A 72,089-nucleotide genomic window follows, 5' to 3' on the forward strand; every position below is an offset into this window, starting at 1 on the left:
CCCCCCTCCTATACTTCTCCCCTCTCTCGCCAATCTTTATTCAGATGACTTCCTGCTTTTTACTTACATCTTGAAGAAGGGCTGAGGCCCTAAACAAAGGAAATATATCTTTACTTCCTACTGAATTCCTCCAGCATTTCTGTGCATTCATAATGAGAAGGTTGACTTGATAAAGTAAACCCAAGTGTAGTTAATTACATGCACATCAACATAATGTCCTGCTGCACAGAATGAATAATAAGACAGTTTCTTTAAGGTGTGGAAAGGGGACAGATAGGAAGAGTGGAGAGAAGATTTACAAGCATGTTGCCAGGACTTGATGAAATTAGTTACAAGGTAAGGTTAAACAGGTTTGGACATTTTGCCCTGAAGAGTCAGAGAATAAGGCAGGATTTGATAGAGGTATACAAAATTATGAAGAAGTATGGATAGGTTAAATGCAAGCAAGCATTGAAGTTAGCTGAGGGCAGAACTTGAGGATATGGGTTAAAGCTGAAAGATGAGATGTTTACGTGGAACATTTGGGGAGAACTTCTCCATTTCCATGAACGGTGAGAGTATGGAACGAGCTGCCAGCGAAAGTGGTGAATATGAACTCAGCCACCTTTCAAATCCTGATTCTGAGACTTGGTTCCCATGAGTCAAGCTCCAGCAGTTTGCAGCCTTTGTGGGCCCTTCGACCCCAATTGCCAGCAGTCTGCAGCCTGAGAGTCCTTCAAGCACAAGTTGCCAGCAGCCCACAGACAGTGTGGGCTCTTCAGTCACTAAAAAAACCCTTAATGGTCTGCTGCCACGGTCACGTCCTGTAAGGTCATCTTCAATGCTTCTCCTTCTCAAATGGAGAGGGGTGGGATGGTGTCAGAGGGGGGTTCTCCCCATTTATGGTGCTCTGCACCAGTGCACTGATCCCCAGAGACTGCAAACCATTGTGGTAAGCTGCCAACTCAGGTGTGACCATATTGGGCACAGACCACCCAGTTTGCTATAGTACTTTAACACCGAATCTACTATCTCAATGCTGGAAATTCAAAGATTTTTTTAAAAATAACTGAAAGGATCTCCTTGGCATTAGAGAGATTGTATTCAAATAATAAGTAATAATATGAAAGGATTAAGATTCTATTTAACAGCTGTATTAGGGTAATAACATTTAGCCCAAAGGAATCTTCTTATTAATGTGGAGGAAGAGTTCTTGGATGCTATTTTTCTTTAAGGCTTCTTGTCATTAAAGGAGTTCTAATGAGTTTTGCAATCTCTCATCAAAAAAGATTTTTTCCCCCATCATCATACACCTATTTTCACAAAACGCAGATTTCAAATAAGTGCCTCTATGAATATTCATGGTTCTATCTGATGACATCTGGCATTCTCGAATGAAAATTTGTAGAATGGAACCAATCAGAAACTTGCAGATTCACCAATCTAAAAAAAAATTGGAGCAGTCACATTAGGAGTGCAAGTTCACTCTTACTCTGTGAATGGTTCTGTAAATTCTAATAGCAAATGCAAAACAATGTTTAGAGACCAATTAGCTAAACTTTTTATTTAGTTGTCAGCTTTATCAGGATCAGCAAAGTGCACCAAAGCATGACTCAACATACAATCAAATTTTCTTTACTTCTCTTTATTGCATCTTAATTGACATGATATTAACTGTGATAAATGGACATAGCTCAAAAATCCAGTTGTACTGGTAAAATTTAACACGTGCCTCTTTCAGATTTCTTGTCAGAGTTACCTACATGACATCATATGCAACCCTGAGATTCTTTTTTGTAGGTGTACCCCCTTATTGGTAGTGCAAAAACAATTGTTCACAGCATAACTGTAAAGAGATAATAACTGTAAGCAAACTGACTGTGCAATACAGAGAAAATAAAAAGAAAATAAATAGAGTTCCTAAATGAGTTCCTGATTGAGTTTGTTGTTAAGGAGGCTGATGGTGGAGGGGAAGCTGCTGTTCCAGAATCTGTTGGTTCGAGTTATGTGACACCTATACCTCTTTGCTGATGGTAGCAGCGAGAACAAAGTCTGTGCTGGGTGGTGTGGGTCTTTGACGATTGCTGCCATTCTCCAATGTCAGCATTCCTTGTTGATGTTCTCAATGTTGGGGAGCATTTTGGCTGTGATGTCCTGGGATGTGACAACTACCTTTTGGGGGCCTTTAAGCTCAGGGGTATTGGTGGCCCCATACCAGACCATGTTGCAGGCGGTCAGCACACTTTCACTACACATTTGTAGAAATTTGCCAGGGTTTCTGGAAAACCTCTGCAAACTCCTGAGGAAGTAGAAGTGCTGACATTCTTTCTTCACGATCCCATCGGTGTGTTGGGTCCAAGAAAGATCCTCCAACATAGTGACTTCCAAGAACTTAAATTTTCCAACCCTCTCCATCTCTGCTCCCCCAATGATCACTGGATCACACACCTCTGGTTTTTCCTTCCTGAAATCAACAGTCAGCTAAATATACCAAAATGCTGGAGGAACTCAGCTGGTCTTTTGAGCATCTATAGGAGACAGATATATCGCTGACATTTTGGGCCTGAGCCCTTCTTCAAGGAAAAATCAGAAAAGGCAGAAGCCCGGATATATCAGGAAGCCTCAGAATTCAAACAATGGAGGAGCAATCAAGACCAATAAAAGGTGTTAATTGGATATGATAAAGGACTAGGTAGAATTTATCATGTTCACGCAAAAGGAGACAGGGAATGGAGAGGTGATGACGGAAGGAGTGGGGGTTTAACGAAAGCCAGATAAGTTGATATTAATACCATCTCGTTGGGTAGAGCCCAGTCAGAAGATAAGGTGCTGTTCCAACAATTTGCAGGTGGTCTCAGTCTGGCAGCACATGAGACCATGGTCAGACATGTTAGCAATGGAATGGGATGGAGATTTGAAATCGGTGGCCAATCAGCTCCTTAGTTTTGATGACAGAGTGCAAGTTTGTTGATGATTCTTCCTCTTTTGCTTATTCCTGGTTATTTTCCAGAAGATTTATTTTGTTCTGATTTTTTTTTTAAAATTCTGGTTAAAATAAATAATCCTGCTGCCATTTGCAAGTTTTAACTTTTTAATCAATGTTTCTGTTTCAGCATTTAATGTATTTAGAAACAGCATAGGTGGAGATAAGAGACAAGAAGAAACATCCAATACTGGTTGAAATGGTTTTCCAGATTATTCATCAGCCACTAAATTTGAGAGAGATTTAATCGTAATTCATTCCTGTATATACACTAAACAATTATTGAGGACTTCAATCTTTATAGAATCAATCAAAATTAAAATGACAAAATTAGGTTGGAGATAGCTTCTGTAACAACACACCATGGAACTAACAAGGGAGCACACTATTGTGTATAACAAAACAAGATTCATGAGTAATTTCATAAAGTGATTACCCAGGGAATGATAACAATGCAGTAAGATTGGAATGTAGTTCCAGAAACTAAAGCCAATGAAATTAAAACAGGCCCAGTTATGTATGTTTAAGTGGTAATGTAGAATTGGAATTTATAACTGAGAGATTTTCCAGTAGATAAATAATTGGAAAACATTAAGAGAAATATTTCTAATTTTGAACAGAATGTAAGATTTTCAGATTGCCAAGAAGTGAAGTAAACTAAGGAAAGGTATTATAATGAGTATCAACAATGAAAAAAAAAAGATTAGATTCTGAGAATTTAATAAATCTATCCATATTTATTCTGAAATACAGCTAACAACAATATTAAAGAATATTTACAAGTAGCTACTTCCCTATAAAGTAGGGGCCTCAAAAGTGGTTAATATCAACCCCTAAGGTGGGGGGGGGGGTCGATGTGACTATCCAAGGAGTCAAAAAGTGATAAAATGGGGGGGGGGTCAATTGAATTTTTGGGGTCAAAAGAATTGTAGAGCCCAACGTCCTCTGCTCCTGCAGGGAGCCTGTGGTCCCCGCTTGTGTCCGACATCCCCACACTTGCTGGCAGTCCGAGTCCCTGCTACTGTCCAGGAGCATGACACCTCTGCTCCTGCCCTGGAGCCAGAGATTCCTGCTCCTACCCTGCACCATTGAATTCTTCAGTGCAGACAGCTCCAACATTGAGAATGGAATTGCTATCGCTGATGCTAAAGGCTTTGATCCAGCTCCATTTGGCATCTTCCCAGCCAGAAGCAAAGGTTTTTTTTTAAACTGTTATTGTAATCATTTGCTTGCTTAATTTATACAACACTCCAATTGCCAAGTAAAAAATGCAACAAAGTTTGGGTTGATACTGGGTTGATACCATGCTTATTGTATGCAGTTTCCTTCACTAATGGAAAATGGAAAATGCATGTCTATCTGTCTGTCTATCTATCTATGTAGCTATTTATTTATTTATCTATCTATCTATTTATTTCTTTATCTATCTGTCTATTTATCTATTGATTAACTCCTTTATTAATTCATTCTATATATTTATTTCTTTGGCTTGGCTTTGCGGACGAAGATTTATGGAGGGGTAAATGTCCATGTCAACTGCAGGCTCGTTTGTGGCTGACAAGTCCGATGCGGGACAGGCTTGCCTATTTATTTATCTATACATTTATTTATTTATTTGGCCATTTATTTTTTTTCTTTCTATCTATTTATTTATTTATTTACTTTTGTACATGCCTGGTGTCTATGAGGGATCAATAATTCCATGAAGGGGTCGATTGTCTAAAAGATTTGGGGAGCCCTGAAATAACGTTAAAGCAGCAAAAATAAAAGTGGTTTCCAAAAATACAATGGGAATAATAACAATATAATGAATGCTACATGTTGCATTTGACCTCACTGTAGGATACAAGTACAGCCAAAGTGGAGGAGTGAGGAGGGTCCAAATACAGGAAGAAATTTAGTCAGTAAAGAGAGAGTACAAGAAATCAATAGAAATAAAATTTACAAATCCAACTAATACATGGAATCCAAGATTCTAAAGGAGATAGCAACACAAAACAAATGCATTTTAGTTTATATTTTAAGTTTTTCTAGATTGAAGAATATTGTTTCAAATTCATAGGTAATTGAAAAAGAAGTGGGAGAGTGAACACTAATAGTTCACCTGTTGGTCTGATGTATATTATAAAGAGAATGCTGGAATCATTAAGGATGTAAAATTGAAGCATTTGGAACATCTTAAAATAATTAGTCAGGGTCAACATTGTTCTGTGAAGGGAATTTTTTTGACAAATCTGAAAGAGTGTTTTAAGGATGTAACTACCTGGGAATCGAGAGACAGTAGGTGTGGTGTTTCAAGACCATCAACATCTACTTATAAAGCATTTCACAAAAGAGTGTCATACAATATTTCATAGCATTAGCATGTTAGCATAGATTAAGAATTAATGTAAGGACAGTAAATGGAGAGTTGGCAGACTTCTAATAATGATCAGCAAACTCAAAGACCTGGGGCTCAACACCCAACTGTGTAAATAGATCCTTGATTTCCTCATCTCCAGGCCACAATCAGTAAGAACATCTCCTCCACACTCTCCATCAGTACCGGAGCACTACAGGGCTGCATTCTTAGGTGTTTTAATCCCTATGCACCTATGACTGTGTGGCTGAATACAACAACACCATCTACAAATTCACTAACAATACTACTGTAGTGGGTTGTGTAATAAAAGGTGATGAGTCAGCGTACAGGAGAGAGATTGAAAATTTGTCAACCTCACACTCAATATCACCAAAACCAAGGATATGATTATTGAATTCAGCAGGGGGAAGCCAGAGATATACATTGTGGGATCAGAGGTGGTGAGGGTGAGCAAATCTAAGTTCTTGGTGGTCACTATCTCGAAGGATCTTTCCTGGAACCAACACAGTAATGGCATCATCAGAATCAGGATTTATTGTCATGAATAAGTCATTAAATTTGGTGTTTTGTGGCAGCATCATAGAACAAAAATACATATTACAACCATCTTATGACATTACTATAAAAAATAAATTAAAATATTAACAATAATAGTGCACTAAAAGTAAGGAATCTGATGGCAGGAACGAAGCCGTCCCTGTGCCATTGAGTGCTCGTCTTTAGGATCCTGTAACTTTTTCCCCATTGGTAGCAGAGTGAAGAGGGTATGGACTTGGTTGTGAGGGTCTTTGAGAATAGAAGCTGCTTTTTTTAAGACACTGCTTCATTAGATGTCCTCAATGGAATGAAGTCTGGTGCCTGTGATGTTGCAGGCCAAGTTAACAACCCTCTGGAGTTTATTCTCGTCCTGAGCATTGTTGCCTCTATACCAGGCAAATCAGCCAAAATGCTCTCCATAGAACACCTGTAGAAGTTTACGAGAGCTTCAGTGATATACCGAATCTCCTCAGACACCTCACAAAGTATAGCTGTTAGCAACCCTTCTTTGTGATTACATCAACATGGAGGCTCCAGGACAGATCCTCGGAAATGTTGACAGCCAGGAATTTGAAGTTCTTAACCCTCTCCACTACTGAGCCTTTAATGAGGACTGGATTGTGTTCCCCTGACTTCCTCCTGAAGTCCACAATCATCTCCTTGGTTTTGCTGACGTTGAGCGCAAGTTTGTTGTCATTGCAGCATTCAATGAGCTGATCAATCTCCCTCCAGTACACTTCTTCATTGCCATTTGTGATTCTGCCAACAACTGTGGTGTCATTGGCAAACTTGTAGATGGCCTTGGAATTGTGCCTTTCCACCCAATCATGGGTGTATAATGACTAGAGCAGTGGGCTAACCACGCATCCTTGGGGTGTGCCTGTGTTGATGATCAGTAAGGAAGAGACATTGTTTCCAATTTGTGCTGACTGTGGCCTTCCAATGAGCAAGTCAACGTCCAGTTGCAGAGTGGAGTACAGAGGACTAAAGTTTGTAACTTCTTGACCAGCAATGAGGGAATAAAGGTATTGAAGGCTGAGCTGTAGTCTATGAAGGGCAGTCATTTGTATGAATTGTTTTTTTTGAGGTGATCCAGGGCAGAGTGGAGAGCCAGCAATATTGTATCTGCCATGGAGCAATAGTGATGATAAGAAAATTGCAGTGGGTCCAGATCTTTATTTTGGTAAATGTTAATTCTTAAATATTTCATCAGAGGAGAGGTTAGTGCGGTAGTTGTTGAGGCAGCCCTTGCTACTCTTATTGGGTACTGGGATGATTGTTGCCCTTATGAAGCTGGTGGGATCCTCTGACTACCACAGTGAAAAAGGATGAAGAAAACATGTCAAGCCCGCTACTTCCTCAGGAGTTTGTGGAGGTTTGGTATGACATCAGAAACCCTGGCAAAATATTGCATATGTGTGGTGGAAATGGTGGAAAGTGTGGTGAGTGGCTACATCATGGTCTGGTAAGGGGACACCAACACTCCGGAGTGTAAACCCTGTAGAGGTTTGTGGTCCCAGCCCAGGACATCACAGGCAAAACCTCCACACCATCACAAATATCTACAGGGAATGTTGCCATCAGAGAGCAGCAGCAATCATCAAGGATCCACACCAAGAGCACATGCTCTGTTCTTACTGCTACCCTCAGGAAAGAGGTACAAATGACACAAGGGTTACACCACCAGGTTCAGAAATACCTACTATCCCTCCATCATCAGACTCCTCGACAATAAACTCAATCAGATTTCTAAACTATTTAGACTTCAGCACAAAAGCAGACAAGGATGCCCTTTAAGTCCATTGCTTTTTGACCTGACTTTTGAACCCTGAGCTATTGCTTACCAAGAATCTAATGATATTATTGGCATTTTAAGGAAGAGAACAAACCAGAAAATATTTCACTTTATGTTGATGACTTATTGCTTAATATTTCTAATCTTCAGACCTCATTGTTTTCTTTAATTTCTCTTTTCAGTCAATTTTCAGGTTATAAGTAAAATCTTCCTAATAGTAAGTTTTTTTTCCTTTGAATAATTTGGCACTGATAAATATCAACTTTCCTTTTAACATTGTAAGAAATCAATCCATCCATTGAAGTGTAACAGTAACTAAAAATTATAAATCTTTCTCACCTTAATAAACACATGAAAGGGACACTCTCCAATTGGTAACCCCTTTCTTTATCATTGGTTGTTCGATTCTACTCTATTAAAATTAGTATATTACCTAAATCTTTATATCTTGTTTCAGGCTTTGCCCGTTTTTATTCCTAAGTTTTTATTTTATTCCTTTGACTCCATCTTATCTTTTTATATATGGAAGAATAAACATCCTTACATAAATAAAGTCCATTTACAAAAAACTTAAAAAGAATGGATGGTTAGCTTTACCAAACTTTGTTTTATCAATCAATATACAAGACTTTATATTTTGGTTATAATAACCGTGATATCTCTGGAATCTAATTCTATTACAAATTTTTCTCTAATTTCTCTTCTATCTCTTCTCTCTTTGGCTTGGCTTCATGGACGAAGATTTATGGAGGGGTAAATGTCCACGTCAGCTGCAGGCTCGTTTATGGCTGACAAGTCCGATGCGGGACAGGCAGACACGTTTGCAGTGGTTGCAGGGGAAAATTGGTTGGTTGGGGTTGGGTTTTTCCTCCTTTGTCTTTTATCAGTGAGGTGGGCTCTGCGGTCTTCTTCAAATGAGGTTGCTGCCCGTCGAACTGTGTGGCGCCAAGATGCACGGTTTGAGGCGATATCAGCCCACTGGCAGTGGTCAATGTGGCAGGCATTAAGAGATTTCTTTAGGCAGTCCTTGTACCTCTTCTTTGGTGCACCTCTGACACGATGGCCAGTGGAGAGCTCACCATATAACACGATCTTCTATATCTCTAAATAAATTAACTAATAATCTGGTGATTAAACATACTTTGAGGATTTGGATTCAATTTAGAAAACATTTTGGTTTAATGAGATTTTATCTCTCCAGTCCTATTTTTTCTAATTATTTATTTAAACTTTCCATAATTGTTGCAACTTTTAAAGAATGGCATAGTTTAGGCATCAAATGTTTTGATCAATTTATTTGTTGAGGGGAGACTTCCTTCCAATGAACAATTTTCAGTTAAATAAGGTCTACCAAATCCTCATTTTTTTTCTATTATCTACAGAATTTGATTGATGTAATTTTTTTTAATTTACAACCTTTCTATAATGGTTCAACATTCAACATTTATGATACATTGTTGGGAATAAGAGAAGCTTGTTAAGATTTTTTTTAAGCCTGGAACAGGACCTACAGCTTTTAATTACCGAAGAAACTTGGAATGTAATTTTCAAATTGGTTAATACCTCTTCTTTATGTGCCCACCACTCTCTCCTACAATTTAATGTACTCCACAGGGCTCACATGTCCAAAGTCAAACTATATCATTTTTATGTGGATGTATCTCCTCATTGTGGTAAATCCATCAATGGAAATGAATCATTGATACATATGTTCTGGACATGACAGAGTCTTTAGAAATATTGGATTGATGTATTTCAAATTTTATCTGCACTTTTTGGAGTTAATTTTAAACCAAAACTCTTTACTGCTTTATTTGGTATTGTTGAAGAGAGTGGCATAATGTTAATGACATCTGAGCTACATGAATTAACTTTTATTTCCCTTATGGCTAGGCAGGTGGTGTTGCACAGATTGAGGGACATTACCCCGCTTATTCATGCTCAATGGTTATGTGACATCACGTCATGTTTAAATTTACAGAAGAATATATGCTGAATTTCCGATTTGAAAGGAAATTTTCAAACACTGTGGGAACCCTTTTTGAATTACTTTTACAATGTTTGATTTGGTTTGAAGGTAGAAATGTTGACTAATGAGGTAATTTATGACTCAGATAAGAATTCTGTCTTTGTTTTTTTGGCCAAACAGCCTCTTTTTTGGTAGTGGGTTTAGATTTTCCTTTTTATATAAGAAATTAATATCAACACAATATAATCGGTTTGATTAAAATGTGGAATACCTTGGATGAAATGTTATGATTTAAATGTAATGTATCCTTTTGAATTTATACATATCTACACTGTATTTTTGGATATTAAATTTCAATATTAATAAAAATATTTAAAAAGCATAAACTCAATCGGGATTATTTAAGGACTCTTACTTTCACACTTCACTGATTTTTTTTCCCTCTCTGTATTGCACAGTCAGCTTGTTTACATTTCTTTATTTGTTTACATGTGTACGTGGAGTAGTTTTGTTTTACACTATCAATTACCTTTTTTTTCCACTGGCATTCAAGTTAATTGGCCGTGCAGTGTCCTAAGAAAGGAAGATATTTTTGTTGTTTCCACTGGGCCACATTTAAGCAGGACACTGACTGTGCTTCCACTGAACACATTCATCCCCAGGGTTCAGACAGTCTACCTTCAAATTGAATGCAATGGATGGAAGTTGTCCTTCTTCCATTGGATTAGTCAGCTGACGCCGAGGATATGAGTAGTGGTAGAAACTGTCAATCCCCGGCGAGATTTGACGCAGGCATGCTGATTGCTTTCCTTTTCCACTGGACCCTTAACTGGTTAATTCCTCATTAATTCATGGAACAAGGTGCCAATGGAAAAGAGGCTTATAAAGTGATATTTCTGCCTTTACTGCAGGGAAAATACATTCTCAGAGTTGTATCGGATACTAATGAGAGATAACAAGTTTAAAAGCATAGTATGTTTTGATTGATAACACAAAATAGGGAAAGTGAGCTGGGAGAGAATTCAAAGAGTTTGAAAAGAAGAAATAAGTGAGTGACTGAAAAAAAAAAGATGGAGGACAATATGGGATACTATAACATTATGCCGTTTGGAGGTAAGAATAAAGCAAAATTGAACACTTCATAGTCAAATTAATTGTGAAACGTTGGTTAATAAGATGTGGGTGCAGAAAGTGATCAATAGGGCTTTTATTGTTGCCTTTTATTGCAAGAGGTTTGTAAAATATCATGCAGAGATTCAGAAAGACCTTATTCAGTGTTCTATCCAGTTTTGGTATCTGTATCTGAAGAAGGATATATTAGTCAGTGCAATGCAGTTCACTAGATACTTTCCTCAGGTAAGAGGATTGTCCATTGAAGAGATGTTGAACAAGACTAGCTTATACTAAAGGATCTGAAGGATGAGTAGTGATCTCACTGGGGCAAATAGGATATATCAGGGGTTGACAAGAGCAAGCAAGAGAACATGTCCTCCATCTGAAGAGATTAAAACAAATAGGGGGTTTTAAGCATTGAAATTATTTTTCTATGCAGCAAACTACATACAAAGTAAAAAATCTTTATCAAATGTTGACTTTGGGTCCTCCATATGGTGTTATAAACCATTTAATAAAATCATTAAAAAAAAACAGCAATATATGATACAGTCCAAGAAAAGGTGGGTTGATTCCAATCAGAAGTAAAACTAGATGAACCATAAATCAAATATATTAGCCTTGAAGATGTCACTTCAGCTTTTAATTAAAGTGGGCTGGATGGGGTGCAGGGTTTAGAATTAGAATCAGAATCAGAATTTATTGTTATAAACAAGTTACGAAATTTATTGTTTGGCAGCATCATCACAGAGCAAACATTCATATAAACCACTTTACAAAAACTAAATAAAAATAGTGCAAGAAATTGAAAGTCAGCCGGTGTCTGGTTCATTGATTATTTAGTAATCTGATAGCAGCGGAAAGAAGCTGTCCTTGTGCCACTGAGTGTTCTTCTTTAAGCTTGTGTACCTTTTTCCTGATGTTAGCAGAGTGAAGAGACATGGCCTGGATGGTGGGGCCCTGGAGGATAGAGGCTGCTTTCTTAAGACATGCCTCTTGTAGATATCCTCAATGGAGTGAGGTCTGGTGCCAGTAATGTGGCAGGCCAAGTTAACAACACTCAGTTTTTCTAGTCCTGACCATTGACCCCTCCGTACCAGTCAGTGATGCAACCAGCCACAATGTTCTCCATGCTACACCTGTGAAAGTTTTCGAGAGTCTTCAGTGATGTGCTGAATCTCCTCAATCACCTCACTAAGTATAGCCACGGTTAAGCCTTTTTTCGTGATTGCATCGGAGATGTTGACACCCAGGTTGAGTGAGAGTGTGAGCATGTATTCTGCTCCAGGATGTACAGGATCAAGTGAATGCAGGCCATTTGAGTGAGTTGAGCCTTTCTGCGTGCAAGATGTATGTTTATCTATGCTTGTGGTCCATGAGGAACTGGAGTGTTACTTTATATCCATTCCATCCAACAAATCTCAGCTATAGTGCTCCACCATCTCCTTCCAAGACTGATTCTCCATTATTGTCATCTACTGACAGTTCTGCGTTCTGAAATCATAACCCTAACCACCAGTTCTCTTCAAATCCAAAAGCTGCTGGGCTCCTGCAGTTTCCTTTCTTACATTAATCAGGAACGGCTTTAATATTACTGACGGACGGCACTGCTTCAATACCACTGACGGACGGCACTGCTTCAGTACCACTGACGGACGGAACTATTGCTCTCACTTTGATCCTGTACCATAATAATTATGAATATTTAATATCTTTTTTTATTGGTACATAGTCTTTTTTTTTAATTCAACTATTTTAGTTATCTTGTGTTTTTTTCTTACAGAGCACTTATTCTGCTGCAGCAAGAATTTGAGGGCATATGTACATGGAAAATGTATATGACAATAAACTCACTGTCATGGTCAACCTTGTCTCAAACACTACAGGCGGCCGTTGATTTTCAATTTCACTCCACACTCTCATGTCTTCCACCAGTTTCCTCCTGTATCCTTCCCTAAAATCCTATCCCTTATGAGAGCACCCACCACACAACCCATTAAAAAAAAAAAAATCCCTTCTGTCTCTCTAGCTGACTAAACTTCCCTGAGACCACCTGCTCCATCCAAAGGATACAAGCCTGGTTGTTTCTGGGCCCGTGGTGCATTGTGGAGTATTGGCAGTTTGTCAGAACGACTGGGCTGGCTCCTTTAATTGTTGTTAATAAAACATTGAAATAAAAATGGTAAAATACAATATACCTAAAACTCCATCCTCCCATCACATGTCCAGGACCTTTGTCACCAACCATCATTTTGAAATCTTGCTCAGTAAATATATAGACTACAGTGCCAACTTCAAGTATGGATTACATTCGCACGTCATCTGGTACAACTCTTCTCTCTCTATACCCTTCCAACTTTTTAAAATTTGTAGTTGATGAATTCACAATACATCATATATAAATATATATTTAAGCAGGTAGAATCTTTCATTAAGCCACGTGCATAGTAATATATCATACAAAAACCATATACTCATCTTATCACATAGTAACGGAGCTGTACAGCATGAAAATAGGTTCATTGTCTCAACCAGCCCATGCCTGCCGGAGCTAGTCACATTAGCTAACATTTGGCCCATTTCCCTTTATTTATTTCCTGTCCATGTATTGTCTCTATGTTTTTTAAGCATTTTAACTGTAGCTGCCTCTACCACTTTCTCTGACAGCTCATTCATGATTGAACATCAATAAATTATGAGTGGATTCACTTCATCAAAAAAAATGCCAATAAGCTTGTAAAAAAAATTAACTAAAAGGTACATCATCAAATCAAATACTTTTTTTTCTCATTTAAGTCTAATCTTGAACTTCAATTAAATGGGAGCAATCAATCTGAAATGGTCCAACAAAACATCAGTTCTTTGCAAGATATACAACCTTCAAAAGCATAGGGCGAGTTTGATCTACAATCTTGAACATTTGTTTTCCCTTCATGAATATAAATTTGCATGGACAAGAAATCTTTATGATGTTAAAAAATCTATAAAAATGAAATAATTCTAAATAAAGTGCTTGTTCTGAGTCATTGGCGATTTGAATAGTGGTAAATTCGCGGGACACATCATCACAAGAGGCGAAATTATATGTCTAGAGTCTCAGTTTGAATTTAAAGTACTTCCATCTGATTAAATTACAAGGTAAAATTTGCAGATGATTTATTTGGTTGATGGTGCTACATGTCATTTCTGACAATTCCTTTCTCCTCAGGTTCCAAAGCATAACCTAAAGATCTCTTTCCCAGATCTAATTAGAGGCCGAGGATTAGGCCAAGTGGTTAGCTCAGTAAATTTACAGCGCCAGCAATTGGGACAGGGGTTCAAAACCCGTGCTGTCTCTAAGGAATGTATACATTCTCCCTGTGTCCGTGTGGGTTTTCTCCTTCTACTGTTCAAAATGTACTGGGGGTATAAGTAAATTGGGCGGCATGAACTCATGGACCGAAATGGCCTTTTACCATGCTGTAACTCTAATATTTTTTAAAATAAATGTTAAAAAAAAATTAAATAGTTTAGATATAAAAACTAATAAATTTATAGGTTTATATTTTTGGACCAGGCAATCACGTATTCGGTCAAAAGATAATGCTGCTCTCCTTCTTCCCCAGTTCAGTGATCAAAATGGTCAAAATATATAAAATACATATTAATCTCTAAAAATATTGTAAACCATTGGCTTCTAGATTTTCTTGTGGCAAGTTCACATTGGTTTTCCCAAATGAATTCAGAACATGGGCAGGATGAATCTGAATTTTTAACTCCACAGCGATCCAAATGTTGGTATAAAAAAACAATCTGTACATCCACCATCAAATGTTGCTGGCCAACTAGACTTACTGAATTTTTGAACATTCCTGGAGGAAATTTAGTCTAGTACTTACTTTTCAAAGGAACATTGAATTCTGTATATTTTCCCTAAACCGATGGCTTGCACTATCAGTGGATACTGGGCATATATCTCACCTCTATTTTCTTGTCCCATAATTTAAAGGGGAGTCCAGTCAAGCAAGATTGTTTTCAATTGTCAGGTTACACTCCATAACTCTGCATTTTCCAGCTTTCTCCAACTGCTGAAAATTCATAGAATTGTGTTGCACACTAGCAAATTTCTTAACACTCAACCTTGTCAGGGAAGCATCCTTGATCGTAATAACCTTCATTAGATCTCAGACACCAGATTATTAATTCCACTTAAACCAATCTGCAACGCTACACAATACATTGAAAATTCACAGCAAACCAAGCAAATAAACAGAGAGAGAAAAACAGTGTTAGAATATTAGGGTAATTGACAATTATTCAAACTGAAACAATAAAACAGTAATTCTATTTCTTCTGCAGCTACACTTACTATGCTTTGTGGATCTAAATCTGCCTTTCTGTAGCCAACCATATTAACTTCCCCAACCATTCCTATAGTGACATATCTGTCCTTGGCCTCATCTATTATCAGAATGAGGCCAAATGTACAACACATCATATTCTTTCTAAACAGCTAATAGCACGAACATTGATTTTTTTTTTCTAATTTTAGGTAACCCTCCCCTGATTCCGCTGTTTCCATCAACCAACTCAAACACTTTCCCCCCCCCCCCTTCATCATTTCTTTCCCACCCTTCACTAATTGTTTCACACTCTTCCTGTGTCTCCATTGTCCCTACTTCTCACATCTTCTGTCCTATATCTCCTCTTCACCACTCCCCAGCTGCAGTCACCCATTTACATTTGTGATTTCATTGATTCTATCTCAAGGCCATTTCATGCCAGGCCGGTTACAAGCGCACAGGGAATCCTGTTCCGGATTCATGTTCAGCGGCACCTCGTAGCACCATCCAGAACCAATGGAGGTGGGGCAATTGCTGCCGTAGCGCCCCCATCATAAATACGTGGCAGAGCAATGGCTGTCTTCCCTATCCATAATCCCTCAGGCAGCTGGAACTGCTCTGTGTTTCCCAGAACAGTTCCAGGTGCATGGGGGAATTATGGGTAGGGAAGACGGCCATTGCTCTGCCTCATCTTGGGTCACAAAGAGTAGCCCTGAAGGCTGAAGTGGCCCAGTGAGGCTGTCACAGCTCATGCTGGCTACCCCCCAACAAGCCCCACTAGCCACCCCTGCCCTGACAGCTCCCGCTACCTGATGGCTCCCTCTGGCTGCCCCTGATCTGATGGCTCCTGCCAGTTTCCCCTGACCTGATGGCCACTGGCCTGATGGCTCCCATCCACTCGCCCTACACCAGCCCTGATGGCTCCTGCCCTGCCAACCTCCCCCCCCCCCCACCTCTGCCCTGATGGTTCCTGCTGACTGCTCCCTGCCTTGAGGGGTCATGGAGGGAGAGGGGTGAGTGGGTCATGGGCTGATGGTGTCATCAGCCCATCCCCTAACCAGCTACTTGCAGTGGCTGTACTTCATGTGAAGTGGCAGAGCACAGTGCTCCACCAATTATCCTTCCCCAAGAGGGATTGCAGTCGGTGCCTTGGAGCCGGCTACAGCACATTCAAGAAAGTAAGTCTCCTGACGTAAGGCCAAAGAACCTTTGCCTTTACAGTCAGGCTTTTTTATTTGCATGAATGTGCCTTCAGTCTTGATAAAGGGTTTTGACCTGAAATATTGACTGAACATTTCTACCCATGGCTGACCTGCTGAGTTACTCTAGCAAGTCTGTTTAATTAATTCCTTCCCTTGAGTGTTATGAAGTCACATAGCACAGGCACAGGCCTTTCAGCCCACCAAGTCTAATAATGTAACAATCTCACTTTGCTCTTCTCACATTCCCATCAACTCTTCCTCTGTGTTGATGGTGAGGTAGCAAATTGGATAAGACATTGGTTTTACCTGAGAAGCCAGAGACTGTGATTGGATAATTGCCTCTCTGACTGGAGACATAGTAACAGCTTATTCCATCCGCAAGCTCATGCTGCCCAATTACACGTACCAATTCCTAACAGACAATGCAGGATTCAAACTCCGGTCCCAATCACTAGGACTATAACAGCTAACCACTATGTTAACCATGCTGCCCTTTGTGGTGTGCCTCAAAGATAATTGCTGTGGCCAATGTGGTTTGCCATCTATCTCAATGATCTAGATTAGGGGTGGGCAACTTTTTTTTTTAAACTCACAATCCAACATAAGTATTCACTATTCTAAAAGTGCTCTATAATTAGTAAGGAATCAGGATTGGCACCAGTATGAGTCTTAGTGGGAGGAATTAGGTAATGGGGGGGGGGGGGGGAAACACTCTTATTCTGAAAAATTGCTCAGCGCAGTGGGGGGGGGGTGCCTGCCTGCCTCCATGCACCGCCAACATCACACTTTCCCCTCCCTCCTGCGTTTCAGAGGAGCGCGCATGGTTTTAGAAACCACGCGACTCCTTTTGGTGACACCCCCTCTGATGTCACCACCCACAACACCTAATGATGCTAGTGTTTTTGCACTTTGACCTGCAGCTTAAAGACCTACAACTTCAGCTCCTAGAGACTGGGCTGAAAGAAAATGAATGAATCTCAGGAACTGATGACCTACCTCTCAGGATTTTTAAATAGGGATTCATTGAGTTAGTGGATAAAATTATTGTCACGTTCCAATGTACTGTTTATTCTAGAATAGTTCCTACAAATTGAAGGCAGCAAATGTATTCCCACTGACTTTAAAAAAAAAGCATTCAGTTTGTACACTTGGGTTTGGGATCACAGAGAAAACAGAAAGAAGATTATTAAAGGCTTTGCAGTGAATTGGAATTTACTGGCTGGCTCCTCCGTTGGCTCTCCCCTCACCTACCCCTATATAAACTGTGGTTTTCCTCCTTTACCTCAAATTTACCTGAGGACTATTGTCTTTACTGGCCATTGATTGTAAACTATTAATACTCCTCACCAGTCTCTGAGTGCAATTAGTCATGTTACTATTTTAATAGCTTAACTTTGAAGCAGGATGGAAGCCCTGTTGAAGCCAGGCATGCCCCAGGTCAACCTGAGGCCCCGGAGGAATTCACATACTGGCTTCCAGTCCTACCTGATGGCCACACACAACTCTTCAACTCCAATAGTTTCTGGAGATCTCCACTTCTCTCTCGAGCCGGCCCCAAAGGGTTCGGTGTCATCAGAGACTGTGCTACCTATGAATCGGTCATAGAAGGCTTGAAGACCTGCTACACGTGGCCTCAGAATGTCGTGCTAGTGAGGGATCAGCTCTCTCAATGTCGGCAACACCCAGGTGAGTCACTGGACTATTAAATCCTTGAACTACAGGCCTTGACTAGAAAATGTCACTAGAAAGCAGTCATGGCCCGGGTGAGAGAGGAGGAATAAATCTGGGACACCCTCATGGGAGGAGTAAGGTACATGAGGCAGCGAATGCTAGAGTTGCAGAAGAAAGATTTGGTCAGCACCCTGAAGCTGGCAAAAGCACTCAATCAGGCCCAACTGGGAGCTGATGACCTCATGGGTGAAGGTGACACCTTATCAGAGGACCAGGTCATTGGGGGCCAGTGATCCCCGCAGCCTCAGCGCTGACTGCTGCAGCCATGAGCAAACAGGAATGCTATTACTGTGGACAGGAACAACAGCCCCATGCCCAATGTCCTGCGAAGGATGCCATGTGCTCAGGATGCAGTAAGCAAGGTCACTGATTGACGCTGTGCAGGGCCAAGGGGAACACAAAGAGGGCAACAGTGTGTGCAACCCCTAATTGGCATTCAACCTGTGCCTGAGTCCGAAGTGTGCTGGCCTCAGCCTCTCTGAGCTGCTCATCTGCAGCATCTTGTTGTGCCTGGTGGTGAGATCCGCCACTGGATGTAAATCGTCTTGCTGTGTCTCATGGTCGACGCCATTTTGTCTGCCCGCAGGCCAAGAGGAGAAAGTCAACATTGACAGGGTTTCCGGAGCACTGGCATAGGTCATCCTGGATCAGGAAATTCCTCACCAATTGAATAACTCGACGATGGAGGTGAGATTAAATGGACATTTGACTGATTGCTTAGTAGACACTGGCTTCACAGAGAGCTTTATAAACTTGTATTTACCTCGCATCTCTCTTGCACTCTGTGACTATCAGGGCTATTGTATAATAATCTAACTGTAAAAAGATGGTTTTACCAGTTCTGGAGGGTCCCTTTTGATATCACTAATGGTCTTGGTCTTCCAGAGACAGATGGACAAAATAGTCGATGAATACAGGTTGAAGGCATTTTGTAGATATAGAGTGTGTTGAAAGAACCAAACACTTGTTGATCCAAACCAAGGTTTTTATTAACTAAAAGAATGGAGCATATCACAAGTAGGTCGACCAGTCCAGAATGAGCTGGTCTGGCTAGGAGCAATCCTTTAAGACCTGCCTGTATGTGTGGCTACACTCTCAGCCAATCACAGTCATCCTACACTACCATCTGTACATATATACATTGGTAATAGAATCTGTACCATCATAGTAGACACTCTCTGGAAGACCACGATGCCAACCTCCAGAAGTTTCTCCACACGACTAAAGCCCTGAATCTCATGCACAATTCTAGTAAGTGTGTGTTCTGGACTAAACATCTGGTAATCCTGGGCTATGTTGTGGATAATTGTGTTATTGATCCTGACCCTGATCGACTGCATCCCCTGTTAGACCTCGTGATCCCAAAGACCATGAAGGCCTTAAGGAAGTGCCTGGGCTTTTTTCTTACTATGCTCAGTGGGTCTCTCACTACGCAAATAAAGTCCACCCCGTCTTAAAATCCACCTCCTTCCTATTATCAGCTGAAGCCCAGGTGACTTTTGACTATGTTCAGAGCTACATCACAAAGGCCACCGTGCATGCGGTGGACGATAATGCACCCTTCCAGGTGGAAAGCGATGCCTCTGATGTAGCCCTGGCTCCTACCCTTTACCAGGTGGGCAGGCCAGTTGCCTTTTTTTTTTTCCACATCCTGCAAGGCCATGAATTTTGGAATGCATCAATGGAGAAAGAGGCCCAAGCCATTAAAGAGGCCATCAGGCACTGGAGGCATTACTTGGCCGACAGAAAATTTACATTGTTCACTGACCAGTGATTGGTGGCATTCATGTTTAATAATGCAAAAATTGGTAAAATAAAGAATAAGGTAGCTAGGTGGAGGATCAAACTCTCCACCTATAATTATGTCATAACATACAAGCCAGATACTCTCAATGAACCTTCAGGTGCCCTGACAAGAGAAGCTGTGCCTCTGCATACACACCAGACAGTTGTGGTTACTGCACGATGAGCTATACCATCCAGGCATCACACACATGGCTCATTTTGAAAAGGCACACAAGCTGCCCTACACCATTGAGGATATCAGGGAAATGACCAGGTCCTGCCAGGTCTGCGCTGAGTGCAAACCGCATTCTACTGCCAGAAACAAAGCACACCTGATAAAGGCATCCCACCCCTTTGAACAACTTAGTGTCGACTTCAAGGGTCGTTTCCCTTCCACCAATGGAAACGTGTACTTTCTCAATGTGATTGACGAGTATTCACGTTTTCCATTCGTCATCCCCTGCCCAGACATGACCACCACCTCAGTCATCAGGACCTTACACTCTATCTTTACCCTGTTCGGGTATCCCAGCTATATCCATAGCGACCAGGGCTCATCATTTATGAGCAAAGAGCTCATCAGTATCTGCTCCTAAGAGGCATTGCCTGAAGCAGGACAAATAGCTACAAACCCTGGGGAAAACGGGCAAGTTGAAAAAGAGAACACAGCAGTATAGAAGGCCGTGAAATTGGCTCTCCGATCCAAAGGCCTTCCAGACTCACACTGGCAAGAAGTTCGACCCACAGTGCTCCACTCCATCAGGTTGCTTCTCTGCACTACTATCAATGCAACTCTTCACGAGCTAATGTTCACTTTCCAGAGGAAATCCAAGTCCAGGAATAATCTCCCAGCTTGGCTAATGATACCAGGGCCATTCCCGCTCCAAAAGCACGTGAGGAGGAACAAGACAGAGCTCCTGATCGAGAAGGTGCACCTGCTTTACGGCAACCCTAAGTATGCCTATGCGGCACGGCCCAATGACAGAGAGGACATGGTCTCTATCAGAGACATGGCACCCACAAGAACTGAGGATCTGATGCCTCAAACAAGTCAGGAATTACCGAGTACCCCACCCAGGGTCCCGGAGGACACTGCTTGGGAAGTGATCCAATCCACTCCTTGACCAGAGCCAGACCCCTCGAGACCTAGTAACCCTGTACCACAGGGGGCCTAGGAAGTTCAGGAAGCCCAAAGTCCTCCAGTACTGCAGCACTTAACCAGAATAACCAGACCCCTTGACAGACTTAAAAAACACTAATAGTTTACAAATATTTACAAGAATTTATGGTCTCTGTTTTTCACCCACTGGTTCTATTCTGAAGGAAGGGGTGAATGCAGTGAACTGGAATTCACTGTCTGTATTATTCTGAATGCTGGCTCCTCCCTTGGCTTAACCCTCACCTACACCAATATAAACCCTGGTTTTCCCACCTTACCTCAGATTCACCTGAGGTCTATTGTATTATCTACCGGCCATTGATTGTAAGCAATTAAAAGCATGTTTATGCCCCTCTGAATGCAATCAGTCGTGTTACAGCATTTAAAAACAGCCCTCTTTGTTCTTGTCAGTTATTGTCTGTCTTACACTCCTTCTCAAGACCAACCATTATTTAAGACTGCAAACTGTCCAAAGCAAGGGAGATTATACCTTGTGTAAAGTAGCTAACACTGCAATCACTGTACTAAGGAAAATGGACGCAATTAATTATGTTTGGAACATTTTAATTTTTTTTGTTGGAGGTAGTATCATTTTAATTCAGCAATTCCTAAGTTACTGGTCCTGTCAAATTAGTTGGGTTTCCAGTTGGATCCTTAATGCTAATGACATGAGAATCTGTTGTTAAGATTGCTCAATTCACAGGGGAAAAGAAAGAGAAAGACTACTTTTCAACACTGTTACTTTGAACATTTTGGGGTTTCTGCACTTGGACCTGGGAGTTAAAGACCTACAACTTCAGGTCCTGCACTCAATCATCAATGGTTGGAATAAAGCTATTTTCGAAAGCAACCATTTTGTACTTCACGTGCACAAAAGCAAAACGATTCAAAGTTCTGTATCCATAAAATTCCATCACTGTACATTGTAACATTCATTTCTATTTCCACCATTACCAATACCTTCCTTGCGGTATCATCTAACCACACACAAGCTGCTGACAATACGACTTTGTCATCAACATCCAACAGAGTTCCAATTTTAAAAGAGAGCAACATCTCTCTCTTTCACACACACACTGGACTGTGCGCATTACTAGAACATCATTTGAAATAGACTATCAATTCTACTCAGACCAAATAAATACAGACAGACTCAAAAATCATTCAGCATTTTGCATAATAATCATGAGAGCCAAGACTGGCATCATATAGTGAATTAAACGCATGGTTTAGCTTTAGATGAATCGTAGGCATCGAGTGTTGGAGCTGAATCTTCTAAGAATGGTGTGGCACCATCTAACCGCACACAAGCTGCACTTACTTCAGCATCATGGCTGTTGCTCGCAGAAGGACTAGATGCCTCTGACTTTATTGAGGTGGCCGTGCTGGGTGCTGGTGGAACTGTAGGAGACCTTGAAGAAGCAAATGAGTCCAGCCTTTTTCTTATATCCATTTCTCTTGATTTCCATTGTGTATGTATGTTTTACAATCGATTTGCAATGGAGGAAAGGTAAAGCACACTTTCTTCAGTTTTAAATCTGGTGCACAAACTGCTCGCTATTTTCTGATGCAAATTCCAATATGACATCAAGCATTCATGCACGTTCCATGCATTATAACATAACATCCTTTCTGACATCATGAACATCTATAATTTTTGCAATATTCTTTACCTAGTTTTGTTTTTATTTAATATAATTGTGAGGTTTAATATGATAAATATAATTCAATTAAAAAGTTTTCAAAGTCTTGGGTTTGTCCAGTTGGTTACGTGAGTGGTGGATGTTACAAAATCTCGTTTGGGGGAAATGCCACAAATATCACCCCCCCCTCCCCCCCCCCCGCACCCTTGGCACCAACACTGGTTTTAATCATACCTAATTGACTCATTATGCACATGATTTCATAACTCCAAAGGAAATGGGCCAATGACAATTTTTCTCAACCAAAATATTTCAGTAACAATTGGGTCTAGAGCAATGATTCTCAATCTTCCCTTCCCACTCCCATACCACCTTAAGCAATCCCTTACTAATCTCAGAGCACTGATGACACTGGGAATACTTAAGGTGGAATTTGAGGGGTTTTTTTAAAAGCTTGCCCACCCCTGATCTAGATGATGATTAGATCAATTGGATCAGCAATTTTACAGATTACACAAAGATTGGAGGTGTAATGGACAGCAAGGACAGCTTTCAAATGTTGCAGAGATCTGGACCTGCTGGAAAAATGACATAAGGAATTTAATGGAGACAAATCCGAGGAGTTGCACTTTTTAACATTTTTTAAAAAATTTAAATTCTAACTTTTTAAAATTTAGACGTACAGCATGGTAACAGGCTATTTTGCCCACGAACCTGGGCCATCCAGTTACATCCAATTAACCAACACCTCCAGTACATTTCAAACAGTGGGAGGAAACTTGAGCCCCTGGGGAAAACCCACACACACATGGGGAGAATGTACAAACTCCTTACAGACAGTGCAAGATTCAATCCCTGGGCCCAATCGCTGGTGCTGTAACAATGTTGTGCTAACCACTAACTAACTGTGGCTTCCCTTTCAAAGGACACATCAAGGTAGGACATAGGTAGGAAATGGTAGGCCTCTGAGGAGTGAAGTAGAACAGAGGGATCTGGGAATACAATACATAATCCTCTGAAAGTGGTGCAACAGCTAGAAAAGGTTGTAAAGAGAGCTTTTGGCACATTGACCTTCATGAATTAAAGTATGGAGTACAAGAATTGGGATGTTAGGTTGAATTTGCACAAGACATTGGTTAAGCCGAACGTGGAGAATTTGTGCAGTTTTGGTCAATTAATAAGAGGATGGATATCAAGAAGATTGACAGAGTGCAGAGTCCATTTACAAAGATTTTGCCAGAACTTGAAAAATGGAATTACAGGAAAAGGTAAAACAATTTAGGACTTCATGAGGGGAGATTTGATAAACACTATCAGCTAGAGTTACACAAATTTATAGTGGGCATAGATAGTGTAAATGCAAGCAGGCTTTTCTATACTTAGTTTCAATTAAATCAAAAGTCAAGGACATGGGTTAAGCAAACGCTAACAAGGTGTTCTGAGAACTATATGAGACGATACACAAACTGAAGATTGCACATCCTGATGGATATATTTCATCCAGGCGAACCTCAAGTCAGGGCTACCTAAATTCTTTCAGTAAGTAGACTTTGCTATGAGAAGGGTGAGTACATTGGACCTTATGTATATGAATATTTCTGACACACATCAGGCGGAGCCCAAAGCCCACCGTGGATACACAGATGACATCTTTGTAATGCTAATCCCAGCATACAGACTGCTCATCAGATGCTCCAGACAAATTCTGAAACAGGGTATTAATTGTAGGTTCTTGATTCAGACATTGAGTTAGCACATTCGCTGAAGCAAAGAAGGAGAGAGTAAGAAGCATTTTGTTGTATTTATCTTCTTTGGCTTGGCTTCGCGGACGAAGATTTATGGAGGGGGTAAAAGTCGACGTCAGCTGCAGGCTCGTTTGTGGCTGACAAGTCCGATGCGGGACAGGCAGACACGGTTGCAGCGGCTGCAGGGGAAAATTGGTTGGTTGGGGTTGGGTGTTGGGTTTTTCCTCCTTTGCCTTTTGTCAGTGAGGTGGGCTCTGCGGTCTTCTTCAAAGGAGGTTGCTGCCCGCCAAACTGTGAGGCGCCAAGATGCACGGTTTGAGGCGATATCAGCCCACTGGCGGTGGTCAATGTGGCAGGCACCAAGAGATTTCTCTAGGCAGTCCTTGTACCTTTTCTTTGGTGCACCTCTGTCACGGTGGCCAGTGGAGAGCTCGCCATATAACACGATCTTGGGAAGGCGATGGTCCTCCATTCTGGAGATGTGACCCATCCAGCGCAGCTGGATCTTCAGCAGCGTGGACTCGATGCTGTCGACCTCTGCCATCTCGACGTTAGGGATGAAAGCGCTCCAATGGATGATGAGGATGGAGCGGAGACAACGCTGGTGGAAGCGTTCTAGGAGCCGTAGGTGATGCCGGTAGAGGACCCATGATTCGGAGCCGAACAGGAGTGTGGGTATGACAACGGCTCTGTATACACTTATCTTTGTGAGGTTTTTCAGTTGGTTGTTTTTCCAGACTCTTTTGTGTAGTCTTCCAAAGGCGCTATTTGCCTTGGCGAGTCTGTTGTCTATCTCATTGTCGATCCTTGCATCTGATGAAATGGTGCAGCCGAGATAGGTAAACTGGTTGACTGTTTTGAGTTTTGTGTGCCCAATGGAGATGTGGGGGAGCTGGTAGTCATGGTGGGGAGCTGGCTGATGGAGGACCTCAGTTTTCTTCAGGCTGACTTCCAGGCCAAACATTTTGGCAGTTTCCGCAAAGCAGGACGTCAAGCGCTGAAGAGCTGGCTCTGAATGGGCAACTAAAGCGGCATCGTCTGCAAAGAGTAGTTCACGGACAAGTTGCTCTTGTGTCTTGGTGTGAGCTTGCAGGCGCCTCAGATTGAAGAGACTGCCATCCGTGCGGTACCGGATGTAAACAGCGTCTTCATTGTTGGGGTCTTTCATGGCTTGGTTCAGCATCATGCTGAAGAAGATTGAAAAGAGGGTTGGTGCGAGAACACAGCCTTGCTTCACGCCATTGTTAATGGAGAAGGTTTCAGAGAGCTCATTGCTGTATCTGACCTGACCTTGTTGGTTTTCGTGCAGTTGGATAATCATATTGAGGAACTTTGGGGGACATCCGATGCGCTCTAGAATTTGCCAAAGCCCTTTCCTGCTCACGGTGTCGAAGGCTTTGGTGAGGTCAACAAAGGTGATGTAGAGTCCTTTGTTTTGTTCTCTGCACTTTTCTTGGAGCTGTCTGAGAGCAAAGACCATGTCAGTAGTTCCTCTGTTTGCGCGAAAGCCACACTGTGATTCTGGGAGAATATTCTCGGCGACACTAGGTATTATTCTATTTAGTAGAATCCTAGCGAAGATTTTGCCTGCAATGGAGAGCAACGTGATTCCCCTGTAGTTTGAGCAGTCTGATTTCTCGCCTTTGTTTTTGTACAGGGTGATGATGGTGGCATCACGAAGATCCTGAGGCCATTCACACACTTCAAGACTGCTTTAAGCTCACTAACTGGCACATGTTCAAGGAAGCAGCGACCGTTGGTGACTGTATAAATCTGAAGGAGTATACGGCAACAGTGACCAACTACATTAGTAAGTGTACTGACAATGTCACTGTGCCCAAGACCATCACTACTCACTCTAATCAGAAGCCATAGATGACTGCAGACATGCATATGCTGCTTAGGAACCGAAACACAGCCTTTAAAGGAAGCAATAAGGCAGCCCTAGCAACTGCAAGAGCTAAGCTGTCTAAGGTCATCTGGGAGGTAAAGTGTGCACAGGCCCAGCACTTTCACAGTCATTTCCTGGATAGCAAGAACACGTGACACATGTGGAAGGGGATCCAAGATATCACATGAATGTACTGGTGATTCCTCCCTCCCAGATGAACTGAACAACTTCTACACGTGGTTCGAGGCAAAAAATAAATGTGGCAGCAGAGAAGACCAACCTCTCCAAGAGATCAGGTGCAGTGCCTTACAGTGACTGATGTCAAGCGAGAACTAGGCAAAGTCAATCCATAGAAAACTGCTGTTGGTTTTGTGCAATTCCCTTTGAATAAGACAACCACTCCCCCCACCCCCACCAAAAAAAAATTCTGGCACTTACCACTGACCAGTGGATGCTGTTAAAAGCAAATCACAATACTTTAATATCAAATTATTATTTAAAGGTTTAAATTTTATTTGGAAATTTTAAAACAAACTACTGTTGGCTCCTATAACAAGCCATTTACAGCCGTTGGACCAGCTGGATGGACCCCTCAGAGGACTGCTAGATTTTACAAATAACTAATAGGGCATGCACATGATGGCATCAGAGATGGTGGTGGTGGTGTTGTGACTTCATGGTCAAGGTAAGAATTGTAGGCTCTTGTATTGGACAACTCTGATTTTAAGGTGAATTTTTTAAAGACTCTAATCATCCTGTGCAATGCCATATACGGTATTGCCGTGAGCCGCACATTTTATGTCAAAGAGCCGCTTGTGGCTCATGAGCCTCGGCTTGGCCATTCCTAGTTTAAAGGAGATTTTAGGGGAACTCCTTCATGTGGAGAATATTGGGAGTGCAGAACAGGCTGCCAGCTGAATTGGTAAACATAGACCAGTGCCTCTCAACCTTTTTCTTTCCACTCATGTACCACTTTAAGTAATCCCTATGCCATCGGTGCTCTGTGAATAGTAAGGGATTGCTTAAGGTGGTATATGAATGAGAAGGAAGGGTTGAGAATCATTGCTCTAGACCCAATTATTTTGCTTGAGAAAAATTGTCATTGACCCATTTCCTTTGGAGTTCTGAAACAGTGGACATAATGAGTCAATTTGGTATGATTAAAACAGTGATTTTCAAACTTTTTCTTTCTACCCTCATACCACCTTAGGCAATCCCTTACTAATCACAGAGGATAGGGAATACTTAAAGTGGCATGTAAGTAGAAAGTAAAAGGTTGAGAACTACTGTTGTAGGCTCAATTTTGACATTTAAGAAAATTTGGATGGATCCATGAATAGGAGGGGTATGGATATGGTCTAAGTGCAGGCAGAAAAATATTCTGGCACAGACTAGAAGAGCTGATGGGTCTGTTTCTGTGCTGTAGAGTTCTATGTTTCCTTTGCTGTATGGTCTCTAGATTCCACCACTTATTCCACACTGAAGGCAATCTTGTGTGGTCAATTAATTTCCCACCCTACACATCTTTGGAAAGTCACTAGTGCATTCAGTCCCAGGGAAAATGTGTAACCTTGTGTTGAGGTTACACATTCTCCACACAAAGCCCAGGGTTTATGTGTGAACTTGGGTCTAAAGAGCTATCAGCCAGATGATCTACCAGCTGCGTTTCCAGCATTTCCTATTTTTGAATCCTGCAGTGTGTTCTTCTATTCAGCAACGCATGTGTGTTTTGATGTTTTGTGCTATAACAGAATGATTTAAAGCAGTAAGCTAAAGGCCATGATGACCTCAAGGACTGGCAACATGGTGGCCAATGACAGTACCTCATATACCATTTAGTGAAATGGATGTAAAAAGTGATGGGTGGAAATGCAGCTTGATGATCTGCTAGTTTCATTTGCTGCTGCAATTTACCAGTTTTAAAATCAGTCAGTGGGCAACAAAATCTATGAAAATCTTATTGCAACAGAAGAAAAAAAAAACTTAAAAACTGAGCTATACTTCAATTTGCAATACATGAAACTGCTGGAGCAACTCAGCTGGTCACATAACATCCATGGGGAGCAAAAGGCAATCAACATTTCAGGCCTGGGTGTCTGAAGAGAGCCCTTTTACTTCCTAACTGCCTTTTACTTCCTATGGATGTTGACTGGCCAAATGAGTTTCTCCAGCATGTTTGTGTGTTGTACTTGACCACAGCAACCCAGCATCAACAGATTCTCTTGTTTATACATCAGTTAGTTCCTTTTAACCTTGGATTATATTTCTGCCATATTAGTTATCCTCAGAAATTTAGAGGCAATTTTTGTCTGCAAGAAAAAGTTTTATTTCAAACCAGATATTACTTGAGGGATCATCACATGGTTGATCTTGAATGGAAGAAATTTTACTGGGATGTGCTCATCAATCAACTATTTCTCATTAATATTTCTCATTTGCCACAAACTTCTTGAGACAGTAAACACCTTACTTTGCTTGCGGGAAGTTATGAATAAACTGAATCTGTTAGCGTTGAATTCAAATTTAATGATAAAGTGGGAAGATCAATATATTCCAAGTCAAGGAGATGAAGAGGGGAATCCAGAGGTGGTGATATTTGCTTACAGTAGCTGTCCTTGTTCTCTATGTGGTAGAAGTCAAGGATTTAGAAGGTACTGTTGTAACAGTCAAGGCATATAGTTGAAGTGCATGTTTATCTAGTACACAGTACCAGTAGAGTATAGAATGAATATTTAGGTGATGGTGGGAGTACCAATCTAGTGAATAGTCTTGTCCTTCCATGGTGTCAAGCTCCTTGGATTTTGTTGGATCTGTACTCAATGCAAGCAGACAATCTTACACCACATGCTAATTGCCACCTGTTAACTGATAGCTCAACAACATCAAGACTGCGAAAGAAAGATTGTGAATGAAATTGAATATCACATAGTTATCTGATCTTATGATAAAGGGAAGGCTATGGATGAAGCAGTTAAAGATCCTTGTGTTGAGGACATTGACCAATAAGCTCCCACGGTGAAGTCCTGGTGTTAACATTATTGATTACCAAGAACTAAAACTATAACAAAGGTAATGGCTTCCTGACATAAGGCAAAGGAGGACAATTTGGACTGACAATATTTGTATCATTTCAAATTTTCTGAGAATGATAATGTTGTTAAAAGAAAAAGGACTCAATTTTTTTGCAAATGAAAAATACCTGCAGATTCAGCAAATCAAAAATGAAAACAAAACTACAATAATTCTCAACTTCAGGCATCAACTTATGAAATAAAAACAAGAGTTCATGTATCAAGTCCACTTCAACTGACCAGGGACCATTATCCATACTCGACTTGACACACCAGATCTTATTTCCTTTCGGGATTGGATATTTTGGTGACGGACATTTTAGCAAAAGAAATAAAACCTTTATAGCCCTTCGGACGTTTTGGCACCCACAGCTTGGTGTCAGATATTTTGGCACTCGGATTTGGTGACAGAGATGACATTTAATTTATTATATTTTTACATTATTGATTTATTACAATTTTAATTAAATATAATGGCATCACTTCCATTCTTCCCTCTCCCGCAGTGACATCTCTGTGCTCTCCTCTCCCCGTGGTAACATCTCTGCCTTCCCCTCATTCAGCGGTAACATCTCTGCACTCCCCTGACTTTGCGGTAACATCTCCGCACTCCCTTCACCCCTCTGTGACATCTCTGCCCTCTCCTAATCCAGTGGTAACATCTCTGCACTCCCCTCACCCTGCGGTAACATCTCCACACTTCCATTACCCCGCAGTGATATCTCTGCACTCTCCTCAACTCGCGGTGAAATCCTCCTAAATGTAAGTATCAAAATTTTCAGTGACAAACTGTGGGTGGTAAAATGTCCTCAACCCCCTCCCTTTGATAATGATTTTATTGTCATACATGTTGCATGAAGTACATACAAATTCTTTATTAGGCTGATAAATAATAATGTACCCTGGGCTGGAAATGTTAAAATGTTAACAGATTCCCTTTGCACAGATGCTGCCTTACCTGCTGAGATGGGATTTTATTTAAATTTTAAATTGAATTTAGACATACAACATGGAAATAGGCCAGTTTGATCGAGGTGTCCCTGCTGCCCCATTACACCCGATTAACCTACACCCCCAGTACATTTCAAATGATGTGAGGAAACTGGAGCCCTGGGGAAAACCCATGCAGATGCGGGGAAAATAAACTAATTCCTTACAGACAGCGTGGGATTCAAACCCCAGTCCAGATCATTGACACTGTAAAAGTGTTGGGCAAACCGCTACACCAATTGCTTTTAGTTCATGCCAATTATTGAAATTAGTCAGTACTAAATCCTTCCAGTACTGGCCATTTTGTTGTTTTCATGCTGATTTCACATCACACTGCGTTTGAAATAATGGATGAGACAAAATGGAAAAACAAATAGGTGAGGATGATGTAATATTTAGTTGTAGAGAGGACATTACATGAAATAGAATGAATGTAAAAGTATTGATGAGAATTAATAAAGAAATATTAATGATGCTGATTGAATCCTACACATATGTGTTGGTGTAGCAGATCCACATGCAACCTTTGGATATTTTACCAAACAGGTTTTGGGATGGGTTGAGTTTAGTGCCACCATCAATATTGGTCAGAAAGATATGACATCCCTGTGTGGGAGAAAGTTTCAAAGTCCTAATTTGGACAATTCAGTTGGTTCTTAAAACGCCAAACAAAATGTGCTCTGATTACAACAATACTGGTAAGTGCAAAAAGATATTAGGTCAGATAATCTGGAGGAGGGTGCAGTAAAATTCCATTGCTCCAGTTTACTTAATACTTTGTGTAATGCGCGTCGAAAGAACCAAAGACTTGTTGATCCAAACCAAGGCTTTTATTAAGTAAAAGACTGGAACATATCACAAGTAGGTCGACCAGTCCAGAATGACCTGGTCTGGCTAGGAGTAATCCTTTAAGGCCTGCCAGTAGGTGTGGCTACACTCTCAGCCAATCACAGTTATCCTACACTGCCATCTGTACATCTGTACATATACACATTGGTGATAGAATCTCTACTATCACACTTTGGAGATGCCAGACTGGTGGATTTTCTAGACCATTGGAATTTTACTGACTAATACACTAAAACACATTTAAATAACCTTTATACAAACTGTTACACAATGTGAAAATATATTTTTCAGTAAATCTGGAAATTTAAAGGGGTCGCAGTGAATTTTAATGGGAAAACTGTGAATATTTATTATCTATCTATTTCGTTTGGCATTTGTTGTCTTTTTAATTCAATTAAGTATTTAGTTTCTAGTTCTTTTGTTTTTTTTTTGTAAACAAAATATCTGTTTGGCTACAGCAAGTAAAAATTTGGATTTAAGTGTACACCGTACGATGTTTATGACAATAAACTCATGATCATTTAAATAGAGTGGAGTAAATGAGATTTGATGTGTTATGAGGAGTGTGAATATAGGGTCCCTGGCCTGTTGAAGTGAGAGCAAGTCCGTAACCAGCGAGCCAATGCTGAACAACTGGACAATGGATGGTTGGAGTTTTACACTACACCCATCAAGGCCTGTCACTGCCAAGACTTGATAAGTTTAAAGTGACTTTTCATCTATTGATCTTCCAGTATTCTTGTGAAATTACTTTCAGAATTAGTCCAAGTGCCACAATACAAAAGTAATTTAAGTTTTCCCCAAGATGATTTAAGGAAGCAGCTTGAACACCTCTTGCATTTAAGCCTCCCATCATTGTTTGAATATCCTATACTGTAGGGATGTCTTTAGCATAATATATTCTTGTCATCAGAGGTCACTCCGGAGTTTATACAGAGCATAATAATAATGTAATCTTAGATTTCCCAGAACTTAATTAAAATTGAAAATTAATTAGGTGTCTTAGTATAAAAATTCCACCCCCTGCCCAGTAGTCTATAATATCGAGAGAGATTTTCAAGTTTGTGTCTTGTGACAGACAGTTGATGGTTTTATCCAGTATAATTTAGCAGAGACTCTCTTAAAATGGGCTCAGAAGGTTTGTCAATCTGTTACCATCAGCCTGCTCTATATTGAAAAAGAGTAAATTACCAGGTGCTCAAAAACCTGTCTGTTTCACCTGATAACTACCCAATTCCCATGTGAAAAAAATAGCCAATCTAATGATAGAAAGCATTATTCTGATTTCAGTCAGGGCATCAGATGTCTGTCTATAACCCACCCCTTTATGTCCCAACATTGATGTCTTTGCTCTTATCCATTTTGGCCACATCTTTCCTTAAGGCTCTCTAATTGTCACAATCTCTTCCTTCTTATGCACTTTTATAATTTATCAATGCATTATATAAGACATAGAACAATACAGCACAGTACAGTCCCGCTGGCCCTCGATGTATTGTTATCCATCTCTTCCTTTGCATCAGTTTTGGCCTTAGGGAGTATGGCTTTGTTGCATTAACATCACCATATTAATGCAGTACTTGCAAAACTATCAGCATTATTCTTGTACTTCTACCAATGGATATCAGATTTAGAATGTAACATACGTTAAATTCTTTAGCTTTTGTCTACTATAAGGCAGACAGAGAGTCATCACTTTGTCCAGAGCCCCTCACTGAAACCTCCAGGACCTGGTAATTCCAGGCAGTCTCCCCTCCAAGAACTGACCAGGCCTGAGTTTGCTTAGATCAGAGGGGAGACAGCCCAGAAACACCAGACACTGCAGGCCTCTGAGAAGTTAACTGATCTGAAAAGTGAACTGTTTCTTCTTGTACATAAACTGCCTGACCTGAGTGTTTCCAGCATTTTCTGTTTTTATTATTGTTGTAGGGATGGGTCACGTCTCCAGAATGGAGGACCATCGCCTTCCCAAGATCGTGTTATATGGCGAGCTCTCCACTGGCCACCGTGACAGAGGTGCACCAAAGAAAAGGTACAAGGACTGCCTAAAGAAATCTCTTGGTGCCTGCCACATTGACCACCGCCAGTGGGCTGATATCGCTTCAAACCGTGCATCTTGGCGCCTCACAGTTTGGCGGGCAGCAACCTCCTTTGAAGAAGACCGCAGAGCCCACCTCACTGACAAAAGGCAAAGGAGGAAAAACCCAACACCCAACCCCAACCAACCAATTTTCCCCTGCAGCCGCTGCAACCGTGTCTGCCTGTCCCGCATCGGACTTGTCAGCCACAAACAAGCCTGCAGCTGACGTGGACTTTTACCCCCTCCATAAATCTTCGTCCGCGAAGCCAAGCCAAAGAAGAAGAGGGATAGTTGTAGAAGATGCATTTTGTTCTGACCTAATTCACCCTTTAATATCCTTATCCCTGTAGGAAAGGAAATACATATGGGCAGGATTGTGCATTAACTGGCAATCATCATAACAATGCTTTTTTATTTATTTCTAAGAGAACGGAACAAAAAAAAAGTCAGGAGGTTTTGCTTCAGTCATTTCCAGGCATCAGTTAGCCTCAACTAGAGCACTGTGCACAGATTTGGTCAACATATTTAAGAAATATATCATCTCATTGGAAGCAGTTCAGAGGTTTATTAGATATTTGTCAAAAATGGGTGTGTTGCCTTATGAGGAAAAATTGGACCAGGTAGGATTAACATTTATAAGAGCAAGAGGGGACTGGCTTTAAACCTATGATCCTGACAGGACTTGACAGAGTGGATATGGAGTAAATATTTGAGATTTATCTTGTTGGGTAGTTGTGGATGGGGGGGGGCGGGGGGCAGGGGCAACCTTTTACTATGTGTGGGCCAGATGGTGAGTCAGTGGTTGAATGGCGTGCCAAACTGAGAGCGGAAATGGAGGCCACATTAGAGTTGGGGGGGTGGGGGTTGGCAGCCAGGTCGGAGCATGTGGGGTGGGTAGAGGCCATGTCGGGGGTTGGGTAGTGGTGGCAGTACAGTACAGATAAATTTAGATCACGGCCCAGATCTGGAGGCCTGTAGCTGTAGGTTGCCCATCCCTGATTTAGGACAACAGTCATTGCTTAAAATTAAGATGTTTGATAATCTAAACCTAAGATGAGGAGGGATTTCTTCTTTCAAAAGTTTGCAAGTCTTTGTACTCTCTCCTTCTTAGGGTAGTAGAAGCATAGCCTTTTAAAGTTTTTAAAGCGAAGGTGGTAGGCACTTGGTAAGCAAAGATTACCATGGCAGATATGAATGTGGAGTCAAGATTACAATCCATCTTCTTCACTGACAGAGAAGGAGTAAAGGACTGAATGGCCTTGCTCCTAATTCTGTTTGTAAAACATCTGGTAAAATTAGAACAAATTTGGGTTTGTAGGAATTAGGTAAATTTAATTTGTGAACTGATTATCTTAAGCATTTTTGTTAAGTGCTTATACAAATTATTCAATGTGTATTGTTAAAACCAATGAGGTCCAATTATGAGGCACTTCCATTTTTCCATTCATTATTTATGCTATTGTTAAACTTCTTTGTCAACAGAAAACAAACAAATACGAAATGGCTTTGTCGCCCCATCTGTTTCCCAATGCCAAATTATTTCACTAACACTGCTGCACATGTGGAGACATCTTCAAGATATGTCTGCACCTGATAACATTTTACATCTGTCTGCATCTTAACAGGAAGAAACAATGTTTTTTTTTTGGACAGGGATATCCATAGGATGTTTCAGAGGAATAAGGCCAAATGCAGGCAACTCGGTTGGTAAGATCAAGTTGGGTTCAAGAGCCTGCTTCCATGCTGTACAACTGAGAATGAATATCTAATTGGCATTGAAATCTTATGAATTTCCATGTATAATGTCACACATACCATTTGGACATGATGCTGGAAGAGTTGATGAAGGAATGACCTCTCCTGGAAAGTGAGAAGAAGTTAAAAGTTCAAGCTCAGCAAAAGTAATTTTCACATTACAAAAACCACCAAAGTTTGGCTTCATTTTCCATCAATTTCTTTCTCTTAGTTATCATTTGATAGGACTTTAATCTCTCAAATTTCCTTCAACTTAAATTGAATCTTTCATTGCCACCTTCAAAAAACTCATGTTTTTCTAATATAGTCTCTTTCAAAAATAGTCAGATGGCTGGCTGACTCAAACCATTTTGAAACCCAATGAATTAACTTAATGATGACATTAAAACTGTCACTTCTATTGCAAAGTAAAATGAATACACTTTGGTTTGGAGTTTTGGCTTAATTTTAAGAGTTAGGCTTTCCTTCAGTAAATTATTGTCCTAATTCTTTCCCAGATAAAATCTCAATAGTTGTGGAATATCCTTCAGAAGCAGTAAATACTAAAGCAAGATGAAAATCCCATCAGTGGTGCATGGTCAGAATAAGTTCTCTTTTATGCCTGTTTTAAATGGAACCTACTCAACTGAAATGCAAAACTAAGAGATTTGATTGTGCTATAATTCTGAGCTGGATAAATTAAACGGTTTGAAATGAAATTCTGAATCTGCTTAAAAGAATATAAACCGATTGCTGGTCGGCAATTTGCTTCTTTTGCGGTGATTTTTTTCTTTATTTGACACTGCCAATTAATGTGGACTCTCAATAAATTGCCCAGGTAAAGGATAGAACCTGCAGATTTAAAGAAGATGAAAACATACTTAATCTTTTCAGCAATTTGCATCACATCACAATTCTGGTCACAAAGCCGTGACCAGTGAAGACATTTATTTTAAGGGCTGAAAGTAACAGCATTTGCTCTATGAGGTATAATATAATACAACTTAGTTGATTCAAGCCAGACTATTTCAATACCCTGATAGAATTGCTGTCAAATATTTTTCACACAAGGCACAGCATAGAGCATAAGAATTGTGCTTAATACGTTGAAACTTGCGACTTCCTAAGACAAAAAGCCACTTACGAAAAAAAATATCGCTGCATTGTGTTAGCTAAATCCTCCATTTAATATTGCTAACATGATCTGCTATATCCTTGCACAGTAAAGTCCAATGGCATGGTGTGAATAATGATGGATAGAGCAGAATTTAGAGGCAATATCACTGAAGTGCCCTTGACCAGTCCATACAGCAAATTGGTGACAGAGCTTTGCCTTCAATCAAAGGTATCATTGATGTTGGAGTTCTATAATATTTCTGACATTCACTGACTATAAAGCATTTTGGGCCATCTCCAGGCTATGAGAGTAGTACAGCAGCATATTGATTAATTTACTGAATATCCTCAAGGGACCAGGACCACTGTTCCAGGACTACATGTCTGATTACTATAATAGCAGTTGACGAATTTAAGTTAAATGAAGGAAATTAATCTGGAAATAAGAAATTAAGTTTCATGCAGTTGTTATGAAGCTACCAAATTGTGATAAAGAAAACAAGTGTTTATTTTTTTTTAAAAACACCTCTAAATGCGTCATCATTATCCATTTCACCTGAATGTCACTCTATATTCATCACTATGGTTAACCCTTCACTGTCTTCTGAAATAATCTGTGGAAGACTTTGGGAATGGGAAATAAGTGCCAACCTTAACAATAGTAGCCACATTCCACTCAAAATAGTTTTAAAAATAAACTGCACACCAATGACCTATGAAACAATAGCATTTCTAATAATACTGTAGTTTTAAATTAATATCTCAAATATGCACTTGGAATTTATATCAGACTACTTTACAGCAATAAACTTCTGTTCAATTTTGTGAGTATATTAAGTGAATATTTCTGAACTAACTGAATGCAGATTAGGTAACAGGCAATGATTCACTCATATCTTGCATGGAACAACTCCTGCATCTGTCAAAGTCAATTTTTCTATCAATACAATATACAATATACATCAAGTCAGCTATCAAGCCACAGAAGAGAAAGAGACACAGAATCTTGCACTGATGACATAGGTGCAAGTATATATTAATCTAACATTCTACTATAGTCAGATTATTGAGTTTTTGGTTTTTGAAATTATTTACAACAGCAAAAATGCCCTAGCTGTGGACTCATGCAAAATTTTAAATTTTCACAATCTGTCTAATGAGTATGTAGCACACATCAGACAAAAGATGTCAGCATTGATGCAATGTGTAATGGTGGCAATATTAAAAGAATTATTCAACGAGAAGGAACAGCTGCAAATATTGGTGATCAGAAATTAATGATAATCTTAAAGCAGATGACTAAAGCAACTGATGATTGAATGGGATGACTTTCTGAAATATCATATGGAGGAAAAACATGACAAAATATTATTACTTAAAAATTAATCTGCGACATATGGCAATGCAATGAAGTGACCAATGACATTGAAGATGTGCAAAATAAACAACAATTAATCCTATGCTCTGAGGTGATTCTGTAACTTAGATTACTGAAAATAAAACAAAAAAAAGCAAAACAAAGTTTTCACAAAGTGGTGGGAAAAACCTTGTAGATACAAACAAAAGGACATGAGTTAAGGGTGAAAGGGGAAATGTTTAGGGGAAATAGCTTCACAGAGAGTGGTGGGAGTGCAGAACGGGGTTAATTTTAACATTTAAGAAGTATTTTGATGGGTATATTGATGGGAGGGGTCTGGATTAGGTGCAGGTCAGTGGGGCTCGGCAGAAAAATGGTTTGGCACAATTGCTTTCTGTGCTGTAATGTTCTTTGGTTCTCTGGTTCTATCATGGAAAACAATTCACAAAAAGTTGGGGGGATTTTTAAGATTCATTCAAGACACAGTTTAGGAAAAGGTTTGGAGGCTAAAAATCCATCCCTGTTCATTTGCGAAGAAAACAATGGAGTGATTTCTGATTGCTTTTGACTTCCAGTTTCAGTTCCATTGAACCGATGGTACTGAATGTTGGAAGTGGTGTGAAATAGGGAATGATTACCATGCTTCACATTTGGCAAGTGACAGAGGTCAAATTTCCCTGCAAATGGCAGAGAACATCTCAACTGTGACATAACTTTGTGAACTGTTGCCTTTATTTGCTTGTCGGCATTATTCAGGAGTTTATGTTTCTGAAATTCTGTGGATACAGAAGGCATTATTACAAGCAAGAATCTGTCTTTATAAAACCTGTTCTAATGTATGGTACAAAAGGATAGTTTTGTTACAAACAGTACTATCTACAAAGCTGCTGGGCCACAGCAGGAAGTCCACTCAAGAGAATGATGGACATCAACCAAACAAAAGTTAAAAGGGCTTTCATCATTCTTGCTTAAATTATGTTTCACTAATGTAACTCAAATGCAAGAATCTCCCAGACCATATTTAATGTTGTCACCTGGCAGATTAAACATGGTTGTATTTGCTCTGTCTATTAATAATTGATTTTGGTATATCCAGAGTCAGCTGTCACAACACAAGGCTAATTGTATTCTCTGACTTCAGAAGCTTTTAGACTCTTCACATGAATTATTTGGTCTCAACAAAGGTGTTTAAACAGTCGGACATATATTGCCAGTTGCAGAATGCTGCCATTGTAAATATATAATTCAAAGAACTAAAATATTGAAGTATACAATGATAATGTAGTTATTAAAACTGTATTGAATCATCTGATCTTATCTTTGTTCTTAAAAATGTAAAAACTTGGTGTTCTTTGAATTTGGAGATTCCACCAAGATGACATCTAAGAGAGTAATAATGATTAATAAATACCTTTTGTGTTTTTTACCGTCTTCAATCTCCTCAAAATATTAAAACATGCATACATTTTAATCACGTTGCATTGAAGTTAACAGAGAGAAGGCTCACAACATACTTGCACAATCAGTCAAATGGCCTGTTTACATTTTATTCTGTCAATAGGTAGTCCACAAATGACGTTTACAGTACATTGTTACATGAATTACTGCTCTCTCTCTTTTCTCAAAGTCACACTATTGGCTGCACTTCTCTGACAGAATATTATTATTTTTTTCCATCTTGTTTAAATGTACAAGATCTAACAGCAAACTGCCGCTTACTTGAAGCAAGGAACCCACGGAAGGTGTGGGCTGCTGGAGACTGCTGTGGGGAGATTCACACAGGGCTGCGGACTGCTGTACACTGGCTTGAACTGGCTGGAGGGGTACAAGATATTGGAACCGAGATGCGAGGAGGTGCAGAGGCCGCTGAAGAGTTCCTGACCGTGTTGGAGGTTCGAATCTGGAGCTTGGGTTGCCAATAGTTTGGACTGGACTCTGTGTGGCTGTTGGGACTGTGGAAGTGCTGAACATGAATCTATGGACACTTGGTGATGTGGGGGTGGGTGGGGGAAAGAGTGGTGGGGGGAAGACAACTCTCTTCTGCTTTTCGCTTTGACTTTAAGTCTGACTGTAAGAGGGGCTTAGGCAAATCCTGCCGGTGGCTAATCTGAATTGAATCTTGAATCATTTTTTTTTTAAACAGCCTAATGGATAAAAAGGACATATTTGCTAAATTCAGCCATTTCTTTTCTTTTTCAGCATGCTGTCTACAAATCCTTGATATTTACAATACAGGCATGAATAATTTCCAGATATTTGTATTCAATATTTAAAACCTTTGGAAATCCCTAGAAGCTGTTGAGTTAAGAAACATCATAAGAGCCATATTTTCCAAGCAAAAAAATAGCTCTTATAATTGAAATTGTGGTGTGTGTTTAAAGGACTGACTTGTATATATATGGCAAATCATATTGAAATACAGTTAACTCATTTCATAGAGGAAGACAAAAAGACAAAAAGGAAATTTATAATTTGCAACTTGAAATTTAACTCAGTTGTACATCTGTGATGCAACTGAAATTTAATTTCTGCTTGAAATGAAGCTCAATGACAAATATACCTGCATCAACTATTAACATCATGTTTGACCATTTGGAATGCAATTCAAAATTATGAAACTGTAACATTTAAAAATGGTATCAAATACTTGATGCAAATACCAAACAGAATAAGGGAAAACTGCTCAAAACTTTGTTTGCCCAAGTTGGTAGTGCAGAGGAACCCAGTGTTAGAACAAAGGAAAGCATAAATGTTAGTTGTTATTGGACATTGGGTTTTACCTCTGAATCTGAAATCTTGAAATCTACCATTATTTTTTGACCTCTCAACCTCAAGGGCTCTCTTGCCATGGAACAGTAACCCTGTCAGTCATCAGCTGATGCGAACAGTAGATCGTCGTAATTGTGACATAACTAAGTGAACTGTTCCCTTTATTTGCTTGTCGGCATTATTCAGGAGTTTATGTTTCTGAAATTCTGTGGATACAGAAGGCATTATTACAAGCAAGAATCTGTCTTTATAAAACCTGTTCTAATGTATGGTACAAAAGGATAGTTATGTTACAAACAGTACTATCTACAAAGTACGGCTGCTGGGCCACAGCAGGAAGTCCACTCAAGAGAATGATGGACATCAACCAAACAAAAATTAAAAAGGGCTTTCATCATTTTTGCTTAAATTATGTTTCACTAATGTAATTCAAATGCAAGAATCTCCCAGACCACATTTAATGTTGTCACCTGGCAGATTAAACATAGTTGTATTTGCTCTGTCTATCAATTATAGAGATTTTGGTATATCCAGAGACAGCTGTCACAACACAAGGCTAATTGTATTCTCTGACTTCAGAAGCTTTTAGACTCTTCACATGAATTATCAGAGACTACTGATGATCAGTAATTCAGATCAGATTTGTCTGATTATCAATAGACCCAACTATTAAGCAGTTGTGAATATAGTGGGCTAGTAGCATAAAAAAGTTTTGAATGATAAAGAAGGACATCACTGTTTCAAGTATCACATTAAGATTACTATAATCTCTCAACCTCAAATCAAGCTACATCATCACCTGACAAGGATTTATGGCCTCTTGTCCACTAAAATCAGTAGTCATAATTTTTGCACAATGGGTGAGTGATTGTGAATGCTTGTTGGCAGAGGAAGTTATCAGGCTCACATTAAGCACTTCTACAGGGAATGGCAAATAGAATGTGCCTCCATGTGCGGCATGGATGGAGAAGAATTTTGGTGCCACCTTGTTTGTCAAATATATTTTCCTTTGTCATTTATTCATTTCTCATCTGATGAATACAAAGCCACTTCTGTTCTTGCAAAATTTACTCTGGTTTATTTCCCACTCTATATACTAGTTGGTGAAATTACCCAAAGGACTTATTAACTGCATTCTCTACTTCAGAGAGACTGGTCGCAGACTGGAAGGTCACTCAGCATCTCCTCTGTCCACAACAACAGCAACCTCCATCTGGCCAACTGCTTCATTCCAGGTCACACTCCCGCATTCACATGCCTGTTCATGGCCTTATGTACTGTCCCACCCTGACCACCTGCAGATTGGAGGAACAACACATTGCTTTCCATCTGGGCATGCTCCAACCAGATGGCATCAATTTTGGCTTCACTGCTCTCCAAGACACCTGCTTGCCTTTTCTTCCCCCTCCCCCAATTTCCTGCCTCTCCAGTTCATTCACCTACACACCCTTGCCTTTCCACCCCACCTCCCTCTCTCTCAGTGCTGTGCTGCGGTCCCCTCCCTCCTTTCTCCACCTATCATATCCTGCTCTGCCTCCCCCTCTTCCCCCTCCAACTCTTTTATTCTGACACTCACCAGCATTTTCTCATACTTTGATGAAGAGCTCAGCCCGAAATGTCAGTTATGTTTCTCTACCTTTGCTACGTAAAGGACACTGTATAACCTACTGAGTCTCTCCAGCATTGTGTGTTTTTACTTTAGCCACAATGTCCACAGAATTCCGTATTTTATTTCAGTTAATTTTTGATATATTTGATGAAGATTTGTACAAAACTCTGTGCTTGCAGAAGGGTCTCTACTTTTAAATAATATTCAGCATGAATAACCTTTGGTTCTCACCGAGTGGAGCAACATCTTTTGCTATTAAGACCACTATCATCCAAAATCACACTGGAAATAAACATATTTCAACATTTGAACAGTAAAAAATACTTGTGTTCACAAATCTTCTGTCCACACACTAAAGACTGGCTTTAACTCTCATCAACATATTGCACAAAACTGTTTAATGTAATTTTTACCTGTCAAACACAAGTTTGCTCAGTTTGCACAAATGAATTTTGGAGCTCTGACATTTACTCTTTTCTTTTATATCACCATAGAGACAAGATATATAATTTCCCTTCATAATTACACTTTCCAGATGCCTGTTTGTTTTCCAAAGCATTTTATATTATTAGTATGTTTTTATTTTAAGTGATAGCTTTGCGCTAATATTTGTAGGTCCACAGAACCCTCTAATATAAAGCAATCACTCTATAATTATGGTTATTTTGCAAGCAATCATATTTACAGTCATGTTAACGATGTCCAATTTGTTTAATTGGTAAAGTTAAATGTTTTTTTGTGTCACAGTTGAATCAGTCTGCAGGAATCATTACTTCAATTACAAATAATTTCTGTCTTTACAAGTTAAACTACAAAGCAGTGCTTCCTTCTTCAGAGAACTGAGGAAGATTAAAGTTTGTCAAATCTCTCAGAGATGGATTTTAATTAATGTGAAAATTACTAGTTTAAAATAATTGACAAGACATTTATCCCCTGTTGTTAGTTTTCAGGTGGCGACTTCAATCACACCAACATGAAAATAATCTAACCATGGTTTCCACAGCATGTGAACTTTGCCACCAGAGGAGAGAGCACCCTGGATTAGGTGTACACCAATGCCCCTGGTGTGTACAAGGCTGCACCTTGCCTCCAGCTTGATTACTTGGATCACATATCAGTCCTGCTAACTTTGGCATACCAACTGCTGGCAAAGCAAGCTTGATCATTTTGCAGGGAGATCAGGATGTGGCTGAGGTTGAGGGTGGCGGGGGGGGGGTGGGGTGCAACAGCAGCGCCTCAAGACTCTTTGAGACCACAGACTGGAGCTGTTTCAGGGAGGCATTTGAAACATTTCAAGCATTTGGTGATGCAATGCATCAAAGTACACCTCCCAGAGATGGTGGATCCATTTCAATTGACCCTGAAGAAACCATTCCACAGAAGATGCTATAGCCCTGTCACTTCACTCCGTCCTGGTCCATCTGGAGAATAACACCTCATATTCCAGGCTGCTGATCATTGACCAGCTCAATGTTTAATATGATCATTCCCCAGAGGCTGGTGAAGACTGTACTTGCTAGGACTCAACACCCCTCTCTATAACTGGATCTTGGACCTCCTGGCAGAAAGACCACAGTCTGTCCAGGTCAGTAGCAAAACATCAAGCACCATCACACTGACCACTGGCACACCTCAGGGCTGTGTTCTCAGCCTGCTCCTGTTCATTCTACTGACTCACAAATTCATCACCAGATCCAGCTCCAACAGTGTCATTAATATGAAAATGATACAACGGTAGTTGGCCTCATCAAGAATAACAATGAGTCACACTACAAAGTGGTGGAAAATCTCATGAAATGGTGCACAAGTAACAACCCAAGTCTCAACATGGACAAGGCGAAGGAGATGATCGTGGATTTCAGCAGGACCCGGAATGACCACCTTCCACTACACTTCAACAACTCTGTAATAGAGACTGGGGAGCAGTCTCTTGGAGTTAACTTAATTTGTGATCTATCATAGACACTCAATATCTCTTCGTTTGTCAGGAACAGCGACTGCACTTTCTGAGAAGATTGAAGTGGGAAAGGCTACCAGCCACCATTATGTTGACCTCTACAGGAGCTCTATGGAGAGCATCCTGACTGGCTGCATCTCAATGTGGTACGGTTGCTACAGAGAAATGGATCAAATGTCAATCCACAGGACTATAAGAGTGGCAGAGGGGATCACTGAGGTCTCTTTACCTTCCCTCCCTCGACTTGATCTACTGGGATCATTTTCTGAAGAGAGCTTGAAAAATCATTGAGGATAACTTCCACACTGCACACAGCATTTTTCAGCTGCTCCCGTCAGGGAAGAGATACAGGAGCATCAGAGCCAGCACCATCAGGCTGAGGAACAACTTCTTCCCATGGGCAGTGAGAATGCTGAACACTAACCATCTGAGGCACTTATATTCATTAAACAATATTTATTTATTTACTTCTATATATGAAATACATGTCCTGAATATGCATTTTTTGCCCATATGTGTGTTACGTCTGCCTGTTTTGCACAGAGGACCGGAGGACGCTGTTAAGTCGGGTTGTACTTGATTAGTGTTCAATGTGCTACACAGCTGCTACAACACATTGTATTCTGCCTTTTAAATTCAGTCTGCTCAAGTCAAAGGAATGAACTTTAGAGACTTGATGGACTGGCCAGAGATTTTTTAAAAAAAGCACCCTTTCTGCCAAAATATCTGATGGTGAATTTCTGAGCAAATACAGGAAGCACGGATGGCATGGTCAGCGTAGCGGTTAGTGCAATGCTGTTACAATGCCAGCTATCAGGACCAAGGTTCAAATCCTGTGCTCTAAGTTCTCCCCGAGTCTACGTGGGTTTTCCCCAAGGGCTCCATTTTTCTCACACCCTTCAAAACATACCAGGAGTTGTAGATCATTTGGATGTAACTGGGCAGTACGGGCTCGTGGTCGAAAGGTTACTACACCCTTTAATTTAAAATGTGTACGTGGAACAGTTAGCGTAGCAGTTCAAGCAGCACCTTTGCAGCACCAGTGACCAGCATTCAAATCGAGCTCAGTCAAATACGAGCTTGCATTTTGTCTCATCATTCATGTCTACCTGGGTTTCCTCCTGGTGCTATGGCTTCCTCTCACATTTGGTCACATGGGTCTATTTGAGCTGCAAGGGCTAGAAAGGCCTGTTACTGTGTTGTAATTCTAAATGAAACGTTAAAACATTAATTGAACAAAATTAATAGGGCAATTAAAAAAATGCAATTTTAAAAGAACATACATGTAAATGAGAAAGAGGACAGAGATAGGTCAAAAACTATCCCAGATTTAAGAAAAAAAAAACATTCCTTTCTTCTGCTTCCACACCATTTTCATACCTTATTCTCATATTCCTGGGGTCCAGTGAAGTACACAAAAATGTTGGTGAAACATTGCAAGTCATGGAGCATCCATATAAAGTAAAGAATAGCTCACATTTCAACCTGAGTCCTTCTTCAGGGGTGATTTCTAAATTTTATTTCTTGTGTCCATTTTAGAGAGGACTACAGACCTCACTAAAAATGGTGACAAGGAGGTGGCGAAGCGGCCCCATGCGGTGACGGAGTTGACCCCTGAGGTGCCGGAGCGGCACTCCGGTAAACTCTGGCAGCACTGCACCCCTACTTGTTTCCAAAGAATGAAAGAGGCTAATTTATTTTCCATTAAGTTACTAAATCTTGATAATTGCTTTTCAATCATGATGTTGAATAACACATACAATGGTGATAATTAATGTAAGTGTTCCCTTTGGTTAAATCTGAACTGCAAATGTACAACATATATAAACATTAATTGGTAAAAATGACAAAAATCACTCATAGCACTTTTCTTCAGAGAAATCATGTTGTCAATCCATTTTCAAAGCTCAGGAAGAGCGATATCCGCTGAACTACATGTCATTTTAGTTTGCTGTTTGTTATAATGCAAACATCAGATGCTTGAAAATTATTATTACTCCAATGGTATGTCTAATTAAAATATTTTGGAATAATCAGTCTCACAAGTCGAACATTCTTCACCTTGGCTATTATAAGCATGGAGTTTGCTAGTTCTCCAAGTTCTCCTTTCCTGGCATATACCAAAGATCTGCTGATTGATCAGTACATTGGCCACTGTAAGTTGCTCTCAGCATGTAGGTAAGTGGCAGGAATATTGGGAGGAAGTGGGGAAAACTCATGAGGGTATAATAGAAACCAAGTCTATTAGTGTCACAAGGTGTTTAATGGTGGTCATAGAACAAAGAACAGCACAGTGCAGGTCCTTCAGCTCATAATGTTGTTCCAACCTATGTAAGTGTACACCACCATTTATCTACCTGGGTATCTTAACCAATACACTACTGTGCTGAATATATTGTGTGGGACTTCAAAATATGGCACTGTGATATAAGGGTAGATGGCCTTGGAGGAGATAATAGGCAAAGAGTTTGAGGCAAACACCTTCAGCATGTAGGACCTGGTGAAAATTAGATTCATTGAAAAATTTGTCAACACTTACTGGTTAGAATCTTGGTCCCCTGCATCCAGTGTGTTGGAGAGAATCAGAAGACGAGAGGATTTCATGGGTGAGTAAGTTCCAGACTTCAACACCAATATATTGGAAATCAGAGGTACAAAGGCATTGAAAGTCTGATGCTGCTCACCATGGAACTTCATACTGTGTGTGGGGGGAGGAGGAGGGGGGTGGGTGAGAAGACCTCAAACATGCTTTGCTGGTGAACTGGACACAAGGCTGTTGTAAATTTGCTCCCTCAGCTTCATGACAGACATGGCTGGTGTTTTGATCATGTCTGATCTGGATGGCAGAAATAAGAAGAGGTTTGGTTTTCTTAAATATACTATAATTACAAGTACTCCCCAACTTACGACCATAATTGGGACCGAAGCATTGGTTGTATCTTGAAATGGACACATCAGAATTTTGCTCCCACGTGTGGAGTAATAAGTATTAAAGCAAACTTTTTAAAATCAAAATTTTCATCGTCTGAACTTTCCTTGTTAGTCGACAACATTTTCATCATCAAGGTGGCCACTCCCAGCCTATGGACCCCGGGACGCTGACTAACAAGGTAAGTACGTCCATTTTGGCTCTTGCATGCCCTGTATCACTGCTATAGTTTGTCAAATACAACATAACCCAATTTTTTTCTTATTTTTTTTTAAATTCTATTGTATATGCAAGTCGCATAGATCACAAGTTGGAGAGTATCTGTAGTTAATTTAAAAAAAAAAACATTAATTGTTTTTTTAAAACAAAGTTAAAAATTAAGCAATTAATAATTGTTATTTTTTAACATTAGCAAAAGCAGTCAAAAGAGCATCAGGGAACTCTGTGGGGTGGAATCTCAGGGTCTGCTGCCAGACACCCATCCAGCATGAGCAGATGATTTGTCTGTCAGGGCCCCTGTGACAATAGGGACTGGAACTAAAGTGGGCCTGTGTAAAGAAAAAGTGCTCACAAAGGAGAAATATGTAAATTGTAAGTCAATTGATCCAAGACCTGACCTTGAAACTGTGGTTCGCATCCCACGCTAATTGTAAGGATTTTGTATGCTCCCCCCTTGTCTGTATGGGTTTTCCTCAGGGGGAAGTCCTGATTTTGTCTCATCCTTCAAAATAAATGTATCAGGGGTTGTATGTTAATTGAGCATAATTTGGCAAGATGGCCTCATGGGTGGAAAGGACCTGTTACCATGCTGTATGTCTAAAGTTATAAATGTAAAAGTCTATTATTACAATCTAAAAATGTAAATATATTAAAAAAAGCATCTGGAAATATGAGTCAGTATTACTAAAAGTCTTCTTTGGCTTGGCTTCGCGGACGAAGATTTATGGAGGGGGTAAAAAGTCCACGTCAGCTGCAGGCTCGTTTGTGGCTGACCAGTCCGATGCGGGACAGGCAGACACGATTGCAGCGGTTGCAAGGGAAAATTGGTTGGTTGGGGTTGGGTGTTGGGTTTTTCCTCCTTTGCCTTTTGTCAGTGAGGTGGGCTCTGCGGTCTTCTTCAAAGGAGGCTGCTGCCCGCCAAACTGTGAGGCGCCAAGATGCACGGTTTGAGGCGTTATCAGCCCACTGGCGGTGGTCAATGTGGCAGGCACCAAGAGATTTCTTTAGGCAGTCCTTGTACCTTTTCTTTGGTGCACCTCTGTCACGGTGGCCAGTGGAGAGCTCGCCATATAATACGATCTTGGGAAGGCGATGGTCCTCCATTCTGGAGACGTGACCCATCCAGCGCAGCTGGATCTTCAGCAGCGTGGACTCGATGCTGTCGACCTCTGCCATCTCGAGTACCTCGACGTTAGGGGTGTGAGCGCTCCAATGGATGTTGAGGATGGAGCGGAGACAACGCTGGTGGAAGCGTTCTAGGAGCCGTAGGTGGTGCCGGTAGAGGACCCATGATTCGGAGCCGAACAGGAGTGTGGGTATGACAACGGCTCTGTATACGCTTATCTTTGTGAGGTTTTTCAGTTGGTTGTTTTTCCAGACTCTTTTGTGTAGTCTTCCAAAGGCGCTATTTGCCTTGGCGAGTCTGTTGTCTATCTCATTGTCGATCCTTGCATCTGATGAAATGGTGCAGCCGAGATAGGTAAACTGGTTGACCGTTTTGAGTTTTGTGTGCCCGATGGAGATGTGGGGGGGCTGGTAGTCATGGTGGGGAGCTGGCTGATGGAGGACCTCAGTTTTCTTCAGGCTGACTTCCAGGCCAAACATTTTGGCAGTTTCCGCAAAGCAGGACGTCAAGCGCTGAAGAGCTGGCTCTTCATTACTAAAAGTAACCATGTTAGATTGGCAGCTGCTTTCAGAGAAATCATCTTTTGTGCTTCAGTAAAGCCAAGTTAACCTTTCAAATATTTGTATCTAAAGAAGGAAGAGAGAGGAGTTCCTGAAAAACATTGGATCCCTGATCACCTGACTCCCCACCTAAATCAGGTCTTGAGCTTTTTAACATCAAGTCCTTTAACATTCCAGACAAATAAGGGCAACCAAGGCTTGGGAACACAATCAGCAATAATTTTGCTTTAAAGTCATATCGTACTGGCTTAGATGTGCTTCTTCAATGTGTTTTGTTAAAGTCCTCATTTGGGTCATTGCAAATGAATCAAAATTCCTTATAACCATTCATCACAGCTACTTAAGAAAGGAGCATGACATGACCTTCCCAAAAGCACTTAAGGATGACTAAAAAGCACTGGGCATCCAGTGACTCCTTTACCCCATGAATGATTAAAAATAAGAGAAACAATTTCTGACTTTAACACCTTCTGCTACTGATCATTTCAAGAGTTGCTTCAAATTTCAATCTTCAAATTTCAGATTTACTGACAGAGTACATACATGACATCACATACAACCCTGAGATTCTTTTCCCTATGAGCGAGACAGAAGTACCACTTAATAGTAGTGCAAAAAAATGTGCACAATGTTCACTTCAAGCAAATGAAGAGCTGTAAATAGATAATGAATGTAAACAAACTGACTGTGCAATACAAAGAACAAAAGAAAATCAATAAAGTTCACCAGTAAGAATCCTTAAATGAATCTCTGATTGAGTTTGTTGTTGAGGAGTCTGATGGTGGAGGGGTAGCAGCTGTTCCTGAACTTGTTAGTGCAAGTCTTGTGGCATGTGTACCTCTTTGCTGAAGACAGCTGTGAGAATAGATTGTGTGCTGGGTGGTGTGCATCCTTGACCAGTGTGGTTGAATTGAGACACCTGATGTTTTTAGTCAAAGCACCCAGGTTGTCCAACTCATACATCTTGAAGTTTAGTCTTCATGAAAGTCTAATGGTAAATCAATGCTCTGCAAATGGATCCTTGACATTCTCATTGGAAGGCCACAGACATTAAGAATTGGAAGCAATGTCTCCTCCTCAGTTATTATCAGCACAGCCACACCCTAAGGATGTGTGCTTAGCCCTCTGCTCTACCTCCATGACTGTGTGGCCAGACACAATTCCTATGCTATCTACAAGTTTTGAGGTCATCACAGTTGTCAGCAGAATTACAAACGGTAATGAGAAAGCATACAGGAGGGAGATGGAGCAGCTCTTTGGGTGATGTCACAACAACCTTGCACTCAACGTTAGCAAAACCAAGGAGATGATTATAGACTTCAGGAAGGAGTCAAGGGAACATGACCCAGTCCTCACTGAGGGCTCAGTACTGGAGAGGATCAAGAACTTCAAATTCCTGGGTTTTAATATCTCTGAGGATCTGTCCTAGAGCATCTATGTTGATGCAATCTTGAAGGCGGCCCATCAGCGGCTATACTTTGTGAGGTGCTTGAGATTGGGTAAGTCATTGAACATTCTTGAAAATTTCTACAGGTGTACAGTGGAGAGCATACTGGCTGGTTGCATCACTATCTGGTATGGAGGCGACAAATCCCAGGATAAGGTAAAACTCTAAAGGGTTGTTTCCTCCACTCCATTGCGGCACAAGCACCAGACCACTCCATTGAGTGTGTTTCTTAAAAAAAGCAGCATCTATCCTCAAAGACCCCCCCCCCACCCCCACACCACCACCCAGACTCTGCTATCATTGGGGGAAAAAGGTACAGGAACCTTAAGACAAGCACTCAAAGGACAGCTTCTTCCGTGATGTTATCAGATTACTGAATAATTAATGAACCAAAGACACTGCCTTACTTTTCTTATTTTTAATATTATTTTTGTATGATGGTTCATAACATGTATGTTTGCACTTTGATGTGGCTGCAAAACACCGAATTGTGTGACTTGTTCATGACAATAAATTCTGCTTCTGAATGCTGCTGTCCATGGCCACATTGAATTATCGTGCAATACACTTTGGTTTGTAAATGTGATATCTTCAGACAAACAAGATTCCATGCTACCAGTCATTAAGCAAAAAAAAATTACACTACAGATATATTAAATGTTTGTTAAGTTTGAGTCTACACAGTTGTTCAACAAATCTGAATGAAGATGACAATGTTCATTGCCAAACTGTAATACATAGGTGGGGTGTGGGAGTATTTTGGGAAATAATTAAAAAGTTGGTTTGAAAAAATAAACTCACTATATTGGTGTGAAAGATGTGACTCAGCAAGATGGTCAGTACAACACAATTTTGGTAACTTCTAAGAAAAATCAGTTCTTTTTTTAATTTTCATAATGTGTTCTTGCTCTTCTGATGTTTCTCCATTGTTTCTCTTATTTTAACTGTTGGTATTCTTGGTTAACATTATAATTATATATTTTTTTTCTGACCGCTCTTATTATCACCCATTCCAAATTATCTCAACAATCATGTCTCAGTCCATACCCCTTTACTTTTTCAGTTCAGTAGTGAGTGAGGCCTGTATCTGTCTGTGTCTTTGTGCACTGACATATTGATTGGGGGTGGGGTCCTCCCCAGGCCTGAGGGGATGTCAAAAATAAAAAAAAATATAGGGACTCCAGACAGTAAAGCACGAGGTTAGTGTTGATGCACTTTCTGTGAGAAAAATGTCAGAAAGGACACTAGCGTTTAATTTTTTTTTAGGGTTAGTATTCTTCCTTTGATTTGATCATTACTTTTATTACATTTTTAAAATGTAAAGACATAATAAAATATTGATTAATCTGTTTCAGGCTGCTCACACTGTTGTATATTCAAAATGAGCAGACCAAGCAAGCAAAAAGTTCATCAATATTCAGTGGAGTTCTTGAAGTTTGGGATTATACCTGCTGTACATGAAGAATGTGCACCTTTTTGCCTATTAGGCCAACAGACTTTGACAAATGAATCAATGAAAGCAGGCTGTCTTGAAATTCATTCGTGGGTAAAACATGCTAATCATGTCAATTTGAAATTGGAATATTTTAAATCACTGAAAGAGAAAATAGATCAAAAATCACTTCATTATTTGCTGCACAAACTACAACCCTGAATCGTACCCTTGAACTTTCTCTGCTGATAACAAAACATGAGAAGAATCATAGGATTGGGGAGGAACTGAATAAACCCGCAATATCATTGTTTCTCAAAACAAAAGATGTCTGAGCAATGTCATTGAATAATAGTACTGTCTGCAACAGAATAGATGACATAGGTCAAGCTGTTGAAAAACAATAAAATCACGCAAGCTTTCAATACATCTGGATGAATCTACTATACGGGACAGTGAGGCTCTATTATTGGCGAGATATATTGATCAGGAATAGTTTCAAAAAGAGATGTGGTTGAAATAACCACTTCTGCAGTTGGTATCTACAGTAAGCTCAAAAATTATTTGGATGAAAATGTAATACCAAAAGTATCTTGTGCTGAAGATGGTGCACCTGCTCAAAGCTAATGGCAAATGTTTAAGCAGTTTTGCATTGATAAAAATGCAGAACATGGGAGATCATGGTTTCTCTCTGAAGTAAGGTGGTTGTCAAAAGGAAACGGCTTCAAAAGATTTATGGAATTGTTTGATCCCCTCAGCAAGTCTTTGAAGGACAATCAAGCTCTTGCTAATAACAGACGGCAAAGCTTATGTGAGTTACTTGATGGACATGTTTGAGAAACTATGTACATTGAACAACCAAATCCAAGTAGCAAATATGATGCTCGTTGATGCAAAAGCAAAGCTATTTGGTTTTATGACACTTCTAGAATTATGTCAAAGGAATATTTCTGCAAGAAATTTCAGTCAATTCTATTGATTGAGTAAGTGTGAGCTAACTAATGCTGCTCCAAACTTTATTGTTGACCATTTGAAAATGTTGGTTACTGACTTCAATGATAGATTTTGTGATTTGAAAGGCAATGGGTTTTCCCTCTTGGTTAATTCAGCCATTGCTGATGGACTTATCTAAGGTTCCAGTGCAAAACCAAGAGGAGTTATCTGAATTGCAACATGATGAATCTGTAAAAACTCTGTTCAAAGTGAAAGGAACCACAATGTGACTGTCTAATGAGATCAAAAAGAAATACCCAAACTTCTAGTTTAGCAAGGGAATTATTGATATATTTTCCATCATCTAATTTAGCAGAATGTGGCTTCAGTACTGTTAGTGATTTGCTACAAGCTAAGAGAAACAAATGGAAATTACAAGATGTGGAGATTTAAGGTTGAAACTAACAAAATTAGTCCCTCAAATTAAAAAAAAAAATCTGTAGCCAGCTTCAGGGACAAGTTCCCACTGAAGAAATGAGAATTGTTGAATGCGTGTTTGAAATGGTTGACATTGAAGGAGGAGTTGAATATAAAATGTGCTCCAGTGTATTCCCAACCTTAATTGCTTTGAAATACACTTGCAGTAAATGATTTAATTAAAACTTTTTGAATATTTAACTTTTTTTCCCGCTAATGATGGGGCATACATTTTTTTGAAAAATTAAAGTGGGGCCGAGGGAAAAAAAGGTTAAGAATGTGAGAGATGGGAAAATTGATCTAAAATTATGAACATGGAAGAAACTAAAGTTCATCAGTAAAATGGCTGTAACCAGTTCAAACAGGATAAGCTTGGGGCTTAGGATGCAGGAAAGCAGAGTCAGCACGATTAACATAAGAATCTTCTAGTCTTTGTGACAAGACCATAGGACTAAGATAAGGAATGGTAAGGTACAATAGAATGTAGGAAGTTGAGGTAGTCTGGATCAGATAAGGGTCTCCTAGCCCTGGACAGAAGTACCAAGTCATACATTTCTAATTAGCTAACCATACACAGATTTATACATATGAAATTAGCCAACCCTAGATAGAATGAGTCAACTCTGCATATCAAGAGACTGTAGCCCTGAGAATCAGGAAGGTGTGAATAAGGACAATAACATGAAGGGACACCGACAGGATACCCCCCCCCCCCCCGGTCCTCCAAGTATTCTGAAATTGCACGTAGGCAGGCAGGATTGCCTAATGCCAAACCTCTCCAGCAGGAGGCAGAAGAATGTAAGGGGGAGGGTATTCCTACACTGAAATCAACTGTATAAAAGTTGGGTGAGCCCCAGTGTCTGTGTGTATTCCCAGGGTAAGGGGAAGCACCCAACTTTGCATTGTTGTAGTAATAAATGTTCTTTGTTCTCAATTTTTGTCTCGAGCAATTTCTTTAAAGGTACTTTAATTCCTAACAAATGGGGGCTCGTCCGGGATCACACTCCCTCCACTGACAGAGTACCCCGACGACGAGAGTAGGTGCACCCCGGCTGATTCAGCTGGACTCACGGGCGACGGGTGGCTGGTCAGTGGAAGAAGCGAGTGATATCCGAGAAGAGGCATTGAGAACAAACGGCGGAAGGACGCGCGCTAGAGCAGTACTGCCAGAACTCGGTAAGAGTATTTTACTTGTTCCTAAGCATGGGAATGGCGGGCAGTAAAGATGAGAGTCCTGACACAGGACGTGACCACCAGATAGCTACGTACAGCCCGCTTGGGTTGATGTTATCTGAGTGGGGCACAGGAAAGACCCGCGGTAAAGACAAACTGACGATGGTCAGGTATTGTTGTAATGAATGGGTTAAATACCCGGTTAAAGGGAGCTCCGTGTACTGGCCAAAATTCGGATCCGAGGATGAATGGATGTGTGAAGCTTTGAACTTATGGCTCTATCAAAACCAGCCAGACAATGTTGAGAGCAGGGAATATGCAGCCTGCTGGCTCAAGGGATCCATTGAACAGCTGGTTTTGAATGAGAAAAAAAATCCAGGGATAAGAGAGAGGAGGAACCTCTTGTCCCTGAATCACAGGGTTGGGATGTGTTACATTCCCTCCCTCCACCCTATGTTCCTCCTATGCCGGCTCCTATCTTTCCTTCCCCTCCTATGACCTACCCTTCTGCACCTTCCCCACCTCCCCCACCACTAGAGAAGAGAGAAGAGAGCAGGAGTGGTATGATAACTTGCTCACAAAGCACTCGATTACCACCTCTGTTGGCAGGAGAGAGAGGTAACTTTAATTCAGAACAGCGTGAGACTCTTCAGGAAGAAAGGGCAGAACCCTTTGATTCATTTCCCAGGGAGCAGGAACCCAGACCTAATAAGCCAGAAACCAATTGGATGAGACCACTGCGGGAAGTTCCCATGGGAGAGGGTCTCGGTTTCGTAAATGTGCCCCTGACCAGTACTGAAGTGTATAACTTTAAGAAAGAACTGACCTCCCTGATAGAAGATCCCCAGGGATGTGCCGAACAGTTAGACCAATTTTTGGGACCAAATATATATACAATATGGGGGTCTCGACATGGAATCCCCAGCAGGGGAACAATTGGTACTAACAGGTTTTGTTACCAACTCAGCCCCAGATATTAGGAGAAAATTACAAAAGACAGAAAATTGGCATGAGCAGGGAATAACCCAGCTTCTACAGATCACACAAAAAGCATTTGTCCAGACATCTGAGGATAAGCAGAAAGCAAAGGCTAACATTTTGATGCAAGCAGTTAAAGTAATAGTAGATGAGTAACATGGAAAAGGCAGGGACTGTGTGCCAGCTCCTGAATGTTGGGAGAAGTGCAGGGAGTGGGAGAGTAGAGACCAGAGATAATTTCATAAATCACGACTTCCCACTTCAGTCACTGACCAATATTGATTAAAATTCATGCTAAAATTTAAATGTCATAAAGGATCATTTTTCAATACTGTAGAATTAGCGAATTTAACTACCAGTTAATTCCAATTTATGAAATAAATTGTATTCAAATGTGATTTTGCACAGGGACTACCTGAGAATAGTGATGTTATAACATTTGCAGGGAGAAAAGTTTGCGCAAATAGGGTGAGTTCTATACATCTTAACTTTAAGTGTATGTGAGATAAAGAAAGGATCTGATGTGTAAAGTGGCTGGATCAGCCAGTTGAAGGGGGAGTGTGCATGTCCTTTTAAGTGCACTGTGGCACTTGAAATTGAGGCTTCAGGCTCTTGTCTTGCAGTTAGAGGTATGGAGCCCTATCAACACATTTAATACATTTCTTCTACACATTCAGCAGTCAAGGTCCGTGAGTTTAAAGATCACCCACCTCTGGAGAATAAAGATACCTCTGGGGATTCCTATGGGGATTCCTATAAGTTTAATCATTCATTTCTCTGGTGCATTTTCCTCCGGAGTGAAATTAATGCCTCAGCACAATTTCTCTGTATTGCCGCTGTTATTTAATTCATGATAACTTTCCCCCATTCATCAGGTTTATATTTAAATCCGGTAGTGCGGAAGTTACATTGTAAATAATCACGGAGGTAAACCCTGCGCAACTGGATTCAGCTTAATGGAGAAATAAACCTGCGAACTGGTCTATGGTGGTGTGTGAGTACTGCAATAGGTGGAATATGATTTAAATTGGTGGCATCGTTCAGAACAATTGGGTGCATAAGAATAATAATATCATTAAGAACTCACAGATCTTGTACCAGATGCTATTCAGTACATCTTGACTTAAGGACTGGAGAAATTGGCATGTTAGAATGAGATTGGCATGGTACCAATATTTCTTGATTCAATAATGACTCCACAAGCTCCAGGATTCATGCAGCAGAACTTTTAAGTGGAATATAATAGAAACTAGCCTGTACTTAAATTATTGTGTGTGCAATCTTCATAAGAACATCTTTTAACTTTTTTTTGGTGCCTGTTTTACAGACTGTTTTAAATAAGGCCAGCTCCTGTGAGCTGTGGCACAAGGCATTTTACTTAAGGCAGAACTAAAGGTTGAATATGTTTCAAGTTCTCTTGCAGGGGCTCTTGTGCTGCAATGTCTGTTATGTACTCACTCTAACAAATTGGAGGGTTGTGCCCCATACAGACAAGCAGCTCCAACTGCATTTTAATAAGGTCTAACATATTCAAAACCCATGCAAATATGGTTTGTGTTTCATTTTACAATTTTTACACTAACACAAAGGAAAGTCAGATTGTTATTCATTTTATTAAAATCTAGTGATTGGTTATATGTAAAAGCATGGCAAGAGGATCAACTAAAACCTGCCTGGGATGGTCCCTTCTGTGTACTTTTAATTACAGACACCGCAGTAAGAACAAGAGAGAAAGGCTGGACCCACATTCAAAGAATTAATGACAAAGTGCCATAATGTTACAATTTTATTCGTTTTTTTAATGGTTTATTCAGTTTTGTGTATTTTATTGCTGTTTTCAATGAGCTTTACATTTATCGTGGTTTATTCAGTTTTTGTGTATTTTATTGCTGTTTTCAATGAGCTTTACATTTATTGTGGTTTATTCAGTTATTGTTGTATTTTATTGCTGTTTTCAATGAGCTTTACATTTTTTGTGGTTTATTCAGTTATTGTTGTATTTTATTGCTGTTTTCAATGAGCTTTACATTTATTGTTGTTTATTCAGTTATTGTTATATTTTATTGCTGCTTTCAATGGGTTTTACTTTCATTGTTGTTTTACTCATTTTTTGGAATATTGTTCGTTAATGTTTTAAGTCCCCATGGAATAGGGGCAGCAGAGGTTACAATTGTGCTCCTTTAGAATGTAGACAGGGCATAGATTTAATGTATAGTCATAGTGGGATATGGGTTAACAAGGGATTCCAATACGGACCAGGGGAACTGAACAGCTTTAGTGGAGTACATCTAATTTGTATCTTAGCCTACACAGGTATTAAAGACAGGAGTTTTGAAGCGATAGCACAAAGGACATGGTGGGACAAAGACAGACAGAATGGTAGTCAGGATTGTACATGTAACAGAGAGAGAGAGAGAGTTAATACATATGCTAATGTACACAGACAGGCTGCAACTCACAAGTTCAATGATACATATGCTAATGTTAGCAGACAAGCTGCAACACACAGTTAAATCACAAGAAACAATCCCCCCCCAGCTTGGTCTCTTTTCATCACCCCGTGAAGGGGAGCACCAGTTTCCAACAACGTGAGCTGCTCGACACTTTAATATCAGGCTCCAGACAGCCTTCGGAGATCGGTGGCCCTAGGGTTCGGGGCTGAAGAGGACATCAGATACTAGCCACAATTCAACGGAACCGCCTGACTACTGCTACTCGTTCGCTGCTGAAGGCAGCGTCTCTCACAGACTTCGTCAGGACAATGCTTACAAAAGTCGGGTGGTTAACAGACACTGCTTCAATGTTTCAACGTAAATCTGCCCATGCCCATGTTCAGACGTGGCAACTTCGGACTGATGTGGGATGGACTAGACTCTTTACTGAGAACTGGAGCCTGATACTCACAACCCTAATAAGCAGCTGGACTCGCTACTCTGACCTTCATGGTGCTCCCCTACCTAAAGACTTTACACAGGTGTTACAATTCGGTTATTGACCAGCTGGGTAAAACTACACCTTACACTTGAAAGATCAGTATTACTGATCTAAAAGAAAAGTGAGGAAGGGGGGGGGGGGGGATCAGTCACACTGACACCAGTAACCAAAGATCAGTAACACTGATCATGGTGAAAGATCAGTATTACTGATCTAAAAGAAAAGTGAGGATTGTGAGAGATGGGAAAATTGATCTAAAATTATGAACATGGAAGAAACTAAAGTTCATCAGTAAAATGGCTGTAACCAGTTCAAACAGGATAAGCTTGGGGCTTAGGATGCAGGAAAGCAGAGTCAGCACGATTAACATAAGAATCTTCTAGTCTTTGTGACAAGACCATAGGACTAAGATAAGGAATGGTAAGGTACAATAGAATGTAGGAAGTTGAGGTAGTCTGGATCAGATAAGGGTCTCCTAGCCCTGGACAGAAGTACCAAGTCATACATTTCTAATTAGCTAACCATACACAGATTTATACATATGAAATTAGCCAACCCTAGATAGAATGAGTCAACTCTGCATATCAAGAGACTGTAGCCCTGAGAATCAGGAAGGTGTGAATAAGGACAATAACATGAAGGGACACCGACAGGATACCCCCCCCCCTGGTCCTCCAAGTATTCTGAAATTGCACGTAGGCAGGCAGGATTGCCTAATGCCAAACCTCTCCAGCAGGAGGCAGAAGAATGTAAGGGGGAGGGTATTCCTACACTGAAATCAACTGTATAAAAGTTGGGTGAGCCCCAGTGTCTGTGTGTATTCCCAGGGTAAGGGGAAGCACCCAACTTTGCATTGTTGTAGTAATAAATGTTCTTTGTTCTCAATTTTTGTCTCGAGCAATTTCTTTAAAGGTACTTTAATTCCTAACAAGAACCATGCTAAAATGTCTTCAGAACACATTGAAACATGGCATGTTGAGGCTTTAAGTGAATATCCAGAGAAAATCTTAAATTGCTGGAGATGCTTTTAAATATTTCATAAATTGCAGTGCCCAGAACTGGACACAAAACTCTAGTTTTGGCCTAACAAGTTTTATAAGTGGCTTCATTATCTTGAACTCTACAGGAATCCGAGTTGCTTTTTTTTTCATTATTTTCCAAAACTGTCCTGTCCTATTTTTGTATCCATCAACAGTGGTGCATTTCTGCAGGAGGGACATTTGTGTCGGAGAATTCCTTTCACGGTATCTGGGTGCTCCCCCTGTCATGGCTGTTGAGTAGGAGGAGTGATTATTGTTGAATAATATAGACTGCTGCTTAAGGATGCTAGTGCAGCTGCTTCAGAATAAGCTGTTAGATTTGACATTTACTGATGCTGATAATGTACATGAACCTCATTAAACTACTTGTGGGCACTGCATTCTTAGACCAACTACCTGAGGATGCAGTTCTCACAAGACCCTGCTTTCTCTTCCTGTTGATACTCTATTATGCACCTGGAAGGCATTCTGATTTCTTGAGAAAAACAATTCTCTTTCTCCTCTAACCTGTAATACAAGGCTTGCGGAATCACATTAGAAATCCCGGGAGCCTGTTGGCGTTTCTACTTTGTCATTGACTGATGAAAAAAAATGTTCCAAAATACCTTCCGACACTGCCTGAAGCAACGAAAGTACAGGCATGGCTTCAATCATCACACTCTACCTTCAAATGTGTCATTACTTACATCATTAGGTCTCATGGGTTCACAATAAAACAATACACTGCATATTCAATCCAACTGAATACTGAAGTCAGGTGAATCAGATCACAGCTTTAACTATGCTTCCTGATCACAGTTAAATTTTTTTTCTTTGGCTTGGCTTCGCGGACGAAGATTTATGGAGGGGGTAAAAAGTCCACGTCAGCTGCAGGCTCGTTTGTGGCTGACCAGTCCGATGCGGGACAGGCAGACACGATTGCAGCGGTTGCAAGGGAAAATTGGTTGGTTGGGGTTGGGTGTTGGGTTTTTCCTCCTTTGCCTTTTGTCAGTGAGGTGGGCTCTGCGGTCTTCTTCAAAGGAGGCTGCTGCCCGCCAAACTGTGAGGCGCCAAGATGCACGGTTTGAGGCGTTATCAGCCCACTGGCGGTGGTCAATGTGGCAGGCACCAAGAGATTTCTTTAGGCAGTCCTTGTACCTTTTCTTTGGTGCACCTCTGTCACGGTGGCCAGTGGAGAGCTCGCCATATAATACGATCTTGGGAAGGCGATGGTCCTCCATTCTGGAGACGTGACCCATCCAGCGCAGCTGGATCTTCAGCAGCGTGGACTCGATGCTGTCGAAATAGTCATTGATCAATTGGACATTCATGATCCCAGAGCACATTTTAAAGTTCTATCTAATTTACCACTCCCAAATGAACCATTGCTATTTTAATCTTTGCATGAATCCGTCAGCCAGACATTTGTTAATGATTAGTTATCAAGGAAATGCTTCAATAAAAATTTAGACACTGTTTATTAGCAAAATATCCATTTCTCCAAGTCAGAAATAGAAATGAAAATCGTGGAAGATTCACAACATTCAGAGGCATTGAAGTCAATATAAACCCAGCCAAGCTTCATCTCAGACTTGTTTTCTGAAATGAATTGAACAAACACTATAATGTTTCTGTTCACAAGCTCTAATCATGCTTCACAAATCATATTTATTTTATGAAATCGAATAATCATGACCAGGAAATAGGATTTGCTACCATTCAGTGTGTGTATGTGCATGGGTTAATAATAAAGGTATGCCACAATAAATTATAGATAAAGTGAGCTGGGATTCATAAATATTAGGCATTTACACTCTTCTTTTAACTTCTTCCACCTTTGTTTAATATTGCATTTGAGAGATTCTTTCTTTGGCTTGGCTTCACGGACGAAGATTTATGGAGGGGGTAAAAGTCCACGTCAGCTGCAGGCTCGATTGTGGCTGACAAGTCCGATGCAGGACAGGCAGACACGGTTGCAGCGGTTGCAGGGGAAAATTGGTTGGTTGTGGTTGGGTGTTGGGTTTTTCCTCCTTTGTCTTTTGTCAGTGAGGTGGGCTCTGCGGTCTTCTTCAAAGGAGGTTGCTGCCCGCCAAACTGTGAGGCGCCAAGATGCACGGTTTGAGGCGATATCGGCCCACTGGCGGTGGTCAATGTGGCAGGCACCAAGAGATTTCTTTAGGCAGTCCTTGTACCTCTTCTTTGGTGCACCTCTGTCACGGTGGCCAGTGGAGAGCTCGCCATATAACACGATCTTGGGAAGGCGATGATCCTCCATTCTGGAGACGTGACCCACCCAGCGCAGCTGGATCTTCAGCAGCGTGGACTCGATGCTGTCGGCCTCTGCCATCACGAGTACTTCAATGTTAGGGATGAAGTCGTTCCAATGAATGTTGAGGATGGAGCGGAGACAACGCTGGTGGAAGCGTTCTAGGAGCCGTAGGTGATGCCGGTAGAGGACCCATGATTCGGAGCCGAACAGGAGTGTGGGTATGACAACGGCTCTGTATACGCTTATCTTTGTGAGGTTTTTCAGTTGGTTGTTTTTCCAGACTCTTTTGTGTAGTCTTCCAAAGGCGCTATTTGCCTTGGCGAGTCTGTTGTCTATCTCGTTGTCGATCCTTGCATCCGATGAAATGGTGCAGCCGAGATAGGTAAACTGGTTGACCGTTTTGAGTTTTGTGTGCCCGATGGAGATGTGGGGGGGCTGGTAGTCATGGTAGGGAGCTGGCTGATGGAGGACCTCAGTTTTCTTCAGGCTGACTTCCAGGCCAACATTTTGGCAGTTTCCGCAAAACAGGACGTCAAGCGCTGAAGAGCTGGCTCTGAATGGGCAACTAAAGCGACATCACAGGAATATGCCAGAAATTCAAACCATAGAAGAGTGAGCAAACACCATAAAAGTGAGGAACTGTGTAGCAGAGCAGTCATCATTGAAGTGGTCTGAACTAGAGTGGTAAGGTTGGGGTCCCTGGGAGACTCCAAGCCTCTCTGATGCCCACATTGGCACTAAGTGTACCTAGGTGCAGCTCATAAGAGTGTTAAGGAACTTAAGCTGCAGTTTGATGTCATTAGGGAGAGTGAAGATGTGATAGACTGAAGCCACAGATAGCATGTGGAGAACCTTTGTGGCCATCCCCCTCTCCAACAGGTTTATCATTCTGGATAGTATTGGGGAAGATGACCTGACATAGGACGAACATGGTGATCAGGTATTTTGCACTGAGCATGGCTCTGTAGCAGAGAGGGTGAAGAAGCATGCAATAGTGATAGGAGATTCTACAGTAAGGATAACAGACAAGAGATTGTGTAAACCTGATAAATACACATGGATGGTATGTTGCCTCCCTGGTGCCAGAGTGCAGGATATCTCCCATTGGGTCCAGACTATTCGGAGGGAAGAGGACAAACAGCCAGAAGTCTTGGTAAAAATGATATAGGTAAGATAAGTCAGGAGGTCCTGAAGAGGGAATACAGGAAATTAGGAAGGAAGCTGAGAGGCAAGACCTCTGGGATGGTAATCTCAGGATTAGCATCTGTGCCTAGTGTTAGTGAAGGCAAGAATAGCAACATCAGGCAGATAAATGCAAGATTGAGAAACTGGTACAGGGGGCAGGGCTTCAGATTCTTGGATCATTGGGATCTCTTGGGGAAGAGATGACCTATATTAAAAAAATGATAGGTTACACATAAATTCAAAGGGGACCAATATCCTGGCAGGCAGGTTAAATATAGTGGTTGGGGAGGGTTGAAATGAATTTGACAGGGGACAGAGAACCGGAGTGGAGGGGCAGATGAAGGGGGAATTAAGGTGATGAGACAAAACTGTAGCCTAATGGATGACAGAGACATGGTGCATTCAATAAATGGTCAGTGTTTAAAAACAAGGTGGATGATCTTGAAATACAGATTGGAGGGTATGAGGTTGTGGCCATTACTGTGCTATGGCTAAATGATGGATGTCAATGGGAGCAGAATTTCCAAGGATACATGGTCTATTGGAAGGATAGGCATGTTAAGTAGAGGGGCTCTACTGATAGGCAACAATATTAAATCATTGAAAATAAGTGACATTGGATCAGAAGAGGTAGATTCCTTATTGGTTGAGTTCAGGGATGGTAAAGTTAAAAGGACCCTAATGGCAGTTATATATGGCCTCCAATCAGCAGCTGGAATGTAGATTGCAAAATACAACAGGAAATAGAAAAGGCATTTCAGAAGGACACATTACGATAATCAAAAGTGATTTTAACATGAAAGTAAATTGGGGATGTCAGGTTCGTATAGGATCCCAAGAGGGAGAGTTTGTGGAATGCCTATGGGATGGCATTTTGGAGCAACTTGTTGATAAGCCCACCAGGGCTGTTTAGGATTGGGTGCTATCAAATGAACCAAAGTTGATTAGAAAGCTTAAGGTAAAAAAAAGAACCTTTAGGAGGCAGTGATCACAATATGATTGAGTTCATTTTGAAATTTGTCTAGTAGAATCTAGAGTCTGATGTGTCATTATTTCAGTGGAGTGAAGGAAATTCCAGTCACATGAGAGAATCTGGCCAAAGTCAGTTGGGTAAACACTCTAATGGGGAAGACAGAACATCAGCAGTGGCAGGAATTTCTGTGAGAAATGAGGAAAGTGCAATAAGAAAGAAATATGTGAATGGAAAAATAAGAGAAATGTCGTCAAAGTAACAGCAACCAAAAGGGTACAGAAGGAAGTAAAAATAAGTGGGGGAGGTTAGCAAATAATATCAAAGAGAAAATTAAAAACATTTAAAAAATATATTAAAGAGTAAAAAAGAGACAAGAGATAGGGCAAATAGAAAATTATGCTGGAGAGATTGTAGTGGGAGGCAAGGATATGGCAAAGGAACTGAATGAGTATTTTGGATTACTCTAGGAAGACAAGTGAATGCAGCCAAAAATCACAAGAGAGAAGTTACTTGGGAAGCTAAATGGTCTAAAGATAGATAGATCTCCCGGACCAGATGGAATTCATCCTTGGTTTCTGAAGGAGGAAGCTGTAATGATTGTAGAGGCATTGGTAAGATCTCCCAGGAATCAATAGATTTTGGCTTGGTTCCAGGGGATTGGATGTCTCTCTACTATTTAAGATAGGATGGAGTTAGCAAAAAGGAAATTATAGACCTATTAGCCGAATGTCAGCAAAAAGGAAATTATAGACCTATTAGCCGAATGTCAGCAAAAAGGAAATTATAGACCTATTAGCCGAATGTCAGTGGTTAGAAAGCTGCTGGAGTCAATTGTCAAGGATGAGGTTCTGGAGTACCTCAAGGCACATAACAAGATAGTCCCCAATCAGCATGCCTGACAGACCAACTACATTTTTGTTTAAATAGATCACAAGTAGGATAGACAGGGGAAATTCAGAGGATGTTGTGTATTTGGATTTTCATAAGGCCTTTGAAAAGGTGCCACACATAATGCTGCTAAACAAGAGAGCCCATTGAATTAAAGGATACCAGCATGGATAGAGCATTGGCTGAATGGCAAGGAACAGAGAGTGGGAATAAAGGGATCTTATCCTAGTTGGCTACCAGTTTCCAGTGGTATTTCACTGGGTCGGAGTTGGGCCTCTTCATTATATGTTGTATGCACATGATCACATTATGGCTTTGTGACTAAATTTTCTGATAATATCAAAATGGAATTGCAGGAAAGAAAGATGATAGGGTGGGTTGCGCTGAGCTACTGAAAGGCTGCAGAAAGACTTGAATAGATTAGGAGAATGTATTTTATCTGCCGTCACTTTGCTCAACGTTGGAAATTGTATCGTTAGACACTTTGGCAGAAGAAGTAAATAGGCAGACCATTATTTAGATGGGAAGAAAATTCAAAATTTGGAGGTACAATGGGACTTAGGGTATGCTGCACAAGGACTCCTAAAGGTCAACATTCAGGTTGAGTCGCTAGTGAAGGAAGTGAATCCAATGTTGGCATTCATTTCTAGACGAATAACATACAAGAGCAGGAATGTAATGTTGAGACACTGCAGGGCATTCTTGAGACCTCACTTGGAGTTTTGTGTACAGTTTTGGGCATCTTATTCGTATCAAGAAGGCAGTAGTATATGAGGAATGATGGTCAGCTCTCGGAGTGTACTGATTGGAGTTCAGAAGTATGAGGAGGGACATCAGACATTTCAAATGCTGAAAGGCCTGGACACAGTAGATGTGATAAGTTTGTTTCCCATGGTATTGGACAAGAGGCCACAACTGCAGGATAAATGGCCATCAATTTAAAACAAATAGGTGGAAATAGTTCTTTAGCTGAGAGTCAAAAGTCTGTGGAATTTGTTGCCGCAGGCAGCTATAGAAGAGAAGATGTTGGGTGAGATTGACAATTTTGATGAGTCAAGGCATCAAGGGTTATGGGGAGAATGCTGAGGATAGAATGCCAGAGCATGCTCGATAGCACAATTGGCCTACTTCTGCTCTGATATCTTGTGACCAGATAACTCTGCACAGAGAAATACCTAGTTAGCATATCAGGTCTGCACCAATGTCTTTATGCATGTGAGCAAGTGGGCTAAGGCTAACCTGCAATTTTGTCTCCATGCTCCTTATTTGAAACAGAAAGTCAGAAAACCTTTCACCATATAAAAGGTTCTTTATCCAACCGTTTGAAAATTGGTTCCATCAGGCAAAGGAGAGGAAACCAGCTTTTCTGGGTGATGCACAGTTGGAATGCATAATACAGCAAAGTACCATGCACAGCCCAATATTTCTTTTACCTGCTATGGACACTGAAATTGGCTGAGTTCCTGCAGCATTTCTGTGTTTTGACAGCCTCTAGATCTGATTAAGGTGAAAAATAAAATTCAAATTCTTTAAGACTGAAATACGTGGAGATATTCAGCAGGTCAGTCAGCAAATTTGGTGAGAGAAACAATATTAAAATTTAATGACAACATTATTAATATTTTTATAATATATTGATTGGAGGAGGCCGACTTGTAGCCATAATACCAAACCCTGATATTTTATTGCCATTGTCCAGCAACAATTCCTGCAACATTGCCAAAGCACTTAAGCCTGGGGAAATCTCTGGTTTCCCATCCAAACCTTACAATCCTCCAGTAACTGGCAAACCTCTCATATTGTGATATTTATGCTCCTGTCAATGTACAAAAAGTACAGCCAAGCCACACAGTATAATTCAAACAGACTTTATTCAAATAACACTACCGGGAATGAGCAGTCTTTAGTGTTGGGTGGACAAGGTCACCTCACTAAGTCTCATTCAAAGAACACAGTCACAGAGTATAATATTTAAGGCATTTTTCCTGCATACAAATTGGATATTATTTCTTTGAATGCATTTTTACAACTTATGTATTGAATTTTGCATATCCTTTTCCAAAAGACAGGGAAATGGTTTGTTGTCAATCATTTATTCTTATGTACAAGTCATAATTAAGAGGCGTCCATCTTGTACACAAAAATCAACAGAAGTCTGGAAGGGTTTCTCTCACTACACTTTGTTCTCTGCCTGCCTGATTTCTGGTTTCCAATTGACACATGCAAATGGATAGCTTCACTCTAAGCTTAAATTATTAAAATTAACAATCGTGGCCCAAAAGTGCGCCATCAGTGTTGCTGGATGCTTATTGCAGCCTTTGACAATTTACATAACATCTAACAGGTAGCTGCATTTGGGCAGGAAATCGATTTATAAATGGGCTGTCTTTTTGATAACTCGTTGACTGTCGGTAGTCAATTACCCACTATTCTGTAAAGATATCTGGCAGGCATCAAGATATCTGGAGCCTGGGGACTCTGTAGAAGAGGTGAGAATTGTTAGCTTTAGGCTTATAACATGTTCTCTCCAAACTTCTGACTGAGTAAAAACTATGTTGATTTTCGGATAAACAATTTTTGGAGATATCTTATAAACACAAATTTCTACATTTCTACATTTATCCTATGAACACAAGTTCTATGTTTCTATATTATTCCTTGTTTACATTTGGCATTAAAGACTTAGCCAAATTATAAACCTACAACTGGGTTGTGAGATGAGAGTTGATTGTCATATTAACTGGTACAATGTTGAGATGCACCAAAATTCTTACTTGCTCAGTCACTGAGCCTGAATCAAAGCTTTAGAATTCCATAGTTCATGAAATAAAATCAGAAAATACTTTGTAGAACAAAGACACTGAATAAACATGACTAAAGCTGAAGCATGATAGCTAAACATTAGGATGGATGCAAGAAGAGAGTTTTAAAGTTGGAAGGCCTGAGGCTGTGTTGCTGATACCAATTCTGCTGCAGATGTATTCAGTCTAGCGAGCTTTAATCTTTCCATCCTTGAATTATGAGAATGAAGTTTTAAGTTTCTCAAGCCCTTACTGGAACTAAGATTATCCCCATTTTCTCATATGATTTAATTAACAAAAATATTTTATTACCTCAGTTCATCGATTTGAAATTGGTGCACATCACAAAAAGAGACCTGACAGCAAAATCACAGAGAACCACACAAGAATCTATATTAGACTATTTGATCCAACCATTGCATCCAAATGTTACTCAGATTACTGACAACATCCAGTAACATTCTCATCTGTTAAGAATACCAATAAATATTTTATTGCCCATTTACTTGACTCAACAAAATTGTTCATTGGAACTTGATTGTAGACATATATCTGTGATACTCCAGAGGGGGAAATTATAAAATGATGCATAGTAGATACCTTGAAGCAATCAGAATGGCACTGAGCTCATTTGTCCGGTCATGCTATTGAACATGCTGTCAGAGGAGAGACAACAATTTCCATTGATGACGGTATGTACTTGTCTTTTGAAGATTTCAAACAATAAAATAACCCATTTCTTCCCCCCCCACAGATGCTTCCTGACCTGTGGAGTATCTTAAGCATTGTCACACTTTTATTTTCATTTATTATTTCAAATTCTACAGGCTTTAGATTTCCAAATATCAATGAGCTGATCAGTACTGACGTGATCATAAAGGATGAAGCCTTTTACAGTGGTAGAGTATTACACAAAGTATAACATTTCTATTGATGGGCCAACATGTTGTTCAATATTCTGTTAGCCACACCTCCCTGACTTGTTAGTAATGTTATCGATGACTTTGAGTGCATCTGCATTCAAAGAGATACAAAAGCCATCAAAAAATAATCAGTTATATTTAAAAATAAGTATTTAAATGCATATTTGTAACATCTTCCATGGCAGTGCTACTCAATAAATGTGCACTAGTCAGAGGTACCAGTGGAATGTATTTAATTTTGCATCCAGTCTTCTTTTAAGTCACTTCCAGTCTGGACACCTGAAATCGGACATGACGTCATGACATGGCCTTCGTTCTCCCACGTCACTTCCGGACTAGGCTCCCTAACCAGAAGTGACATCACAATGCATCTGCGACACAGCCAAACAGTACAGGCTTCTGCCCCAGGACAACAGGGTGCCCACAACATCTTCCTTGGTAAGTATTCGGCAGTGATTTGGCCTATCCCAGGCCGCGACTGCTTGGCCTGTTACATATTCATATATTTATTTTTTAAAAATAATAAATAATAAAAATCTTTTAAACAATATTAAAGCAAAAAAATGTGAAAATGACCTTCTGCAATCCTTCATCAAATTGCCATCCCTAGGCCAAAGCTAATCTGAATTGTAGCTCCCTTAAGAGGAAGATTACAATTTAATACTTATAAGACATTGAAAATCAGCAAATTGAGAGTTGAGCTACAATTAGAGATTCACTGTTGGAAAAGGATATTAAGGGACACTCCAGAGTTGGAGACATTGTGTGTCGGGAGCAATAAAGATCACGAGAGTGAGAAGTGTGTGAAGAGGCATGTCGCGTATACTGGGAAATGCCATTGAAAGGAGATCCTGTTATTTCTGGCTTTTCATTCAAGTAATTTACTTATCCTCCAGAACAGAAGTAGTAAATTACTACCCAACTGGCAATCCATTGGTTTGGTTTTTCCAAGTGCAGACTTTTCTTGCACACCTTCTATCTGTTTAGACAAAACCAGCATCAGTCAATTTAGAACCATAATCACAGAAGTAAGCTCCTTGGTCCATCTAATTCCATGACAAACTATTATTCTGCCTTGTCCCATTGACCTACACTCAGATCTTAGTCTTCCATACTCCTCCAATCCATGTAACCTCCAAATTTTTCTTCAATGTCAAAATTGAGTTCTACATTTTCCACTTCAGTAGACAGCCTGATCCACACTCTCACCACACTCTGTGTGGTGATTCTCTCACAAATGTTTCCTTTAAGCAATTTCCCTTCACCCTTAACACAGGGGTACTCTAATCCTTGTCTCATCTAACCTCAGTTGAAAAAGTGCATTTACTCCATCTATATTCCTCATAATTTTATATACCTCCATCAAATCTCCTCTCATTCTTCTATGCTCCAGGGAGTAAAGTCCTAACCTGTTTAACCTTTCCCTCAAGTTCCTCAAGTTCTGGCAACATCCTAGTAAATCTTCACTACACTCTTTCAAGTCATCTCTCTTGTCAAAAACTGCACAGAAAATTCCAAATTTGGCCTCCTAATACAACTTCAGTATAACATCCCAACTCCTGTACTCAATACTATGATTTCTGAAGGCCAACATGCCAAAAGCTCTCTTTATGACTCTATCTACCTACGAATACCACCTTCAAGGAATTAGGTAACTATATTCCAAGATCTCTCTTTTCTGCTGCACTCTGCAGTTCACTACCAATGACCATGCAAGTCCGACCCTGGTTGTTCTTCCAAAGTGCAATACTTCATACATTGACCATGTTAAATTTCATCTGCAATTTGCAATCCTTTATTCCAGCTGGTCCCAATCCCGTTGCATCCATTGAGAGTATTGCTTGCTGTCCACTACACCCCCTATCTTATGCCATCTGCAAATTAGCTGATCCAATTTGAACACACATTTTCTGCCAGCCACATTTGGCTGTAGAAGTCTAAGTAATGCCTTGTTTCACTTTTGAGGGAAACCTGTCAAGAGCTACTTATCTAACCTTAGAGCAATAAGTGGACAGCATTGGCTGCACCTTTCAAGATTATCAAGTTTCTTCACTTTGGGGCATCTTGATCCTTTGAGATGGTTTAAGTTGAAATACACAGCACTTGGAGATATTATTCAGGCACATTTATAAAGAATCAACTTATCTCATTTCATTTTGAATGAGATACCAAGTAAGTCCAGTCAAGAACCTTTTAAGGGATATGTTGTTTACCCTTTGTTCAACAAATGTTAAATTGTGTCCATATTTAGTGCAAATTTCAGTAATGAATTGTTGCTCGACACTGCTCTGCTCTTGACCTTGAGTCTGGCCTTTCAGCCATATTTAACTGTTGGTCAGGCTTTACAGTGTGCATGTCCAGACATTTCTATAACCTTGCTTATTGGCTTCCTCATCCGTCTACCCACCAGTTGAGATGACGTATTAGCTCACCTTCGGTTAGCAAGTGCTTATGTTAAATTTCTGCTCTACCATCTGTATGTTTGTGCCTCATATCTAGGCACTTGTAAATCCTTTCTTCACACTGTCTTCAAAGACAACATTAAATTCGGCATTGTTTTGCTGGCTCCATTTGTAAAATGGGTGATGGCATTTCTTTATCTTCATTATGCATTAATTTCCTGCAGAAATTGGACATAATGTAATTTTTGACCTGCAGAAATGAGAAATGAGAATGATTGTGGTCAATAAAGAGAAAGATATAATGATGCATGCCTTCATGCTGAGGAGCTAATGGGTCAAAGGATCACTTGATGGAAGGAACAGGCATATTCATAGTCCACCACCAATACTTCATCCACCAGTTATCACAGAAACCATCAACCCTTCCCATGAAGGCAGCACTCTCTCTTTCTTGGGGTTAAAGCATCCATCAGATGTTTGAATGTTATGGGTAATGTAGCAGCTGCAGTTAAATAGCTATACACATATGCAAGCTGTGAATTGTGACTATAGATGTCCTAATGGACAGAGATTGTTGCTTGTTGGGGAAGGTGGGAGAAAAAAATATAACTAGGGCTGTATTTAGCTGAATTCAGAGAAAGTGTAAAATTTCCAGTCATTTTAAAGTTATTCTTATTCTCTCTGTCCACAAACTTGGCAAAACTTCATTTCACTGACCTCTGAAAATGTATCAGTGTGACCTTGGTGGCCCTAATGCAGGCAAGAGACATCCCTCCTCCTTCCAACATCTTTCACCATGACCATGCAGAGTCAGGCATTGATCAAAATTATCTTTGGTCAATGTCACTCCTTTTTACAGCCACAGATAACACAAAACACTGGAATTTCAGTCCTGAAGACAGTTGAAAATCACCTTAAAATTTTCCTATCAGGTGCTTTATATCTTTTTCTTTTCTTTGGCTTGGCTTCGTGGACGAAGATTTATGGAGGGGGTAAAAAGTCCACGTCAGCTGCAGGCTCGTTTGTGGCTGACAAGTCCGATGCGGGACAGGCAGACACAGTTGCAGCGGCTGCAGGGGAAAATTGGTTGGTTGGGGTTGGGTGTTGGGTTTTTCCTCCTTTGCCTTTTGTCAGTGAGGTGGGCTCTGCGGTCTTCTTCAAAGGAGGTTGCTGCCCGCCAAACTGTGAGGCGCCAAGATGCACGGTTTGAGGCGATATCAGCCCACTGGCGGTGGTCAATGTGGCAGGCACCAAGAGATTTCTTTAGGCAGTCCTTGTACCTTTTCTTTGGTGAACCTCTGTCACGGTGGCCAGTGGAGAGCTCGCCATATAACACGATCTTGGGAAGGCGATGGTCCTCCATTCTGGAGATGTGACCCACCCAGAGCAGCTGGATCTTCAGCAGCGTGGACTCGATGCTGTCGACCTCTGCCATCTCGAGTACTTCGACGTTAGGGATGAAAGCGCTCCAATGGATGTTGAGGATGGAGCAGAGACAACGCTGGTGGAAGCGTTCTAGGAGCCGTAGGTGATGCCGGTAGAGGACCCATGATTCGGAGCCGAACAGGAGTGTGGGTATGACAACGGCTCTGTATACGCTTATCTTTGTGAGGTTTCACAGTTGGTTGTTTTTCCAGACTCTTTTGTGTAGTCTTCCAAAGGCGCTATTTGCC

At 40.5% G+C, this 72,089-nt stretch overlaps 1 long non-coding RNA gene across 2 annotated transcripts; it reads right to left on the bottom strand.

Annotated features, from left to right (window-relative positions):
• Nucleotides 1–22,795: 22,795 nt before the first annotated feature.
• LOC138739952 (uncharacterized) lies at nt 22,796–38,908 on the bottom strand. 2 transcript variants are annotated; one of them, XR_011342604.1, is made up of 3 exons: nt 38,825–38,908; nt 35,022–35,066; nt 22,796–23,155 (listed from the first exon to the last, which is right to left on the bottom strand). It is a non-coding gene; the product is annotated as an uncharacterized lncRNA (long non-coding RNA). The 2 variants fall into 2 exon arrangements; XR_011342603.1 differs by having other exon boundaries at nt 22,796–23,158.
• Nucleotides 38,909–72,089: the final 33,181 nt, after the last annotated feature.

Source organism: Narcine bancroftii, chromosome 7, assembly GCF_036971445.1.
Source record: "Narcine bancroftii isolate sNarBan1 chromosome 7, sNarBan1.hap1, whole genome shotgun sequence".
NCBI classification, from domain to species: domain Eukaryota; kingdom Metazoa; phylum Chordata; class Chondrichthyes; order Torpediniformes; family Narcinidae; genus Narcine; species Narcine bancroftii.